Raw genomic sequence first — 72,089 nt, forward strand, 5'->3', positions numbered from 1 at the left:
ATACGTTTGAATGACATAGTTTCCCATTATTGTCACATTTTTTGTTACATGTCTACTATTGTCAAGATGGACAGACACGTCCAGCTATGAGTGTTTATGTGTACCAGTAATTGAACTGACATGTGTACTGCAACTATCTGCGTGTGTCCATTTTAAGGGAATATATTAGTGAATGTTTATTTATGTAAATTGATTGGAATATGTATGTGGACGCTCGGTTAGTGTTACTGTAATTTATATAGTTAACGTTTGAATGACATAGTTTCCCCTCATTGTCACATTTTTTGTTACTATTTCGCTGTTCACTCTCACTCTCTCTGAATCCTGTGGACTAATTGTGCTCACGTGTGTTTGTGTAGGGTAGCGGAACCATATGCTTTTCACAAAATAATTTGCAACTATTTGATAAGAAATATTTCAAAATATCATTTAAGTTTCTAATAAGTATTTTTCTTCCTAACATACAAGTCAATCACACAGTACCTAACCTCAGTCAGAAACACTTTTCTTACTATATCTAGCAAAGTCTTTTGCATATATATCCTATCTTAAATAATTAACAATTTTAATTCATAACTGCCAACCCCCCTCCCATCCAAAGCTTTCAAAGCCACCAAACATCATTCCTTTCCCTTAACCTCTCCCAAATTATCTTTTGCACCAATTCACAACCTAGGGGGCTTTATAGCTGAGTGGACGTCGCTCTCGACTCGTAATCGTAGCTCATTCGATCCACCGGTAATGGAACAAACGGAAATCAGCAGAGTTTCTATCATTCTGATGCCCCTGTTACCTAGCAGTAAATATGTACCTGGGCGTTAGACAGCTGTTACGGGCTGCTTCCTGTGTGTGTGTGTGTGTGGAATGTTTTTTATTAGTTAGTAATAATTGATTGATTGACAGTTGAGAGGCGGGCCGAAAGAGTAGAGCTCAACCCTCGCAAGCACAACTAGGTGAATACAACTAGATAAATACTAACCAACCACGATCTCTACAATCCATTACACACACAACCCCCCCTCCCCCCCCCCCCAATCCCCTAAATCGTTCTACCTAAGTCAATAAAAAATTAAAACAAATCAATTAATTCACCAAACATACTAACTGTAAATAAAGGAACCAAATTTGAGACATACAGCGACTCCAGCGTGGTCTAGTCGGAAGAGAACGTGTTCTCATCTGGATAGATTGCGATCGAGTCTGTCGGAATGGGTGTGTAACTGCAGGGCACAAATATTTGTGTGTCCCCTCCTGTAGCTGCCTCTGTTTCGACAGGTTCCCTGGATAGCTGGATTTGGCCTGGCCCTTGGAAAGTGGGGAAGGGGTGAAATCCGTTGGGCCCACGGATGGATACCTTGGATCCATGGACCTAGAGCAGGTCTAATCACCTGGGATTCGAACCCACGGTGGGAATAAGGGATGAGATATGGGAAGGAGGGGGGGGGGGGTTGAAGGATGTTTCCCTGGAACCAAACCTCACATAAACCCGGACACTCACACACACACACCCTCACCTGAACACTCACAGGGGCACTCACACTTACACACACCCATAGACTGTGATAAGGGAGACCATCTGAGGGGACACAGATGGCCTCCTGGACCCACAGGTATAACCGGACACACACGCACCCGGACACTCACAGGGACACATACTCACACACACTCGCCCGGACACTCACAGGGATATACACACTCACACACAGACACACATCCATAGACACAAACTGTGATAAGGGAGACCATCTGAGGGGACACAGATGGCCTCCTGGACACACAAGTATATATCAATATTAAATTTATTATTTATTATTTAATTTTATTAAATTAGTAATCAAATTAATGTTTTTTAATAAATTATTATTTTATTAAATTATTAAATAATTATATTATTAAAACAAATTAAATTAAATTTAATAATTAAATATTTATTATTTAATTTACAAATATGACAGATTTTTTAAATATATATATATATATATATATATATATATATATATATATATATATATATATATATATATATATATATATATATATATATATATATATATATATATATATATATACATGTGAACAAGCCTTAATGGTCCCCAGGACTATATGCAACTGAAAACTCACATGCCAGAAGTGACTCGAACCCATACTGCCAGGAGCAATGCAACTGGTATGTACAGGACTCCTTAATCCGCTTGTGTCATTTTTTAAGGAATATATTAGTGAATATTTATTTATGTAAATTGATATATATATATATATATATATATATATATATATATATATATATATATATATATATATATATATATATATATATATATATATATATATGCGAACAAGCCTGAATGGTCCCCAGGACAATATGCAACTGAAAACTCACACCCCAGAAGTGACTCGAACCCATACTCCCAGGTGCAACGCAACTGGTGATGGTCAAGTGGATTAAGGCGTCTTGTACATACCAGTTGCGTTGCACCTGGGAGTATGGGTTCGAGTCACTTCTGGGGTGTGAGTTTTCAGTTATATATATATATATATATATATATATATATATATATATATATATATATATATATATATATATATATATATATATATATATATATATATATATATATATATATATATATATATAAAGAGAATGTCTGTCTATGTAATGAGGCCACATGCTGGAGGCTGCAGCCATAAACAGATTTATTTTAAAATTTATTTATTAATATATTATTAAGGCTTATTATTACTAAATTAATGTATTTGTAGAGGGAATGGTCTGGGGTAGGGAACGGGCATAGGTTGGTCAGTGTTGACTTTAGCTTAAGGATTTAGGAATAATTATTAATTATTCTTATCACTCCCCCCCCCCTACCAATTTAATTAAGTTAATTGTAAAATAATGCTTGAGATGGCTGAAGACTTTTTCGTACTTAGAAAAAACCTAAATTAAACACATAAAGAAGTTTATTGGTCCTGATTTAAGTTAAAGGAAGAGGTGCAAAGGTGGTGGTGGGAGGGGGAAGGATACGGGATTTAGAGGTGGAATGAAGAGAGGGAACAGGGGGAGTGGTGCAGGTGAAACAGGGAGGAAGAGGGGGGAACAGGGGGTGCTGTACAGGTGAAACAGGGATGGGGATGGGGGAACAGGGGAAGTGGTGCAGATGAAACAGGGATGAAGAGGGTGAAACAGGGGGGAGTGGTGCAGGTGAAACAGGGATAAAGAGGGAGAAACAGAGGGAGTGGTGCAGGTGAAACAGGGATGGGGATGGGGGAACAGGGGGAGTGGTGCAGGTGAAACAGGGATGGGGATAGGGGAACAGGGGGAGTGGTGCAGGTGAAACAGGGATGCAGAGGGAGAAACAAGGGGGAGTTGTGCAGGTGAAACAGGGATTAAAGGAAAATTTATATAAGTAGATAGATGGATGTTTACATTGATTGCTAAATATATACATTGACGGATAGACGGATGCATAGATGCATCCGTCTACCTGGTGGATGGAAAGACATATGAGTAGATGGATGGATAGACAGAAGAGTTGATGGACGGATAAATGGAATATAAATGTTTATAAAGATAAATGGTTGGTTTATGGGAAGATAGATTGACAGATATAAGTAGATAGATAGATGGATCCATTGATGGATTCATTTGTGCTTATCTCTTGAGGTTCTTCTTGAGATGATTTCGGGGCTTTAGTGTCCCCGCGGTCCGGTCCTCGACCAGGCCTCCACCCCCAGGAAGCAGCCCGTGACAGCTGACTAACACCCAGGTACCTGTTTTACTGCACGGTAACAGGGGCACAGGGTGAAAGAAACTCTGCCCATATTTTCTCGGCGGCGCCCGGAATCGAACCCGGGACCACAGGATCACAAGTCCAGTGTGCTGTCCGCTCGGCCAACTGGCTCCCCGGTCGGAGGGGAGCCGGTGAACAGGTGAATCAGGTTAAAGAATATCTGTCGATTTGCTATTGCATCAACTGAGATTCGATATGGGACCATTAGGATTATAACCAACGAACTCTCTCCGTTTAGACGGTAGGCCTCCAGTTTGTGTGTGTGTGTGTGTGTGTGTGTGTGTGTGTGTGTGTGTGTGTGTGTGTGTGTGTGTGTGTGTGTGTGTGTGTGTGTGTGTGTGTGTGTGTGTGTGTGTGTGTGTTAGAGAGAAATAGATGTAGTAGATATAAAAAAAGGAAAAATACATATATTTGATTGGCGGGGTCCAAGAGCTAATAACTCGATTCTGCAGATACATATAGTAAATACAAGGAGAAAATAAATACACACACACACACACACACATTAATTGATAATGGACTGTTTTGTGTGCGTATCCATGTGTACTATTGTCAAGACCGACAGACACGTGAAGCTATGTGTGTGTATGTGTACCTGTAATTGAACTGACATGTGTACGGTAATTATCTGTATGTGTCCATGTTAAAGGTACACATTAGTGAATGTGTATTTATGTAAATTGATTGACATATGTACGTGTGCGCGCTAATTAGTGTTACATTAATTTATATGGTTAACATTTATACGTTTGAATGACATAGTTTCCCATTATTGTCACATTTTTTGTTACATGTCTACTATTGTCAAGATGGACAGACACGTCCAGCTATGAGTGTTTATGTGTACCAGTAATTGAACTGACATGTGTACTGCAACTATCTGCGTGTGTCCATTTTAAGGGAATATATTAGTGAATGTTTATTTATGTAAATTGATTGGAATATGTATGTGGACGCTCGGTTAGTGTTACTGTAATTTATATAGTTAACGTTTGAATGACATAGTTTCCCCTCATCGTCACATTTTTTGTTACTATTTCGCTGTTCACTCTCACTCTCTCTGAATCCTGTGGACTAATTGTGCTCACGTGTGTTTGTGTAGGGTAGCGGAACCATATGCTTTTCACAAAATAATTTGCAACTATTTGATAAGAAATATTTCAAAATATCATTTAAGTTTCTAATAAGTATTTTTCTTCCTAACATACAAGTCAATCACACAGTACCTAACCTCAGTCAGAAACACTTTTCTTACTATATCTAGCAAAGTCTTTTGCATATATATCCTATCTTAAATAATTAACAATTTTAATTCATAACTGCCAACCCCCCTCCCATCCAAAGCTTTCAAAGCCACCAAACATCATTCCTTTCCCCTAACCTCTCCCAAATTATCTTTTGCACCAATTCACAACCTAGGGGGCTTTATAGCTGAGTGGACGTCGCTCTCGACTCGTAATCGTAGCTCATTCGATCCCCCGGTAATGGAACAAACGGAAATCAGCAGAGTTTCTATCATTCTGATGCCCCTGTTACCTAGCAGTAAATATGTACCTGGGCGTTAGACAGCTGTTACGGGCTGCTTCCTGTGTGTGTGTGTGTGGAATGTTTTTTATTAGTTAGTAATAATTGATTGATTGACAGTTGAGAGGCGGGCCGAAAGAGTAGAGCTCAACCCTCGCAAGCACAACTAGGTGAATACAACTAGATAAATACTAACCAACCACGATCTCGACAATCCATTACACACACAACCCCCAATCCCCTAAATCGTTCTACCTAAGTCAATAAAAAATTAAAACAAATCAATTAATTCACCAAACATACTAACTGTAAATAAAGGAACCAAATTTGAGACATACAGCGACTCCAGCGTGGTCTAGTCGGAAGAGAACGTGTTCTCATCTGGATAGATTGCGATCGAGTCTGTCGGAATGGGTGTGTAACTGCAGGGCACAAATATTTGTGTGTCCCCTCCTGTAGCTGCCTCTGTTTCGACAGGTTCCCTGGATAGCTGGATTTGGCCTGGCCCTTGGAAAGTGGGGAAGGGGTGAAATCCGTTGGGCCCACGGATGGATACCTTGGATCCATGGACCTAGAGCAGGTCTAATCACCTGGGATTCGAACCCACGGTGGGAATAAGGGATGAGATATGGGAAGGGGGGGGGGGGGGGTTGAAGGATGTTTCCCTGGAACCAAACCTCACATAAACCCGGACACTCACACACACACACCCTCACCTGAACACTCACAGGGGCACTCACACTTACACACACCCATAGACTGTGATAAGGGAGACCATCTGAGGGGACACAGATGGCCTCCTGGACCCACAGGTATAACCGGACACACACGCACCCGGACACTCACAGGGACACATACTCACACACACTCGCCCGGACACTCACAGGGATATACACACTCACACACAGACACACATCCATAGACACAAACTGTGATAAGGGAGACCATCTGAGGGGACACAGATGGCCTCCTGGACACACAAGTATATATCAATATTAAATTTATTATTTATTATTTAATTTTATTAAATTAGTAATCAAATTAATGTTTTTTAATAAATTATTATTTTATTAAATTATTAAATAATTATATTATTAAAACAAATTAAATTAAATTTAATAATTAAATATTTATTATTTAATTTACAAATATGACAGATTTTAAAAAAAAAAAAATATATATATATATATATATATATATATATATATATATATATATATATATATATATATATATATATATATATATATATATATATATATATATATATATATATATATATATATATATATATATACATGTGAACAAGCCTTAATGGTCCCCAGGACTATATGCAACTGAAAACTCACATGCCAGAAGTGACTCGAACCCATACTGCCAGGAGCAATGCAACTGGTATGTACAGGACTCCTTAATCCGCTTGTGTCATTTTTTAAGGAATATATTAGTGAATATTTATTTATGTAAATTGATATATATATATATATATATATATATATATATATATATATATATATATATATATATATATATATATATATGCGAACAAGCCTGAATGGTCCCCAGGACAATATGCAACTGAAAACTCACACCCCAGAAGTGACTCGAACCCATACTCCCAGGTGCAACGCAACTGGTGATGGTCAAGTGGATTAAGGCGTCTTGTACATACCAGTTGCGTTGCACCTGGGAGTATGGGTTCGAGTCACTTCTGGGGTGTGAGTTTTCAGTTATATATATATATATATATATATATATATATATATATATATATATATATATATATATATATATATATATATATATATATATATATATATATATATATATATATATATATATATATATATATATATATATAAAGAGAATGTCTGTCTATGTAATGAGGCCACATGCTGGAGGCTGCAGCCATAAACAGATTTATTTTAAAATTTATTTATTAATATATTATTAAGGCTTATTATTACTAAATTAATGTATTTGTAGAGGGAATGGTCTGGGGTAGGGAACGGGCATAGGTTGGTCAGTGTTGACTTTAGCTTAAGGATTTAGGAATAATTATTAATTATTCTTATCACTCCCCCCCCCCTACCAATTTAATTAAGTTAATTGTAAAATAATGCTTGAGATGGCTGAAGACTTTTTCGTACTTAGAAAAAACCTAAATTAAACACATAAAGAAGTTTATTGGTCCTGATTTAAGTTAAAGGAAGAGGTGCAAAGGTGGTGGTGGGAGGGGGGAGGATACGGGATTTAGAGGTGGAATGAAGAGAGGGAACAGGGGGAGTGGTGCAGGTGAAACAGGGAGGAAGAGGGGGGAACAGGGGGTGCTGTACAGGTGAAACAGGGATGGGGATGGGGGAACAGGGGAAGTGGTGCAGATGAAACAGGGATGAAGAGGGTGAAACAGGGGGGAGTGGTGCAGGTGAAACAGGGATAAAGAGGGAGAAACAGAGGGAGTGGTGCAGGTGAAACAGGGATGGGGATGGGGGAACAGGGGGAGTGGTGCAGGTGAAACAGGGATGGGGATGGGGGAACAGGGGGAGTGGTGCAGGTGAAACAGGGATGGGGATAGGGGAACAGGGGGAGTGGTGCAGGTGAAACAGGGATGCAGAGGGAGAAACAAGGGGGAGTTGTGCAGGTGAAACAGGGATTAAAGGAAAATTTATATAAGTAGATAGATGGATGTTTACATTGATTGCTAAATATATACATTGACGGATAGACGGATGCATAGATGCATCCGTCTACCTGGTGGATGGAAAGACATATGAGTAGATGGATGGATAGACAGAAGAGTTGATGGACGGATAAATGGAATATAAATGTTTATAAAGATAAATGGTTGGTTTATGGGAAGATAGATTGACAGATATAAGTAGATAGATAGATGGATCCATTGATGGATTCATTTGTGCTTATCTCTTGAGGTTCTTCTTGAGATGATTTCGGGGCTTTAGTGTCCCCGCGGTCCGGTCCTCGACCAGGCCTCCACCCCCAGGAAGCAGCCCGTGACAGCTGACTAACACCCAGGTACCTGTTTTACTGCACGGTAACAGGGGCACAGGGTGAAAGAAACTCTGCCCATATTTTCTCGGCGGCGCCCGGAATCGAACCCGGGACCACAGGATCACAAGTCCAGTGTGCTGTCCGCTCGGCCAACTGGCTCCCCGGTCGGAGGGGAGCCGGTGAACAGGTGAATCAGGTTAAAGAATATCTGTCGATTTGCTATTGCATCAACTGAGATTCGATATGGGACCATTAGGATTATAACCAACGAACTCTCTCCGTTTAGACGGTAGGCCTCCAGTTTGTGTGTGTGTGTGTGTGTGTGTGTGTGTGTACTTACCTAATTGTACTTACCTAATTGTGCTTGCGGGGGTTGAGCTCTGGCTCTTTGGTCCCGCCTCTCAACCGTCAATCAACTGGTGTACAGATTCCTGAGCCTATTGGGCTCTATCATATCTACATTTGAAACTGTGAATGGAGTCAGCCTCCACCACATCACTTCCTAATGCATTCCATTTGCTAACTACTCTGACACTGAAAAAGTTCTTTCTAACGTCTCTGTGGCTCATTTGGGTACTCAGCTTCCACCTGTGTCCCCTTGTTCGCGTCCCACCAGTGTTGAAAAGTTCGTCCTTGTTTACCCGGTCGATTCCCCTGAGGATTTTGTAGGTTGTGATCATGTCCCCCCTTACTCTTCTGTCTTCCAGTGTCGTGAGGTGCATTTGTGTGTGTGTGTGTGTGTGTGTGTGTGTGTGTGTGTGTGTGTGTGTGTGTGTGTGTGTGTGTGTGTGTGTGTGTGTGTGTGTGTGTGTGTGTGTGTGTGTGTGTGTGTGTGTGTGTGTGTGTGTGTTAGAGAGAAATAGATGTAGTAGATATAAAAAAAAGGAAAAATACATATATTTGATTGGCGGGGTCCAAGAGCTAATAACTCGATTCTGCAGATACATATAGTAAATACAAGGAGAAAATAAATACACACACACACACACACACATTAATTGATAATGGACTGTTTTGTGTGCGTATCCATGTGTACTATTGTCAAGACCGACAGACACGTGAAGCTATGTGTGTGTATGTGTACCTGTAATTGAACTGACATGTGTACGGTAATTATCTGTATGTGTCCATGTTAAAGGTACACATTAGTGAATGTGTATTTATGTAAATTGATTGACATATGTACGTGTGCGCGCTGATTAGTGTTACATTAATTTATATAGTTAACATTTATACGTTTGAATGACATAGTTTCCCATTATTGTCACATTTTTTGTTACATGTCTACTATTGTCAAGATGGACAGACACGTTCAGCTATGAGTGTTTATGTGTACCAGTAATTGAACTGACATGTGTACTGCAACTATCTGCGTGTGTCCATTTTAAGGGAATATATTAGTGAATGTTTATTTATGTAAATTGATTGGAATATGTATGTGGACGCTCGGTTAGTGTTACTGTAATTTATATAGTTAACGTTTGAATGACATAGTTTCCCCTCATTGTCACATTTTTTGTTACTATTTCGCTGTTCACTCTCACTCTCTCTGAATCCTGTGGACTAATTGTGCTCACGTGTGTTTGTGTAGGGTAGCGGAACCATATGCTTTTCACAAAATAATTTGCAACTATTTGATAAGAAATATTTCAAAATATCATTTAAGTTTCTAATAAGTATTTTTCTTCCTAACATACAAGTCAATCACACAGTACCTAACCTCAGTCAGAAACACTTTTCTTACTATATCTAGCAAAGTCTTTTGCATATATATCCTATCTTAAATAATTAACAATTTTAATTCATAACTGCCAACCCCCCTCCCATCCAAAGCTTTCAAAGCCACCAAACATCATTCCTTTCCCTTAACCTCTCCCAAATTATCTTTTGCACCAATTCACAACCTAGGGGGCTTTATAGCTGAGTGGACGTCGCTCTCGACTCGTAATCGTAGCTCATTCGATCCCCCGGTAATGGAACAAACGGAAATCAGCAGAGTTTCTATCATTCTGATGCCCCTGTTACCTAGCAGTAAATATGTACCTGGGCGTTAGACAGCTGTTACGGGCTGCTTCCTGTGTGTGTGTGTGTGTGGAATGTTTTTTATTAGTTAGTAATAATTGATTGATTGACAGTTGAGAGGCGGGCCGAAAGAGTAGAGCTCAACCCTCGCAAGCACAACTAGGTGAATACAACTAGATAAATACTAACCAACCACGATCTCGACAATCCATTACACACACAACCCCCCCTCCCCCCCCCCCAATCCCCTAAATCGTTCTACCTAAGTCAATAAAAAATTAAAACAAATCAATTAATTCACCAAACATACTAACTGTAAATAAAGGAACCAAATTTGAGACATACAGCGACTCCAGCGTGGTCTAGTCGGAAGAGAACGTGTTCTCATCTGGATAGATTGCAATCGAGTCTGTCGGAATGGGTGTGTAACTGCAGGGCACAAATATTTGTGTGTCCCCTCCTGTAGCTGCCTCTGTTTCGACAGGTTCCCTGGATAGCTGGATTTGGCCTGGCCCTTGGAAAGTGGGGAAGGGGTGAAATCCGTTGGGCCCACGGATGGATACCTTGGATCCATGGACCTAGAGCAGGTCTAATCACCTGGGATTCGAACCCACGGTGGGAATAAGGGATGAGATATGGGAAGGGGGGGGGGGGGTTGAAGGATGTTTCCCTGGAACCAAACCTCACATAAACCCGGACACTCACACACACACACCCTCACCTGAACACTCACAGGGGCACTCACACTTACACACACCCATAGACTGTGATAAGGGAGACCATCTGAGGGGACACAGATGGCCTCCTGGACCCACAGGTATAACCGGACACACACGCACCCGGACACTCACAGGGACACATACTCACACACACTCGCCCGGACACTCACAGGGATATACACACTCACACACAGACACACATCCATAGACACAAACTGTGATAAGGGAGACCATCTGAGGGGACACAGATGGCCTCCTGGACACACAAGTATATATCAATATTAAATTTATTATTTATTATTTAATTTTATTAAATTAGTAATCAAATTAATGTTTTTTAATAAATTATTATTTTATTAAATTATTAAATAATTATATTATTAAAACAAATTAAATTAAATTTAATAATTAAATATTTATTATTTAATTTACAAATATGACAGATTTTTTAAATATATATATATATATATATATATATATATATATATATATATATATATATATATATATATATATATATATATATATATATATATATATATATATATATATATATATATATATATATATATATATATATATATATATATATATATATATATATATACATGTGAACAAGCCTTAATGGTCCCCAGGACTATATGCAACTGAAAACTCACATGCCAGAAGTGACTCGAACCCATACTGCCAGGAGCAATGCAACTGGTATGTACAGGACTCCTTAATCCGCTTGTGTCATTTTTTAAGGAATATATTAGTGAATATTTATTTATGTAAATTGATATATATATATATATATATATATATATATATATATATATATATATATATATATATATATATATATATATATATATATATATATATATATATATATATATATATATGCGAACAAGCCTGAATGGTCCCCAGGACAATATGCAACTGAAAACTCACACCCCAGAAGTGACTCGAACCCATACTCCCAGGTGCAACGCAACTGGTGATGGTCAAGTGGATTAAGGCGTCTTGTACATACCAGTTGCGTTGCACCTGGGAGTATGGGTTCGAGTCACTTCTGGGGTGTGAGTTTTCAGTTATATATATATATATATATATATATATATATATATATATATATATATATATATATATATATATATATATATATATATATATATATATATATATATATATATATATATATATATATATAAAGAGAATGTCTGTCTATGTAATGAGGCCACATGCTGGAGGCTGCAGCCATAAACAGATTTATTTTAAAATTTATTTATTAATATATTATTAAGGCTTATTATTACTAAATTAATGTATTTGTAGAGGGAATGGTCTGGGGTAGGGAACGGGCATAGGTTGGTCAGTGTTGACTTTAGCTTAAGGATTTAGGAATAATTATTAATTATTCTTATCACTCCCCCCCCCCTACCAATTTAATTAAGTTAATTGTAAAATAATGCTTGAGATGGCTGAAGACTTTTTCGTACTTAGAAAAAACCTAAATTAAACACATAAAGAAGTTTATTGGTCCTGATTTAAGTTAAAGGAAGAGGTGCAAAGGTGGTGGTGGGAGGGGGGAGGATACGGGATTTAGAGGTGGAATGAAGAGAGGGAACAGGGGGAGTGGTGCAGGTGAAACAGGGAGGAAGAGGGGGGAACAGGGGGTGCTGTACAGGTGAAACAGGGATGGGGATGGGGGAACAGGGGAAGTGGTGCAGATGAAACAGGGATGAAGAGGGTGAAACAGGGGGGAGTGGTGCAGGTGAAACAGGGATAAAGAGGGAGAAACAGAGGGAGTGGTGCAGGTGAAACAGGGATGGGGATGGGGGAACAGGGGGAGTGGTGCAGGTGAAACAGGGATGGGGATGGGGGAACAGGGGGAGTGGTGCAGGTGAAACAGGGATGGGGATAGGGGAACAGGGGGAGTGGTGCAGGTGAAACAGGGATGCAGAGGGAGAAACAAGGGGGAGTTGTGCAGGTGAAACAGGGATTAAAGGAAAATTTATATAAGTAGATAGATGGATGTTTACATTGATTGCTAAATATATACATTGACGGATAGACGGATGCGTAGATGCATCCGTCTACCTGGTGGATGGAAAGACATATGAGTAGATGGATGGATAGACAGAAGAGTTGATGGACGGATAAATGGAATATAAATGTTTATAAAGATAAATGGTTGGTTTATGGGAAGATAGATTGACAGATATAAGTAGATAGATAGATGGATCCATTGATGGATTCATTTGTGCTTATCTCTTGAGGTTCTTCTTGAGATGATTTCGGGGCTTTAGTGTCCCCGCGGTCCGGTCCTCGACCAGGCCTCCACCCCCAGGAAGCAGCCCGTGACAGCTGACTAACACCCAGGTACCTGTTTTACTGCACGGTAACAGGGGCACAGGGTGAAAGAAACTCTGCCCATATTTTCTCGGCGGCGCCCGGAATCGAACCCGGGACCACAGGATCACAAGTCCAGTGTGCTGTCCGCTCGGCCAACTGGCTCCCCGGTCGGAGGGGAGCCGGTGAACAGGTGAATCAGGTTAAAGAATATCTGTCGATTTGCTATTGCATCAACTGAGATTCGATATGGGACCATTAGGATTATAACCAACGAACTCTCTCCGTTTAGACGGTAGGCCTCCAGTTTGTGTGTGTGTGTGTGTGTGTGTGTGTGTGTGTGTGTGTGTGTGTGTGTGTGTGTGTACTCACCTAGTTGTACTCACCTAGTTGTGTTTGCGGGGGTTGAGCTCTGGCTCTTTGGTCCCGCCTCTCAACCGTCAATCAACAGGTGTACAGATTCCTGAGCCTATCGGGCTCTGTCATATCTACACTTGAAACTGTGTATGGAGTGAGCCTCCACCACATCACCCCCTAATGCATTCCATTTGTCAACCACTCTGACACTAAAAAAGTTCTTTCTAATATCTCTGTGGCTCATTTGGGCACTCAGTTTCCACCTGTGTCCCCTTGTGCGTGTTCCCCTTGTGTTAAATAGACTGTCTTTATCTACCCTATCAATCCCCTTCAGAATCTTGAATGTGGTGATCATGTCCCCCCTAACTCTTCTGTCTTCCAGCGAAGTGAGGTTTAATTCCCGTAGTCTCTCCTCGTAGCTCATACCTCTCAGCTCGGGTACTAGTCTGGTGGCAAACCTTTGAACCTTTTCCAGTTTAGTCTTATCCTTGACTAGATATGGACTCCATGCTGGGGCTGCATACTCCAGGATTGGCCTGACATATGTGGTATACAAAGTTCTGAATGATTCTTTACACAAGTTTCTGAATGCCGTTCGTATGTTGGCCAGCCTGGCATATGCCGCTGATGTTATCCGCGTGTGTGTGTGTGTGTGTGTGTGTGTGTGTGTGTGTGTGTGTGTGTGTGTGTGTGTGTGTGTGTGTTAGAGAGAAATAGATGTAGTAGATATAAAAAAAAGGAAAAATACATATATTTGATTGGCGGGGTCCAAGAGCTAATAACTCGATTCTGCAGATACATATAGTAAATACAAGGAGAAAATAAATACACACACACACACACACACATTAATTGATAATGGACTGTTTTGTGTGCGTATCCATGTGTACTATTGTCAAGACCGACAGACACGTGAAGCTATGTGTGTGTATGTGTACCTGTAATTGAACTGACATGTGTACGGTAATTATCTGTATGTGTCCATGTTAAAGGTACACATTAGTGAATGTGTATTTATGTAAATTGATTGACATATGTACGTGTGCGCGCTAATTAGTGTTACATTAATTTATATGGTTAACATTTATACGTTTGAATGACATAGTTTCCCATTATTGTCACATTTTTTGTTACATGTCTACTATTGTCAAGATGGACAGACACGTCCAGCTATGAGTGTTTATGTGTACCAGTAATTGAACTGACATGTGTACTGCAACTATCTGCGTGTGTCCATTTTAAGGGAATATATTAGTGAATGTTTATTTATGTAAATTGATTGGAATATGTATGTGGACGCTCGGTTAGTGTTACTGTAATTTATATAGTTAACGTTTGAATGACATAGTTTCCCCTCATTGTCACATTTTTTGTTACTATTTCGCTGTTCACTCTCACTCTCTCTGAATCCTGTGGACTAATTGTGCTCACGTGTGTTTGTGTAGGGTAGCGGAACCATATGCTTTTCACAAAATAATTTGCAACTATTTGATAAGAAATATTTCAAAATATCATTTAAGTTTCTAATAAGTATTTTTCTTCCTAACATACAAGTCAATCACACAGTACCAAACCTCAGTCAGAAACACTTTTCTTACTATATCTAGCAAAGTCTTTTGCATATATATCCTATCTTAAATAATTAACAATTTTAATTCATAACTGCCAACCCCCCTCCCATCCAAAGCTTTCAAAGCCACCAAACATCATTCCTTTCCCTTAACCTCTCCCAAATTATCTTTTGCACCAATTCACAACCTAGGGGGCTTTATAGCTGAGTGGACGTCGCTCTCGACTCGTAATCGTAGCTCATTCGATCCCCCGGTAATGGAACAAACGGAAATCAGCAGAGTTTCTATCATTCTGATGCCCCTGTTACCTAGCAGTAAATATGTACCTGGGCGTTAGACAGCTGTTACGGGCTGCTTCCTGTGTGTGTGTGTGTGTGGAATGTTTTTTATTAGTTAGTAATAATTGATTGATTGACAGTTGAGAGGCGGGCCGAAAGAGTAGAGCTCAACCCTCGCAAGCACAACTAGGTGAATACAACTAGATAAATACTAACCAACCACGATCTCGACAATCCATTACACACACAACCCCCCCTCCCCCCCCCCAATCCCCTAAATCGTTCTACCTAAGTCAATAAAAAATTAAAACAAATCAATTAATTCACCAAACATACTAACTGTAAATAAAGGAACCAAATTTGAGACATACAGCGACTCCAGCGTGGTCTAGTCGGAAGAGAACGTGTTCTCATCTGGATAGATTGCAATCGAGTCTGTCGGAATGGGTGTGTAACTGCAGGGCACAAATATTTGTGTGTCCCCTCCTGTAGCTGCCTCTGTTTCGACAGGTTCCCTGGATAGCTGGATTTGGCCTGGCCCTTGGAAAGTGGGGAAGGGGTGAAATCCGTTGGGCCCACGGATGGATACCTTGGATCCATGGACCTAGAGCAGGTCTAATCACCTGGGATTCGAACCCACGGTGGGAATAAGGGATGAGATATGGGAAGGGGGGGGGGGGTTGAAGGATGTTTCCCTGGAACCAAACCTCACATAAACCCGGACACTCACACACACACACCCTCACCTGAACACTCACAGGGGCACTCACACTTACACACACCCATAGACTGTGATAAGGGAGACCATCTGAGGGGACACAGATGGCCTCCTGGACCCACAGGTATAACCGGATACACACGCACCCGGACACTCACAGGGACACATACTCACACACACTCGCCCGGACACTCACAGGGATATACACACTCACACACAGACACACATCCATAGACACAAACTGTGATAAGGGAGACCATCTGAGGGGACACAGATGGCCTCCTGGACACACAAGTATATATCAATATTAAATTTATTATTTATTATTTAATTTTATTAAATTAGTAATCAAATTAATGTTTTTTAATAAATTATTATTTTATTAAATTATTAAATAATTATATTATTAAAACAAATTAAATTAAATTTAATAATTAAATATTTATTATTTAATTTACAAATATGACAGATTTTTTAAATATATATATATATATATATATATATATATATATATATATATATATATATATATATATATATATATATATATATATACATGTGAACAAGCCTTAATGGTCCCCAGGATTATATGCAACTGAAAACTCACATGCCAGAAGTGACTCGAACCCATACTGCCAGGAGCAATGCAACTGGTATGTACAGGACTCCTTAATCCGCTTGTGTCATTTTTTAAGGAATATATTAGTGAATATTTATTTATGTAAATTGATATATATATATATATATATATATATATATATATATATATATATATATATATATATATATATATATATATATATATATATATGCGAACAAGCCTGAATGGTCCCCAGGACAATATGCAACTGAAAACTCACACCCCAGAAGTGACTCGAACCCATACTCCCAGGTGCAACGCAACTGGTGATGGTCAAGTGGATTAAGGCGTCTTGTACATACCAGTTGCGTTGCACCTGGGAGTATGGGTTCGAGTCACTTCTGGGGTGTGAGTTTTCAGTTATATATATATATATATATATATATATATATATATATATATATATATATATATATATATATATATATATATATATATATATATATATATATAAAGAGAATGTCTGTCTATGTAATGAGGCCACATGCTGGAGGCTGCAGCCATAAACAGATTTATTTTAAAATTTATTTATTAATATATTATTAAGGCTTATTATTACTAAATTAATGTATTTGTAGAGGGAATGGTCTGGGGTAGGGAACGGGCATAGGTTGGTCAGTGTTGACTTTAGCTTAAGGATTTAGGAATAATTATTAATTATTCTTATCACTCCCCCCCCCCTACCAATTTAATTAAGTTAATTGTAAAATAATGCTTGAGATGGCTGAAGACTTTTTCGTACTTAGAAAAAACCTAAATTAAACACATAAAGAAGTTTATTGGTCCTGATTTAAGTTAAAGGAAGAGGTGCAAAGGTGGTGGTGGGAGGGGGGAGGATACGGGATTTAGAGGTGGAATGAAGAGAGGGAACAGGGGGAGTGGTGCAGGTGAAACAGGGAGGAAGAGGGGGGAACAGGGGGTGCTGTACAGGTGAAACAGGGATGGGGATGGGGGAACAGGGAAAGTGGTGCAGATGAAACAGGGATGAAGAGGGTGAAACAGGGGGGAGTGGTGCAGGTGAAACAGGGATAAAGAGGGAGAAACAGAGGGAGTGGTGCAGGTGAAACAGGGATGGGGATGGGGGAACAGGGGGAGTGGTGCAGGTGAAACAGGGATGGGGATGGGGGAACAGGGGGAGTGGTGCAGGTGAAACAGGGATGGGGATAGGGAAACAGGGGGAGTGGTGCAGGTGAAACAGGGATGCAGAGGGAGAAACAAGGGGGAGTTGTGCAGGTGAAACAGGGATTAAAGGAAAATTTATATAAGTAGATAGATGGATGTTTACATTGATTGCTAAATATATACATTGACGGATAGACGGATGCATAGATGCATCCGTCTACCTGGTGGATGGAAAGACATATGAGTAGATGGATGGATAGACAGAAGAGTTGATGGACGGATAAATGGAATATAAATGTTTATAAAGATAAATGGTTGGTTTATGGGAAGATAGATTGACAGATATAAGTAGATAGATAGATGGATCCATTGATGGATTCATTTGTGCTTATCTCTTGAGGTTCTTCTTGAGATGATTTCGGGGCTTTAGTGTCCCCGCGGTCCGGTCCTCGACCAGGCCTCCACCCCCAGGAAGCAGCCCGTGACAGCTGACTAACACCCAGGTACCTGTTTTACTGCACGGTAACAGGGGCACAGGGTGAAAGAAACTCTGCCCATATTTTCTCGGCGGCGCCCGGAATCGAACCCGGGACCACAGGATCACAAGTCCAGTGTGCTGTCCGCTCGGCCAACTGGCTCCCCGGTCGGAGGGGAGCCGGTGAACAGGTGAATCAGGTTAAAGAATATCTGTCGATTTGCTATTGCATCAACTGAGATTCGATATGGGACCATTAGGATTATAACCAACGAACTCTCTCCGTTTAGACGGTAGGCCTCCAGTTTGTGTGTGTGTGTGTGTGTGTGTGTGTGTGTGTGTGTGTGTGTGTGTGTGTGTGTGTGTGTGTGTGTGTGTGTGTGTGTGTGTGTGTGTGTGTGTGTGTGTGTGTGTGTGTGTGTGTGTGTGTGTGTGTGTGTGTGTGTGTGTGTGTGTGTGTGTGTGTGTGCGTGTGTGTGTGTGTGTGTGTGTGTGTGTGTGTGTGTGTGTGTGTGTGTGTTAGAGAGAAATAGATGTAGTAGATATAAAAAAAAGGAAAAATACATATATTTGATTGGCGGGGTCCAAGAGCTAATAACTCGATTCTGCAGATACATATAGTAAATACAAGGAGAAAATAAATACACACACACACACACACACATTAATTGATAATGGACTGTTTTGTGTGCGTATCCATGTGTACTATTGTCAAGACCGACAGACACGTGAAGCTATGTGTGTGTATGTGTACCTGTAATTGAACTGACATGTGTACGGTAATTATCTGTATGTGTCCATGTTAAAGGTACACATTAGTGAATGTGTATTTATGTAAATTGATTGACATATGTACGTGTGCGCGCTAATTAGTGTTACATTAATTTATATGGTTAACATTTATACGTTTGAATGACATAGTTTCCCATTATTGTCACATTTTTTGTTACATGTCTACTATTGTCAAGATGGACAGACACGTCCAGCTATGAGTGTTTATGTGTACCAGTAATTGAACTGACATGTGTACTGCAACTATCTGCGTGTGTCCATTTTAAGGGAATATATTAGTGAATGTTTATTTATGTAAATTGATTGGAATATGTATGTGGACGCTCGGTTAGTGTTACTGTAATTTATATAGTTAACGTTTGAATGACATAGTTTCCCCTCATTGTCACATTTTTTGTTACTATTTCGCTGTTCACTCTCACTCTCTCTGAATCCTGTGGACTAATTGTGCTCACGTGTGTTTGTGTAGGGTAGCGGAACCATATGCTTTTCACAAAATAATTTGCAACTATTTGATAAGAAATATTTCAAAATATCATTTAAGTTTCTAATAAGTATTTTTCTTCCTAACATACAAGTCAATCACACAGTACCTAACCTCAGTCAGAAACACTTTTCTTACTATATCTAGCAAAGTCTTTTGCATATATATCCTATCTTAAATAATTAACAATTTTAATTCATAACTGCCAACCCCCCTCCCATCCAAAGCTTTCAAAGCCACCAAACATCATTCCTTTCCCTTAACCTCTCCCAAATTATCTTTTGCACCAATTCACAACCTAGGGGGCTTTATAGCTGAGTGGACGTCGCTCTCGACTCGTAATCGTAGCTCATTCGATCCCCCGGTAATGGAACAAACGGAAATCAGCAGAGTTTCTATCATTCTGATGCCCCTGTTACCTAGCAGTAAATATGTACCTGGGCGTTAGACAGCTGTTACGGGCTGCTTCCTGTGTGTGTGTGTGTGTGGAATGTTTTTTATTAGTTAGTAATAATTGATTGATTGACAGTTGAGAGGCGGGCCGAAAGAGTAGAGCTCAACCCTCGCAAGCACAACTAGGTGAATACAACTAGATAAATACTAACCAACCACGATCTCGACAATCCATTACACACACAACCCCCCCTCCCCCCCCCCCAATCCCCTAAATCGTTCTACCTAAGTCAATAAAAAATTAAAACAAATCAATTAATTCACCAAACATACTAACTGTAAATAAAGGAACCAAATTTGAGACATACAGCGACTCCAGCGTGGTCTAGTCGGAAGAGAACGTGTTCTCATCTGGATAGATTGCAATCGAGTCTGTCGGAATGGGTGTGTAACTGCAGGGCACAAATATTTGTGTGTCCCCTCCTGTAGCTGCCTCTGTTTCGACAGGTTCCCTGGATAGCTGGATTTGGCCTGGCCCTTGGAAAGTGGGGAAGGGGTGAAATCCGTTGGGCCCACGGATGGATACCTTGGATCCATGGACCTAGAGCAGGTCTAATCACCTGGGATTCGAACCCACGGTGGGAATAAGGGATGAGATATGGGAAGGGGGGGGGGGGTTGAAGGATGTTTCCCTGGAACCAAACCTCACATAAACCCGGACACTCACACACACACACCCTCACCTGAACACTCACAGGGGCACTCACACTTACACACACCCATAGACTGTGATAAGGGAGACCATCTGAGGGGACACAGATGGCCTCCTGGACCCACAGGTATAACCGGATACACACGCACCCGGACACTCACAGGGACACATACTCACACACACTCGCCCGGACACTCACAGGGATATACACACTCACACACAGACACACATCCATAGACACAAACTGTGATAAGGGAGACCATCTGAGGGGACACAGATGGCCTCCTGGACACACAAGTATATATCAATATTAAATTTATTATTTATTATTTAATTTTATTAAATTAGTAATCAAATTAATGTTTTTTAATAAATTATTATTTTATTAAATTATTAAATAATTATATTATTAAAACAAATTAAATTAAATTTAATAATTAAATATTTATTATTTAATTTACAAATATGACAGATTTTTTAAATATATATATATATATATATATATATATATATATATATATATATATATATATATATATATATATATATATATATATATATATATATACATGTGAACAAGCCTTAATGGTCCCCAGGACTATATGCAACTGAAAACTCACATGCCAGAAGTGACTCGAACCCATACTGCCAGGAGCAATGCAACTGGTATGTACAGGACTCCTTAATCCGCTTGTGTCATTTTTTAAGGAATATATTAGTGAATATTTATTTATGTAAATTGATATATATATATATATATATATATATATATATATATATATATATATATATATATATATATATATATATATATATATATATGCGAACAAGCCTGAATGGTCCCCAGGACAATATGCAACTGAAAACTCACACCCCAGAAGTGACTCGAACCCATACTCCCAGGTGCAACGCAACTGGTGATGGTCAAGTGGATTAAGGCGTCTTGTACATACCAGTTGCGTTGCACCTGGGAGTATGGGTTCGAGTCACTTCTGGGGTGTGAGTTTTCAGTTATATATATATATATATATATATATATATATATATATATATATATATATATATATATATATATATATATATATATATATATATATATATATATATATATATATAAAGAGAATGTCTGTCTATGTAATGAGGCCACATGCTGGAGGCTGCAGCCATAAACAGATTTATTTTAAAATTTATTTATTAATATATTATTAAGGCTTATTATTACTAAATTAATGTATTTGTAGAGGGAATGGTCTGGGGTAGGGAACGGGCATAGGTTGGTCAGTGTTGACTTTAGCTTAAGGATTTAGGAATAATTATTAATTATTCTTATCACTCCCCCCCCCTACCAATTTAATTAAGTTAATTGTAAAATAATGCTTGAGATGGCTGAAGACTTTTTCGTACTTAGAAAAAACCTAAATTAAACACATAAAGAAGTTTATTGGTCCTGATTTAAGTTAAAGGAAGAGGTGCAAAGGTGGTGGTGGGAGGGGGGAGGATACGGGATTTAGAGGTGGAATGAAGAGAGGGAACAGGGGGAGTGGTGCAGGTGAAACAGGGAGGAAGAGGGGGGAACAGGGGGTGCTGTACAGGTGAAACAGGGATGGGGATGGGGGAACAGGGAAAGTGGTGCAGATGAAACAGGGATGAAGAGGGTGAAACAGGGGGGAGTGGTGCAGGTGAAACAGGGATAAAGAGGGAGAAACAGAGGGAGTGGTGCAGGTGAAACAGGGATGGGGATGGGGGAACAGGGGGAGTGGTGCAGGTGAAACAGGGATGGGGATGGGGGAACAGGGGGAGTGGTGCAGGTGAAACAGGGATGGGGATAGGGAAACAGGGGGAGTGGTGCAGGTGAAACAGGGATGCAGAGGGAGAAACAAGGGGGAGTTGTGCAGGTGAAACAGGGATTAAAGGAAAATTTATATAAGTAGATAGATGGATGTTTACATTGATTGCTAAATATATACATTGACGGATAGACGGATGCATAGATGCATCCGTCTACCTGGTGGATGGAAAGACATATGAGTAGATGGATGGATAGACAGAAGAGTTGATGGACGGATAAATGGAATATAAATGTTTATAAAGATAAATGGTTGGTTTATGGGAAGATAGATTGACAGATATAAGTAGATAGATAGATGGATCCATTGATGGATTCATTTGTGCTTATCTCTTGAGGTTCTTCTTGAGATGATTTCGGGGCTTTAGTGTCCCCGCGGTCCGGTCCTCGACCAGGCCTCCACCCCCAGGAAGCAGCCCGTGACAGCTGACTAACACCCAGGTACCTGTTTTACTGCACGGTAACAGGGGCACAGGGTGAAAGAAACTCTGCCCATATTTTCTCGGCGGCGCCCGGAATCGAACCCGGGACCACAGGATCACAAGTCCAGTGTGCTGTCCGCTCGGCCAACTGGCTCCCCGGTCGGAGGGGAGCCGGTGAACAGGTGAATCAGGTTAAAGAATATCTGTCGATTTGCTATTGCATCAACTGAGATTCGATATGGGACCATTAGGATTATAACCAACGAACTCTCTCCGTTTAGACGGTAGGCCTCCAGTTTGTGTGTGTGTGTGTGTGTGTGTGTGTGTGTGTGTGTGTGTGTGTGTGTGTGTGTGTGTGTGTGTGTGTGTGTGTGTGTGTGTGTGTGTGTGTGTGTGTGTGTGTGTGTGTGTGTGTGTGTGTGTGTGTGTGTGTGTGTGTGTGTGTGTGTGTGTGTGTGTGTGTGTGTGTGTGTGTGTGTGTGTGTGTGTGTGTGTTAGAGAGAAATAGATGTAGTAGATATAAAAAAAAGGAAAAATACATATATTTGATTGGCGGGGTCCAAGAGCTAATAACTCGATTCTGCAGATACATATAGTAAATACAAGGAGAAAATAAATACACACACACACACACACACATTAATTGATAATGGACTGTTTTGTGTGCGTATCCATGTGTACTATTGTCAAGACCGACAGACACGTGAAGCTATGTGTGTGTATGTGTACCTGTAATTGAACTGACATGTGTACGGTAATTATCTGTATGTGTCCATGTTAAAGGTACACATTAGTGAATGTGTATTTATGTAAATTGATTGACATATGTACGTGTGCGCGCTAATTAGTGTTACATTAATTTATATGGTTAACATTTATACGTTTGAATGACATAGTTTCCCATTATTGTCACATTTTTTGTTACATGTCTACTATTGTCAAGATGGACAGACACGTCCAGCTATGAGTGTTTATGTGTACCAGTAATTGAACTGACATGTGTACTGCAACTATCTGCGTGTGTCCATTTTAAGGGAATATATTAGTGAATGTTTATTTATGTAAATTGATTGGAATATGTATGTGGACGCTCGGTTAGTGTTACTGTAATTTATATAGTTAACGTTTGAATGACATAGTTTCCCCTCATTGTCACATTTTTTGTTACTATTTCGCTGTTCACTCTCACTCTCTCTGAATCCTGTGGACTAATTGTGCTCACGTGTGTTTGTGTAGGGTAGCGGAACCATATGCTTTTCACAAAATAATTTGCAACTATTTGATAAGAAATATTTCAAAATATCATTTAAGTTTCTAATAAGTATTTTTCTTCCTAACATACAAGTCAATCACACAGTACCTAACCTCAGTCAGAAACACTTTTGTTACTATATCTAGCAAAGTCTTTTGCATATATATCCTATCTTAAATAATTAACAATTTTAATTCATAACTGCCAACCCCCCTCCCATCCAAAGCTTTCAAAGCCACCAAACATCATTCCTTTCCCTTAACCTCTCCCAAATTATCTTTTGCACCAATTCACAACCTAGGGGGCTTTATAGCTGAGTGGACGTCGCTCTCGACTCGTAATCGTAGCTCATTCGATCCCCCGGTAATGGAACAAACGGAAATCAGCAGAGTTTCTATCATTCTGATGCCCCTGTTACCTAGCAGTAAATATGTACCTGGGCGTTAGACAGCTGTTACGGGCTGCTTCCTGTGTGTGTGTGTGTGTGGAATGTTTTTTATTAGTTAGTAATAATTGATTGATTGACAGTTGAGAGGCGGGCCGAAAGAGTAGAGCTCAACCCTCGCAAGCACAACTAGGTGAATACAACTAGATAAATACTAACCAACCACGATCTCGACAATCCATTACACACACAACCCCCCCTCCCCCCCCCCCCCCAATCCCCTAAATCGTTCTACCTAAGTCAATAAAAAATTAAAACAAATCAATTAATTCACCAAACATACTAACTGTAAATAAAGGAACCAAATTTGAGACATACAGCGACTCCAGCGTGGTCTAGTCGGAAGAGAACGTGTTCTCATCTGGATAGATTGCAATCGAGTCTGTCGGAATGGGTGTGTAACTGCAGGGCACAAATATTTGTGTGTCCCCTCCTGTAGCTGCCTCTGTTTCGACAGGTTCCCTGGATAGCTGGATTTGGCCTGGCCCTTGGAAAGTGGGGAAGGGGTGAAATCCGTTGGGCCCACGGATGGATACCTTGGATCCATGGACCTAGAGCAGGTCTAATCACCTGGGATTCGAACCCACGGTGGGAATAAGGGATGAGATACGGGAAGGGGGGGGGGGGTTGAAGGATGTTTCCCTGGAACCAAACCTCACATAAACCCGGACACTCACACACACACACCCTCACCTGAACACTCACAGGGGCACTCACACTTACACACACCCATAGACTGTGATAAGGGAGACCATCTGAGGGGACACAGATGGCCTCCTGGACCCACAGGTATAACCGGACACACACGCACCCGGACACTCACAGGGACACATACTCACACACACTCGCCCGGACACTCACAGGGATATACACACTCACACACAGACACACATCCATAGACACAAACTGTGATAAGGGAGACCATCTGAGGGGACACAGATGGCCTCCTGGACACACAAGTATATATCAATATTAAATTTATTATTTATTATTTAATTTTATTAAATTAGTAATCAAATTAATGTTTTTTAATAAATTATTATTTTATTAAATTATTAAATAATTATATTATTAAAACAAATTAAATTAAATTTAATAATTAAATATTTATTATTTAATTTACAAATATGACAGATTTTTTAAATATATATATATATATATATATATATATATATATATATATATATATATATATATATATATATATATATATATATATATACATGTGAACAAGCCTTAATGGTCCCCAGGACTATATGCAACTGAAAACTCACATGCCAGAAGTGACTCGAACCCATACTGCCAGGAGCAATGCAACTGGTATGTACAGGACTCCTTAATCCGCTTGTGTCATTTTTTAAGGAATATATTAGTGAATATTTATTTATGTAAATTGATATATATATATATATATATATATATATATATATATATATATATATATATATATATATATATATATATATATATATATATATATATATATATGCGAACAAGCCTGAATGGTCCCCAGGACAATATGCAACTGAAAACTCACACCCCAGAAGTGACTCGAACCCATACTCCCAGGTGCAACGCAACTGGTGATGGTCAAGTGGATTAAGGCGTCTTGTACATACCAGTTGCGTTGCACCTGGGAGTATGGGTTCGAGTCACTTCTGGGGTGTGAGTTTTCAGTTATATATATATATATATATATATATATATATATATATATATATATATATATATATATATATATATATATATATATATATATATATATATATAAAGAGAATGTCTGTCTATGTAATGAGGCCACATGCTGGAGGCTGCAGCCATAAACAGATTTATTTTAAAATTTATTTATTAATATATTATTAAGGCTTATTATTACTAAATTAATGTATTTGTAGAGGGAATGGTCTGGGGTAGGGAACGGGCATAGGTTGGTCAGTGTTGACTTTAGCTTAAGGATTTAGGAATAATTATTAATTATTCTTATCACTCCCCCCCCCTACCAATTTAATTAAGTTAATTGTAAAATAATGCTTGAGATGGCTGAAGACTTTTTCGTACTTAGAAAAAACCTAAATTAAACACATAAAGAAGTTTATTGGTCCTGATTTAAGTTAAAGGAAGAGGTGCAAAGGTGGTGGTGGGAGGGGGGAGGATACGGGATTTAGAGGTGGAATGAAGAGAGGGAACAGGGGGAGTGGTGCAGGTGAAACAGGGAGGAAGAGGGGGGAACAGGGGGTGCTGTACAGGTGAAACAGGGATGGGGATGGGGGAACAGGGGAAGTGGTGCAGATGAAACAGGGATGAAGAGGGTGAAACAGGGGGGAGTGGTGCAGGTGAAACAGGGATAAAGAGGGAGAAACAGAGGGAGTGGTGCAGGTGAAACAGGGATGGGGATGGGGGAACAGGGGGAGTGGTGCAGGTGAAACAGGGATGGGGATGGGGGAACAGGGGGAGTGGTGCAGGTGAAACAGGGATGGGGATAGGGGAACAGGGGGAGTGGTGCAGGTGAAACAGGGATGCAGAGGGAGAAACAAGGGGGAGTTGTGCAGGTGAAACAGGGATTAAAGGAAAATTTATATAAGTAGATAGATGGATGTTTACATTGATTGCTAAATATATACATTGACGGATAGACGGATGCATAGATGCATCCGTCTACCTGGTGGATGGAAAGACATATGAGTAGATGGATGGATAGACAGAAGAGTTGATGGACGGATAAATGGAATATAAATGTTTATAAAGATAAATGCTTGGTTTATGGGAAGATAGATTGACAGATATAAGTAGATAGATAGATGGATCCATTGATGGATTCATTTGTGTTTATCTCTTGAGGTTCTTCTTGAGATGATTTCGGGGCTTTAGTGTCCCCGCGGTCCGGTCCTCGACCAGGCCTCCACCCCCAGGAAGCAGCCCGTGACAGCTGACTAACACCCAGGTACCTGTTTTACTGCACGGTAACAGGGGCACAGGGTGAAAGAAACTCTGCCCATATTTTCTCGGCGGCGCCCGGAATCGAACCCGGGACCACAGGATCACAAGTCCAGTGTGCTGTCCGCTCGGCCAACTGGCTCCCCGGTCGGAGGGGAGCCGGTGAACAGGTGAATCAGGTTAAAGAATATCTGTCGATTTGCTATTGCATCAACTGAGATTCGATATGGGACCATTAGGATTATAACCAACGAACTCTCTCCGTTTAGACGGTAGGCCTCCAGTTTGTGTGTGTGTGTGTGTGTGTGTGTGTGTGTGTGTGTGTGTGTGTGTGTGTGTGTGTGTGTGTGTGTGTGTGTGTGTGTGTGTGTGTGTGTGTGTGTGTGTGTGTGTGTGTGTGTGTGTGTGTGTGTGTGTGTGTGTGTGTGTGTGTGTGTGTGTGTGTGTGTGTGTGTGTGTTAGAGAGAAATAGATGTAGTAGATATAAAAAAAGGAAAAATACATATATTTGATTGGCGGGGTCCAAGAGCTAATAACTCGATTCTGCAGATACATATAGTAAATACAAGGAGAAAATAAATACACACACACACACACACACATTAATTGATAATGGACTGTTTTGTGTGCGTATCCATGTGTACTATTGTCAAGACCGACAGACACGTGAAGCTATGTGTGTGTATGTGTACCTGTAATTGAACTGACATGTGTACGGTAATTATCTGTATGTGTCCATGTTAAAGGTACACATTAGTGAATGTGTATTTATGTAAATTGATTGACATATGTACGTGTGCGCGCTAATTAGTGTTACATTAATTTATATGGTTAACATTTATACGTTTGAATGACATAGTTTCCCATTATTGTCACATTTTTTGTTACATGTCTACTATTGTCAAGATGGACAGACACGTCCAGCTATGAGTGTTTATGTGTACCAGTAATTGAACTGACATGTGTACTGCAACTATCTGCGTGTGTCCATTTTAAGGGAATATATTAGTGAATGTTTATTTATGTAAATTGATTGGAATATGTATGTGGACGCTCGGTTAGTGTTACTGTAATTTATATAGTTAACGTTTGAATGACATAGTTTCCCCTCATTGTCACATTTTTGTTACTATTTCGCTGTTCACTCTCACTCTCTCTGAATCCTGTGGACTAATTGTGCTCACGTGTGTTTGTGTAGGGTAGCGGAACCATATGCTTTTCACAAAATAATTTGCAACTATTTGATAAGAAATATTTCAAAATATCATTTAAGTTTCTAATAAGTATTTTTCTTCCTAACATACAAGTCAATCACACAGTACCTAACCTCAGTCAGAAACACTTTTGTTACTATATCTAGCAAAGTCTTTTGCATATATATCCTATCTTAAATAATTAACAATTTTAATTCATAACTGCCAACCCCCCTCCCATCCAAAGCTTTCAAAGCCACCAAACATCATTCCTTTCCCTTAACCTCTCCCAAATTATCTTTTGCACCAATTCACAACCTAGGGGGCTTTATAGCTGAGTGGACGTCGCTCTCGACTCGTAATCGTAGCTCATTCGATCCCCCGGTAATGGAACAAACGGAAATCAGCAGAGTTTCTATCATTCTGATGCCCCTGTTACCTAGCAGTAAATATGTACCTGGGCGTTAGACAGCTGTTACGGGCTGCTTCCTGTGTGTGTGTGTGTGTGGAATGTTTTTTATTAGTTAGTAATAATTGATTGATTGACAGTTGAGAGGCGGGCCGAAAGAGTAGAGCTCAACCCTCGCAAGCACAACTAGGTGAATACAACTAGATAAATACTAACCAACCACGATCTCGACAATCCATTACACACACAACCCCCCCTCCCCCCCCCCCAATCCCCTAAATCGTTCTACCTAAGTCAATAAAAAATTAAAACAAATCAATTAATTCACCAAACATACTAACTGTAAATAAAGGAACCAAATTTGAGACATACAGCGACTCCAGCGTGGTCTAGTCGGAAGAGAACGTGTTCTCATCTGGATAGATTGCAATCGAGTCTGTCGGAATGGGTGTGTAACTGCAGGGCACAAATATTTGTGTGTCCCCTCCTGTAGCTGCCTCTGTTTCGACAGGTTCCCTGGATAGCTGGATTTGGCCTGGCCCTTGGAAAGTGGGGAAGGGGTGAAATCCGTTGGGCCCACGGATGGATACCTTGGATCCATGGACCTAGAGCAGGTCTAATCACCTGGGATTCGAACCCACGGTGGGAATAAGGGATGAGATACGGGAAGGGGGGGGGGGGTTGAAGGATGTTTCCCTGGAACCAAACCTCACATAAACCCGGACACTCACACACACACACCCTCACCTGAACACTCACAGGGGCACTCACACTTACACACACCCATAGACTGTGATAAGGGAGACCATCTGAGGGGACACAGATGGCCTCCTGGACCCACAGGTATAACCGGACACACACGCACCCGGACACTCACAGGGACACATACTCACACACACTCGCCCGGACACTCACAGGGATATACACACTCACACACAGACACACATCCATAGACACAAACTGTGATAAGGGAGACCATCTGAGGGGACACAGATGGCCTCCTGGACACACAAGTATATATCAATATTAAATTTATTATTTATTATTTAATTTTATTAAATTAGTAATCAAATTAATGTTTTTTAATAAATTATTATTTTATTAAATTATTAAATAATTATATTATTAAAACAAATTAAATTAAATTTAATAATTAAATATTTATTATTTAATTTACAAATATGACAGATTTTTTAAATATATATATATATATATATATATATATATATATATATATATATATATATATATATATATATATATATATATATATACATGTGAACAAGCCTTAATGGTCCCCAGGACTATATGCAACTGAAAACTCACATGCCAGAAGTGACTCGAACCCATACTGCCAGGAGCAATGCAACTGGTATGTACAGGACTCCTTAATCCGCTTGTGTCATTTTTTAAGGAATATATTAGTGAATATTTATTTATGTAAATTGATATATATATATATATATATATATATATATATATATATATATATATATATATATATATATATATATATATATATATATATATATATATATATATATATGCGAACAAGCCTGAATGGTCCCCAGGACAATATGCAACTGAAAACTCACACCCCAGAAGTGACTCGAACCCATACTCCCAGGTGCAACGCAACTGGTGATGGTCAAGTGGATTAAGGCGTCTTGTACATACCAGTTGCGTTGCACCTGGGAGTATGGGTTCGAGTCACTTCTGGGGTGTGAGTTTTCAGTTATATATATATATATATATATATATATATATATATATATATATATATATATATATATATATATATATATATATATATATATATATATATATAAAGAGAATGTCTGTCTATGTAATGAGGCCACATGCTGGAGGCTGCAGCCATAAACAGATTTATTTTAAAATTTATTTATTAATATATTATTAAGGCTTATTATTACTAAATTAATGTATTTGTAGAGGGAATGGTCTGGGGTAGGGAACGGGCATAGGTTGGTCAGTGTTGACTTTAGCTTAAGGATTTAGGAATAATTATTAATTATTCTTATCACTCCCCCCCCCTACCAATTTAATTAAGTTAATTGTAAAATAATGCTTGAGATGGCTGAAGACTTTTTCGTACTTAGAAAAAACCTAAATTAAACACATAAAGAAGTTTATTGGTCCTGATTTAAGTTAAAGGAAGAGGTGCAAAGGTGGTGGTGGGAGGGGGGAGGATACGGGATTTAGAGGTGGAATGAAGAGAGGGAACAGGGGGAGTGGTGCAGGTGAAACAGGGAGGAAGAGGGGGGAACAGGGGGTGCTGTACAGGTGAAACAGGGATGGGGATGGGGGAACAGGGGAAGTGGTGCAGATGAAACAGGGATGAAGAGGGTGAAACAGGGGGGAGTGGTGCAGGTGAAACAGGGATAAAGAGGGAGAAACAGAGGGAGTGGTGCAGGTGAAACAGGGATGGGGATGGGGGAACAGGGGGAGTGGTGCAGGTGAAACAGGGATGGGGATGGGGGAACAGGGGGAGTGGTGCAGGTGAAACAGGGATGGGGATAGGGGAACAGGGGGAGTGGTGCAGGTGAAACAGGGATGCAGAGGGAGAAACAAGGGGGAGTTGTGCAGGTGAAACAGGGATTAAAGGAAAATTTATATAAGTAGATAGATGGATGTTTACATTGATTGCTAAATATATACATTGACGGATAGACGGATGCATAGATGCATCCGTCTACCTGGTGGATGGAAAGACATATGAGTAGATGGATGGATAGACAGAAGAGTTGATGGACGGATAAATGGAATATAAATGTTTATAAAGATAAATGCTTGGTTTATGGGAAGATAGATTGACAGATATAAGTAGATAGATAGATGGATCCATTGATGGATTCATTTGTGTTTATCTCTTGAGGTTCTTCTTGAGATGATTTCGGGGCTTTAGTGTCCCCGCGGTCCGGTCCTCGACCAGGCCTCCACCCCCAGGAAGCAGCCCGTGACAGCTGACTAACACCCAGGTACCTGTTTTACTGCACGGTAACAGGGGCACAGGGTGAAAGAAACTCTGCCCATATTTTCTCGGCGGCGCCCGGAATCGAACCCGGGACCACAGGATCACAAGTCCAGTGTGCTGTCCGCTCGGCCAACTGGCTCCCCGGTCGGAGGGGAGCCGGTGAACAGGTGAATCAGGTTAAAGAATATCTGTCGATTTGCTATTGCATCAACTGAGATTCGATATGGGACCATTAGGATTATAACCAACGAACTCTCTCCGTTTAGACGGTAGGCCTCCAGTTTGTGTGTGTGTGTGTGTGTGTGTGTGTGTGTGTGTGTGTGTGTGTGTGTGTGTGTGTGTGTGTGTGTGTGTGTGTGTGTGTGTGTGTGTGTGTGTGTGTGTGTGTGTGTGTTAGAGAGAAATAGATGTAGTAGATATAAAAAAAAGGAAAAATACATATATTTGATTGGCGGGGTCCAAGAGCTAATAACTCGATTCTGCAGATACATATAGTAAATACAAGGAGAAAATAAATACACACACACACACACACACATTAATTGATAATGGGCTGTTTTGTGTGCGTATCCATGTGTACTATTGTCAAGACCGACAGACACGTGAAGCTATGTGTGTGTATGTGTACCTGTAATTGAACTGACATGTGTACGGTAATTATCTGTATGTGTCCATGTTAAAGGTACACATTAGTGAATGTGTATTTATGTAAATTGATTGACATATGTACGTGTGCGCGCTAATTAGTGTTACATTAATTTATATGGTTAACATTTATACGTTTGAATGACATAGTTTCCCATTATTGTCACATTTTTTGTTACATGTCTACTATTGTCAAGATGGACAGACACGTCCAGCTATGAGTGTTTATGTGTACCAGTAATTGAACTGACATGTGTACTGCAACTATCTGCGTGTGTCCATTTTAAGGGAATATATTAGTGAATGTTTATTTATGTAAATTGATTGGAATATGTATGTGGACGCTCGGTTAGTGTTACTGTAATTTATATAGTTAACGTTTGAATGACATAGTTTCCCCTCATTGTCACATTTTTTGTTACTATTTCGCTGTTCACTCTCACTCTCTCTGAATCCTGTGGACTAATTGTGCTCACGTGTGTTTGTGTAGGGTAGCGGAACCATATGCTTTTCACAAGATAATTTGCAACTATTTGATAAGAAATATTTCAAAATATCATTTAAGTTTCTAATAAGTATTTTTCTTCCTAACATACAAGTCAATCACACAGTACCTAACCTCAGTCAGAAACACTTTTGTTACTATATCTAGCAAAGTCTTTTGCATATATATCCTATCTTAAATAATTAACAATTTTAATTCATAACTGCCAACCCCCCTCCCATCCAAAGCTTTCAAAGCCACCAAACATCATTCCTTTCCCTTAACCTCTCCCAAATTATCTTTTGCACCAATTCACAACCTAGGGGGCTTTATAGCTGAGTGGACGTCGCTCTCGACTCGTAATCGTAGCTCATTCGATCCCCCGGTAATGGAACAAACGGAAATCAGCAGAGTTTCTATCATTCTGATGCCCCTGTTACCTAGCAGTAAATATGTACCTGGGCGTTAGACAGCTGTTACGGGCTGCTTCCTGTGTGTGTGTGTGTGTGGAATGTTTTTTATTAGTTAGTAATAATTGATTGATTGACAGTTGAGAGGCGGGCCGAAAGAGTAGAGCTCAACCCTCGCAAGCACAACTAGGTGAATACAACTAGATAAATACTAACCAACCACGATCTCGACAATCCATTACACACACAACCCCCCCCCCCCCCCCCCCCCCCAATCCCCTAAATCGTTCTACCTAAGTCAATAAAAAATTAAAACAAATCAATTAATTCACCAAACATACTAACTGTAAATAAAGGAACCAAATTTGAGACATACAGCGACTCCAGCGTGGTCTAGTCGGAAGAGAACGTGTTCTCATCTGGATAGATTGCAATCGAGTCTGTCGGAATGGGTGTGTAACTGCAGGGCACAAATATTTGTGTGTCCCCTCCTGTAGCTGCCTCTGTTTCGACAGGTTCCCTGGATAGCTGGATTTGGCCTGGCCCTTGGAAAGTGGGGAAGGGGTGAAATCCGTTGGGCCCACGGATGGATACCTTGGATCCATGGACCTAGAGCAGGTCTAATCACCTGGGATTCGAACCCACGGTGGGAATAAGGGATGAGATACGGGAAGGGGGGGGGGGGGTTGAAGGATGTTTCCCTGGAACCAAACCTCACATAAACCCGGACACTCACACACACACACCCTCACCTGAACACTCACAGGGGCACTCACACTTACACACACCCATAGACTGTGATAAGGGAGACCATCTGAGGGGACACAGATGGCCTCCTGGACCCACAGGTATAACCGGACACACACGCACCCGGACACTCACAGGGACACATACTCACACACACTCGCCCGGACACTCACAGGGATATACACACTCACACACAGACACACATCCATAGACACAAACTGTGATAAGGGAGACCATCTGAGGGGACACAGATGGCCTCCTGGACACACAAGTATATATCAATATTAAATTTATTATTTATTATTTAATTTTATTAAATTAGTAATCAAATTAATGTTTTTTAATAAATTATTATTTTATTAAATTATTAAATAATTATATTATTAAAACAAATTAAATTAAATTTAATAATTAAATATTTATTATTTAATTTACAAATATGACAGATTTTTTAAATATATATATATATATATATATATATATATATATATATATATATATATATATATATATATATATATATATATATATATATATACATGTGAACAAGCCTTAATGGTCCCCAGGACTATATGCAACTGAAAACTCACATGCCAGAAGTGACTCGAACCCATACTGCCAGGAGCAATGCAACTGGTATGTACAGGACTCCTTAATCCGCTTGTGTCATTTTTTAAGGAATATATTAGTGAATATTTATTTATGTAAATTGATATATATATATATATATATATATATATATATATATATATATATATATATATATATATATATATATATATATATATATATATATATATATATATGCGAACAAGCCTGAATGGTCCCCAGGACAATATGCAACTGAAAACTCACACCCCAGAAGTGACTCGAACCCATACTCCCAGGTGCAACGCAACTGGTGATGGTCAAGTGGATTAAGGCGTCTTGTACATACCAGTTGCGTTGCACCTGGGAGTATGGGTTCGAGTCACTTCTGGGGTGTGAGTTTTCAGTTATATATATATATATATATATATATATATATATATATATATATATATATATATATATATATATATATATATATATATATATATATATATATATATATAAAGAGAATGTCTGTCTATGTAATGAGGCCACATGCTGGAGGCTGCAGCCATAAACAGATTTATTTTAAAATTTATTTATTAATATATTATTAAGGCTTATTATTACTAAATTAATGTATTTGTAGAGGGAATGGTCTGGGGTAGGGAACGGGCATAGGTTGGTCAGTGTTGACTTTAGCTTAAGGATTTAGGAATAATTATTAATTATTCTTATCACTCCCCCCCCCCTACCAATTTAATTAAGTTAATTGTAAAATAATGCTTGAGATGGCTGAAGACTTTTTCGTACTTAGAAAAAACCTAAATTAAACACATAAAGAAGTTTATTGGTCCTGATTTAAGTTAAAGGAAGAGGTGCAAAGGTGGTGGTGGGAGGGGGGAGGATACGGGATTTAGAGGTGGAATGAAGAGAGGGAACAGGGGGAGTGGTGCAGGTGAAACAGGGAGGAAGAGGGGGGAACAGGGGGTGCTGTACAGGTGAAACAGGGATGGGGATGGGGGAACAGGGGAAGTGGTGCAGATGAAACAGGGATGAAGAGGGTGAAACAGGGGGGAGTGGTGCAGGTGAAACAGGGATAAAGAGGGAGAAACAGAGGGAGTGGTGCAGGTGAAACAGGGATGGGGATGGGGGAACAGGGGGAGTGGTGCAGGTGAAACAGGGATGGGGATGGGGGAACAGGGGGAGTGGTGCAGGTGAAACAGGGATGGGGATAGGGGAACAGGGGGAGTGGTGCAGGTGAAACAGGGATGCAGAGGGAGAAACAAGGGGGAGTTGTGCAGGTGAAACAGGGATTAAAGGAAAATTTATATAAGTAGATAGATGGATGTTTACATTGATTGCTAAATATATACATTGACGGATAGACGGATGCATAGATGCATCCGTCTACCTGGTGGATGGAAAGACATATGAGTAGATGGATGGATAGACAGAAGAGTTGATGGACGGATAAATGGAATATAAATGTTTATAAAGATAAATGCTTGGTTTATGGGAAGATAGATTGACAGATATAAGTAGATAGATAGATGGATCCATTGATGGATTCATTTGTGTTTATCTCTTGAGGTTCTTCTTGAGATGATTTCGGGGCTTTAGTGTCCCCGCGGTCCGGTCCTCGACCAGGCCTCCACCCCCAGGAAGCAGCCCGTGACAGCTGACTAACACCCAGGTACCTGTTTTACTGCACGGTAACAGGGGCACAGGGTGAAAGAAACTCTGCCCATATTTTCTCGGCGGCGCCCGGAATCGAACCCGGGACCACAGGATCACAAGTCCAGTGTGCTGTCCGCTCGGCCAACTGGCTCCCCGGTCGGAGGGGAGCCGGTGAACAGGTGAATCAGGTTAAAGAATATCTGTCGATTTGCTATTGCATCAACTGAGATTCGATATGGGACCATTAGGATTATAACCAACGAACTCTCTCCGTTTAGACGGTAGGCCTCCAGTTTGTGTGTGTGTGTGTGTGTGTGTGTGTGTGTGTGTGTGTGTGTGTGTGTGTGTGTGTGTGTGTGTGTGTGTGTGTGTGTGTGTGTGTGTGTGTGTGTGTGTGTGTGTGTGTGTGTGTGTGTGTGTGTGTTAGAGAGAAATAGATGTAGTAGATATAAAAAAAAGGAAAAATACATATATTTGATTGGCGGGGTCCAAGAGCTAATAACTCGATTCTGCAGATACATATAGTAAATACAAGGAGAAAATAAATACACACACACACACACACACATTAATTGATAATGGGCTGTTTTGTGTGCGTATCCATGTGTACTATTGTCAAGACCGACAGACACGTGAAGCTATGTGTGTGTATGTGTACCTGTAATTGAACTGACATGTGTACGGTAATTATCTGTATGTGTCCATGTTAAAGGTACACATTAGTGAATGTGTATTTATGTAAATTGATTGACATATGTACGTGTGCGCGCTAATTAGTGTTACATTAATTTATATGGTTAACATTTATACGTTTGAATGACATAGTTTCCCATTATTGTCACATTTTTTGTTACATGTCTACTATTGTCAAGATGGACAGACACGTCCAGCTATGAGTGTTTATGTGTACCAGTAATTGAACTGACATGTGTACTGCAACTATCTGCGTGTGTCCATTTTAAGGGAATATATTAGTGAATGTTTATTTATGTAAATTGATTGGAATATGTATGTGGACGCTCGGTTAGTGTTACTGTAATTTATATAGTTAACGTTTGAATGACATAGTTTCCCCTCATTGTCACATTTTTTGTTACTATTTCGCTGTTCACTCTCACTCTCTCTGAATCCTGTGGACTAATTGTGCTCACGTGTGTTTGTGTAGGGTAGCGGAACCATATGCTTTTCACAAGATAATTTGCAACTATTTGATAAGAAATATTTCAAAATATCATTTAAGTTTCTAATAAGTATTTTTCTTCCTAACATACAAGTCAATCACACAGTACCTAACCTCAGTCAGAAACACTTTTCTTACTATATCTAGCAAAGTCTTTTGCATATATATCCTATCTTAAATAATTAACAATTTTAATTCATAACTGCCAACCCCCTCCCATCCAAAGCTTTCAAAGCCACCAAACATCATTCCTTTCCCTTAACCTCTCCCAAATTATCTTTTGCACCAATTCACAACCTAGGGGGCTTTATAGCTGAGTGGACGTCGCTCTCGACTCGTAATCGTAGCTCATTCGATCCCCCGGTAATGGAACAAACGGAAATCAGCAGAGTTTCTATCATTCTGATGCCCCTGTTACCTAGCAGTAAATATGTACCTGGGCGTTAGACAGCTGTTACGGGCTGCTTCCTGTGTGTGTGTGTGTGTGTGGAATGTTTTTTATTAGTTAGTAATAATTGATTGATTGACAGTTGAGAGGCGGGCCGAAAGAGTAGAGCTCAACCCTCGCAAGCACAACTAGGTGAATACAACTAGATAAATACTAACCAACCACGATCTCGACAATCCATTACACACACAACCCCCCCTCCCCCCCCCCAATCCCCTAAATCGTTCTACCTAAGTCAATAAAAAATTAAAACAAATCAATTAATTCACCAAACATACTAACTGTAAATATAGGAACCAAATTTGAGACATACAGCGACTCCAGCGTGGTCTAGTCGGAAGAGAACGTGTTCTCATCTGGATAGATTGCGATCGAGTCTGTCGGAATGGGTGTGTAACTGCAGGGCACAAATATTTGTGTGTCCCCTCCTGTAGCTGCCTCTGTTTCGACAGGTTCCCTGGATAGCTGGATTTGGCCTGGCCCTTGGAAAGTGGGGAAGGGGTTAAATCCGTTGGGCCCACGGATGGATACCTTGGATCCATGGACCTAGAGCAGGTCTAATCACCTGGGATTCGAACCCACGGTGGGAATAAGGGATGAGATATGGAAAGGGGGGGGGGGGGTTGAAGGATGTTTCCCTGGAACCAAACCTCACATAAACCCGGACACTCACACACACACACCCTCACCTGAACACTCACAGGGGCACTCACACTTACACACACCCATAGACTGTGATAAGGGAGACCATCTGAGGGGACACAGATGGCCTCCTGGACCCACAGGTATAACCGGACACACACGCACCCGGACACTCACAGGGACACATACTCACACACACTCACCCGGACACTCACAGGGATATACACACTCACACACAGACACACATCCATAGACACAAACTGTGATAAGGGAGACCATCTGAGGGGACACAGATGGCCTCCTGGACACACAAGTATATATCAATATTAAATTTATTATTTATTATTTAATTTTATTAAATTAGTAATCAAATTAATGTTTTTTAATAAATTATTATTTTATTAAATTATTAAATAATTATATTATTAAAACAAATTAAATTAAATTTAATAATTAAATATTTATTATTTAATTTACAAATATGACAGATTTTTTAAATATATATATATATATATATATATATATATATATATATATATATATATATATATATATATATATATATATATATATATATATATACATGTGAACAAGCCTTAATGGTCCCCAGGACTATATGCAACTGAAAACTCACATGCCAGAAGTGACTCGAACCCATACTGCCAGGAGCAATGCAACTGGTATGTACAGGACTCCTTAATCCGCTTGTGTCATTTTTTAAGGAATATATTAGTGAATATTTATTTATGTAAATTGATATATATATATATATATATATATATATATATATATATATATATATATATATATATATATATATATATATATATATATATATATATATATATATATATATATATATATATATATATATATATAAAGAGAATGTCTGTCTATGTAATGAGGCCACATGCTGGAGGCTGCAGCCATACACAGATTTATTTTAAAATTTATTTATTAATATATTATTAAGGCTTATTATTACTAAATTAATGTATTTGTAGAGGGAATGGTCTGGGGTAGGGAACGGGCATAGGTTGGTCAGTGTTGACTTTAGCTTAAGGATTTAGGAATAATTATTAATTATTCTTATCACTCCCCCCCCCCTACCAATTTAATTAAGTTAATTGTAAAATAATGCTTGAGATGGCTGAAGACTTTTTCGTACTTAGAAAAAACCTAAATTAAACACATAAAGAAGTTTATTGGTCCTGATTTAAGTTAAAGGAAGAGGTGCAAAGGTGGTGGTGGGAGGGGAAAGGATACGGGATTTAGAGGTGGAATGAAGAGAGGGAACAGGGGGAGTGGTGCAGGTGAAACAGGGAGGAAGAGGGGGGAACAGGGGGTGCTGTACAGGTGAAACAGGGATGGGGATGGGGGAACAGGGGAAGTGGTGCAGATGAAACAGGGATGAAGAGGGTGAAACAGGGGGGAGTGGTGCAGGTGAAACAGGGATAAAGAGGGAGAAACAGAGGGAGTGGTGCAGGTGAAACAGGGATGGGGATGGGGGAACAGGGGGAGTGGTGCAGGTGAAACAGGGATGGGGATGGGGGAACAGGGGGAGTGGTGCAGGTGAAACAGGGATGGGGATAGGGGAACAGGGGGAGTGGTGCAGGTGAAACAGGGATGCAGAGGGAGAAACAAGGGGGAGTTGTGCAGGTGAAACAGGGATTAAAGGAAAATTTATATAAGTAGATAGATGGATGTTTACATTGATTGCTAAATATATACATTGACGGATAGACGGATGCATAGATGCATCCGTCTACCTGGTGGATGGAAAGACATATGAGTAGATGGATGGATAGACAGAAGAGTTGATGGACGGATAAATGGAATATAAATGTTTATAAAGATAAATGGTTGGTTTATGGGAAGATAGATTGACAGATATAAGTAGATAGATAGATGGATCCATTGATGGATTCATTTGTGCTTATCTCTTGAGGTTCTTCTTGAGATGATTTCGGGGCTTTAGTGTCCCCGCGGACCGGTCCTCGACCAGGCCTCCACCCCCAGGAAGCAGCCCGTGACAGCTGACTAACACCCAGGTACCTGTTTTACTGCACGGTAACAGGGGCACAGGGTGAAAGAAACTCTGCCCATTGTTTCTCGGCGGCGCCCGGAATCGAACCCGGGACCACAGGATCACAAGTCCAGTGTGCTGTCCGCTAGGCCAACTGGCTCCCCGGTCGGAGGGGAGCCGGTGAACAGGTGAATCAGGTTAAAGAATATCTGTCGATTTGCTATTGCATCAACTGAGATTCGATATGGGACCATTAGGATTATAACCAACGAACTCTCTCCGTTTAGACGGTAGGCCTCCAGTTTGTGTGTGTGTGTGTGTGTGTGTGTGTGTGTGTGTGTGTGTGTGTGTGTGTGTGTGTGTGTGTGTGTGTGTGTGTGTGTGTGTGTGTGTGTGTGTGTGTGTGTGTGTGTGTGTGTGTTAGAGAGAAATAGATGTAGTAGATATAAAAAAAAGGAAAAATACATATATTTGATTGGCGGGGTCCAAGAGCTAATAACTCGATTCTGCAGATACATATAGTAAATACAAGGAGAAAATAAATACACACACACACACACACACATTAATTGATAATGGGCTGTTTTGTGTGCGTATCCATGTGTACTATTGTCAAGACCGACAGACACGTGAAGCTATGTGTGTGTATGTGTACCTGTAATTGAACTGACATGTGTACGGTAATTATCTGTATGTGTCCATGTTAAAGGTACACATTAGTGAATGTGTATTTATGTAAATTGATTGACATATGTACGTGTGCGCGCTAATTAGTGTTACATTAATTTATATGGTTAACATTTATACGTTTGAATGACATAGTTTCCCATTATTGTCACATTTTTTGTTACATGTCTACTATTGTCAAGATGGACAGACACGTCCAGCTATGAGTGTTTATGTGTACCAGTAATTGAACTGACATGTGTACTGCAACTATCTGCGTGTGTCCATTTTAAGGGAATATATTAGTGAATGTTTATTTATGTAAATTGATTGGAATATGTATGTGGACGCTCGGTTAGTGTTACTGTAATTTATATAGTTAACGTTTGAATGACATAGTTTCCCCTCATTGTCACATTTTTTGTTACTATTTCGCTGTTCACTCTCACTCTCTCTGAATCCTGTGGACTAATTGTGCTCACGTGTGTTTGTGTAGGGTAGCGGAACCATATGCTTTTCACAAGATAATTTGCAACTATTTGATAAGAAATATTTCAAAATATCATTTAAGTTTCTAATAAGTATTTTTCTTCCTAACATACAAGTCAATCACACAGTACCTAACCTCAGTCAGAAACACTTTTCTTACTATATCTAGCAAAGTCTTTTGCATATATATCCTATCTTAAATAATTAACAATTTTAATTCATAACTGCCAACCCCCTCCCATCCAAAGCTTTCAAAGCCACCAAACATCATTCCTTTCCCTTAACCTCTCCCAAATTATCTTTTGCACCAATTCACAACCTAGGGGGCTTTATAGCTGAGTGGACGTCGCTCTCGACTCGTAATCGTAGCTCATTCGATCCCCCGGTAATGGAACAAACGGAAATCAGCAGAGTTTCTATCATTCTGATGCCCCTGTTACCTAGCAGTAAATATGTACCTGGGCGTTAGACAGCTGTTACGGGCTGCTTCCTGTGTGTGTGTGTGTGTGTGGAATGTTTTTTATTAGTTAGTAATAATTGATTGATTGACAGTTGAGAGGCGGGCCGAAAGAGTAGAGCTCAACCCTCGCAAGCACAACTAGGTGAATACAACTAGATAAATACTAACCAACCACGATCTCGACAATCCATTACACACACAACCCCCCCTCCCCCCCCCCCAATCCCCTAAATCGTTCTACCTAAGTCAATAAAAAATTAAAACAAATCAATTAATTCACCAAACATACTAACTGTAAATATAGGAACCAAATTTGAGACATACAGCGACTCCAGCGTGGTCTAGTCGGAAGAGAACGTGTTCTCATCTGGATAGATTGCGATCGAGTCTGTCGGAATGGGTGTGTAACTGCAGGGCACAAATATTTGTGTGTCCCCTCCTGTAGCTGCCTCTGTTTCGACAGGTTCCCTGGATAGCTGGATTTGGCCTGGCCCTTGGAAAGTGGGGAAGGGGTTAAATCCGTTGGGCCCACGGATGGATACCTTGGATCCATGGACCTAGAGCAGGTCTAATCACCTGGGATTCGAACCCACGGTGGGAATAAGGGATGAGATATGGAAAGGGGGGGGGGGGGGTTGAAGGATGTTTCCCTGGAACCAAACCTCACATAAACCCGGACACTCACACACACACACCCTCACCTGAACACTCACAGGGGCACTCACACTTACACACACCCATAGACTGTGATAAGGGAGACCATCTGAGGGGACACAGATGGCCTCCTGGACCCACAGGTATAACCGGACACACACGCACCCGGACACTCACAGGGACACATACTCACACACACTCACCCGGACACTCACAGGGATATACACACTCACACACAGACACACATCCATAGACACAAACTGTGATAAGGGAGACCATCTGAGGGGACACAGATGGCCTCCTGGACACACAAGTATATATCAATATTAAATTTATTATTTATTATTTAATTTTATTAAATTAGTAATCAAATTAATGTTTTTTAATAAATTATTATTTTATTAAATTATTAAATAATTATATTATTAAAACAAATTAAATTAAATTTAATAATTAAATATTTATTATTTAATTTACAAATATGACAGATTTTTTAAATATATATATATATATATATATATATATATATATATATATATATATATATATATATATATATATATATATATATATATATATATATATATATATATACATGTGAACAAGCCTTAATGGTCCCCAGGACTATATGCAACTGAAAACTCACATGCCAGAAGTGACTCGAACCCATACTGCCAGGAGCAATGCAACTGGTATGTACAGGACTCCTTAATCCGCTTGTGTCATTTTTTAAGGAATATATTAGTGAATATTTATTTATGTAAATTGATATATATATATATATATATATATATATATATATATATATATATATATATATATATATATATATATATATATATATATATATATATATATATATATATATATATATATATATATATATATATATATATATATAAAGAGAATGTCTGTCTATGTAATGAGGCCACATGCTGGAGGCTGCAGCCATACACAGATTTATTTTAAAATTTATTTATTAATATATTATTAAGGCTTATTATTACTAAATTAATGTATTTGTAGAGGGAATGGTCTGGGGTAGGGAACGGGCATAGGTTGGTCAGTGTTGACTTTAGCTTAAGGATTTAGGAATAATTATTAATTATTCTTATCACTCCCCCCCCCCTACCAATTTAATTAAGTTAATTGTAAAATAATGCTTGAGATGGCTGAAGACTTTTTCGTACTTAGAAAAAACCTAAATTAAACACATAAAGAAGTTTATTGGTCCTGATTTAAGTTAAAGGAAGAGGTGCAAAGGTGGTGGTGGGAGGGGAAAGGATACGGGATTTAGAGGTGGAATGAAGAGAGGGAACAGGGGGAGTGGTGCAGGTGAAACAGGGAGGAAGAGGGGGGAACAGGGGGTGCTGTACAGGTGAAACAGGGATGGGGATGGGGGAACAGGGGAAGTGGTGCAGATGAAACAGGGATGAAGAGGGTGAAACAGGGGGGAGTGGTGCAGGTGAAACAGGGATAAAGAGGGAGAAACAGAGGGAGTGGTGCAGGTGAAACAGGGATGGGGATGGGGGAACAGGGGGAGTGGTGCAGGTGAAACAGGGATGGGGATGGGGGAACAGGGGGAGTGGTGCAGGTGAAACAGGGATGGGGATAGGGGAACAGGGGGAGTGGTGCAGGTGAAACAGGGATGCAGAGGGAGAAACAAGGGGGAGTTGTGCAGGTGAAACAGGGATTAAAGGAAAATTTATATAAGTAGATAGATGGATGTTTACATTGATTGCTAAATATATACATTGACGGATAGACGGATGCATAGATGCATCCGTCTACCTGGTGGATGGAAAGACATATGAGTAGATGGATGGATAGACAGAAGAGTTGATGGACGGATAAATGGAATATAAATGTTTATAAAGATAAATGGTTGGTTTATGGGAAGATAGATTGACAGATATAAGTAGATAGATAGATGGATCCATTGATGGATTCATTTGTGTTTATCTCTTGAGGTTCTTCTTGAGATGATTTCGGGGCTTTAGTTTCCCCGCGGTCCGGTCCTCGACCAGGCCTCCACCCCCAGGAAGCAGCCCGTGACAGCTGACTAACACCCAGGTACCTGTTTTACTGCACGGTAACAGGGGCACAGGGTGAAAGAAACTCTGCCCATTGTTTCTCGGCGGCGCCCGGAATCGAACCCGGGACCACAGGATCACAAGTCCAGTGTGCTGTCCGCTCGGCCAACTGGCTCCCCGGTCGGAGGGGAGCCGGTGAACAGGTGAATCAGGTTAAAGAATATCTGTCGATTTGCTATTGCATCAACTGAGATTCGATATGAGACCATTAGGATTATAACCAACGAACTCTCTCCGTTTAGACGGTAGGCCTCCAGTTTGTGTGTGTGTGTGTGTGTGTGTGTGTGTGTGTGTGTGTGTGTGTGTGTGTGTGTGTGTGTGTGTGTGTGTGTGTGTGTGTGTGTGTGTGTGTTAGAGAGAAATAGATGTAGTAGATATAAAAAAAAGGAAAAATACATATATTTGATTGGCGGGGTCCAAGAGCTAATAACTCGATTCTGCAGATACATATAGTAAATACAAGGAGAAAATAAATACACACACACACACACACACATTAATTGATAATGGACTGTTTTGTGTGCGTATCCATGTGTACTATTGTCAAGACCGACAGACACGTGAAGCTATGTGTGTGTATGTGTACCTGTAATTGAACTGACATGTGTACGGTAATTATCTGTATGTGTCCATGTTAAAGGTACACATTAGTGAATGTGTATTTATGTAAATTGATTGACATATGTACGTGTGCGCGCTAATTAGTGTTACATTAATTTATATGGTTAACATTTATACGTTTGAATGACATAGTTTCCCATTATTGTCACATTTTTTGTTACATGTCTACTATTGTCAAGATGGACAGACACGTCCAGCTATGAGTGTTTATGTGTACCAGTAATTGAACTGACATGTGTACTGCAACTATCTGCGTGTGTCCATTTTAAGGGAATATATTAGTGAATGTTTATTTATGTAAATTGATTGGAATATGTATGTGGACGCTCGGTTAGTGTTACTGTAATTTATATAGTTAACGTTTGAATGACATAGTTTCCCCTCATTGTCACATTTTTTGTTACTATTTCGCTGTTCACTCTCACTCTCTCTGAATCCTGTGGACTAATTGTGCTCACGTGTGTTTGTGTAGGGTAGCGGAACCATATGCTTTTCACAAAATAATTTGCAACTATTTGATAAGAAATATTTCAAAATATCATTTAAGTTTCTAATAAGTATTTTTCTTCCTAACATACAAGTCAATCACACAGTACCTAACCTCAGTCAGAAACACTTTTGTTACTATATCTAGCAAAGTCTTTTGCATATATATCCTATCTTAAATAATTAACAATTTTAATTCATAACTGCCAACCCCCCTCCCATCCAAAGCTTTCAAAGCCACCAAACATCATTCCTTTCCCTTAACCTCTCCCAAATTATCTTTTGCACCAATTCACAACCTAGGGGGCTTTATAGCTGAGTGGACGTCGCTCTCGACTCGTAATCGTAGCTCATTCGATCCCCCGGTAATGGAACAAACGGAAATCAGCAGAGTTTCTATCATTCTGATGCCCCTGTTACCTAGCAGTAAATATGTACCTGGGCGTTAGACAGCTGTTACGGGCTGCTTCCTGTGTGTGTGTGTGTGTGGAATGTTTTTTATTAGTTAGTAATAATTGATTGATTGACAGTTGAGAGGCGGGCCGAAAGAGTAGAGCTCAACCCTCGCAAGCACAACTAGGTGAATACAACTAGATAAATACTAACCAACCACGATCTCGACAATCCATTACACACACAACCCCCCCTCACCCCCCCCCCAATCCCCTAAATCGTTCTACCTAAGTCAATAAAAAATTAAAACAAATCAATTAATTCACCAAACATACTAACTGTAAATAAAGGAACCAAATTTGAGACATACAGCGACTCCAGCGTGGTCTAGTCGGAAGAGAACGTGTTCTCATCTGGATAGATTGCAATCGAGTCTGTCGGAATGGGTGTGTAACTGCAGGGCACAAATATTTGTGTGTCCCCTCCTGTAGCTGCCTCTGTTTCGACAGGTTCCCTGGATAGCTGGATTTGGCCTGGCCCTTGGAAAGTGGGGAAGGGGTGAAATCCGTTGGGCCCACGGATGGATACCTTGGATCCATGGACCTAGAGCAGGTCTAATCACCTGGGATTCGAACCCACGGTGGGAATAAGGGATGAGATATGGGAAGGGGGGGGGGGGGGGTTGAAGGATGTTTCCCTGGAACCAAACCTCACATAAACCCGGACACTCACACACACACACCCTCACCTGAACACTCACAGGGGCACTCACACTTACACACACCCATAGACTGTGATAAGGGAGACCATCTGAGGGGACACAGATGGCCTCCTGGACCCACAGGTATAACCGGACACACACGCACCCGGACACTCACAGGGACACATACTCACACACACTCGCCCGGACACTCACAGGGATATACACACTCACACACAGACACACATCCATAGACACAAACTGTGATAAGGGAGACCATCTGAGGGGACACAGATGGCCTCCTGGACACACAAGTATATCAATATTAAATTTATTATTTATTATTTAATTTTATTAAATTAGTAATCAAATTAATGTTTTTTAATAAATTATTATTTTATTAAATTATTAAATAATTATATTATTAAAACAAATTAAATTAAATTTAATAATTAAATATTTATTATTTAATTTACAAATATGACAGATTTTTTAAATATATATATATATATATATATATATATATATATATATATATATATATATATATATATATATATATATATATATATATATATATACATGTGAACAAGCCTTAATGGTCCCCAGGACTATATGCAACTGAAAACTCACATGCCAGAAGTGACTCGAACCCATACTGCCAGGAGCAATGCAACTGGTATGTACAGGACTCCTTAATCCGCTTGTGTCATTTTTTAAGGAATATATTAGTGAATATTTATTTATGTAAATTGATATATATATATATATATATATATATATATATATATATATATATATATATATGCGAACAAGCCTGAATGGTCCCCAGGACAATATGCAACTGAAAACTCACACCCCAGAAGTGACTCGAACCCATACTCCCAGGTGCAACGCAACTGGTGATGGTCAAGTGGATTAAGGCGTCTTGTACATACCAGTTGCGTTGCACCTGGGAGTATGGGTTCGAGTCACTTCTGGGGTGTGAGTTTTCAGTTATATATATATATATATATATATATATATATATATATATATATATATATATATATATATATATATATATATATATATATATATATATATATATATATATATATATATATATAAAGAGAATGTCTGTCTATGTAATGAGGCCACATGCTGGAGGCTGCAGCCATACACAGATTTATTTTAAAATTTATTTATTAATATATTATTAAGGCTTATTATTACTAAATTAATGTATTTGTAGAGGGAATGGTCTGGGGTAGGGAACGGGCATAGGTTGGTCAGTGTTGACTTTAGCTTAAGGATTTAGGAATAATTATTAATTATTCTTATCACTCCCCCCCCCCTACCAATTTAATTAAGTTAATTGTAAAATAATGCTTGAGATGGCTGAAGACTTTTTCGTACTTAGAAAAAACCTAAATTAAACACATAAAGAAGTTTATTGGTCCTGATTTAAGTTAAAGGAAGAGGTGCAAAGGTGGTGGTGGGAGGGGGGAGGATACGGGATTTAGAGGTGGAATGAAGAGAGGGAACAGGGGGAGTGGTGCAGGTGAAACAGGGAGGAAGAGGGGGGAACAGGGGGTGCTGTACAGGTGAAACAGGGATGGGGATGGGGGAACAGGGGAAGTGGTGCAGATGAAACAGGGATGAAGAGGGTGAAACAGGGGGGAGTGGTGCAGGTGAAACAGGGATAAAGAGGGAGAAACAGAGGGAGTGGTGCAGGTGAAACAGGGATGGGGATGGGGGAACAGGGGGAGTGGTGCAGGTGAAACAGGGATGGGGATGGGGGAACAGGGGGAGTGGTGCAGGTGAAACAGGGATGGGGATAGGGGAACAGGGGGAGTGGTGCAGGTGAAACAGGGATGCAGAGGGAGAAACAAGGGGGAGTTGTGCAGGTGAAACAGGGATTAAAGGAAAATTTATATAAGTAGATAGATGGATGTTTACATTGATTGCTAAATATATACATTGACGGATAGACGGATGCATAGATGCATCCGTCTACCTGGTGGATGGAAAGACATATGAGTAGATGGATGGATAGACAGAAGAGTTGATGGACGGATAAATGGAATATAAATGTTTATAAAGATAAATGGTTGGTTTATGGGAAGATAGATTGACAGATATAAGTAGATAGATAGATGGATCCATTGATGGATTCATTTGTGCTTATCTCTTGAGGTTCTTCTTGAGATGATTTCGGGGCTTTAGTTTCCCCGCGGTCCGGTCCTCGACCAGGCCTCCACCCCCAGGAAGCAGCCCGTGACAGCTGACTAACACCCAGGTACCTGTTTTACTGCACGGTAACAGGGGCACAGGGTGAAAGAAACTCTGCCCATTGTTTCTCGGCGGCGCCCGGAATCGAACCCGGGACCACAGGATCACAAGTCCAGTGTGCTGTCCGCTCGGCCAACTGGCTCCCCGGTCGGAGGGGAGCCGGTGAACAGGTGAATCAGGTTAAAGAATATCTGTCGATTTGCTATTGCATCAACTGAGATTCGATATGGGACCATTAGGATTATAACCAACGAACTCTCTCCGTTTAGACGGTAGGCCTCCAGTTTGTGTGTGTGTGTGTGTGTGTGTGTGTGTGTGTGTGTGTGTGTGTGTGTGTGTGTGTGTGTGTGTGTGTGTGTGTGTGTGTGTGTGTGTGTGTGTGTGTGTGTGTGTTAGAGAGAAATAGATGTAGTAGATATAAAAAAAAGGAAAAATACATATATTTGATTGGCGGGGTCCAAGAGCTAATAACTCGATTCTGCAGATACATATAGTAAATACAAGGAGAAAATAAATACACACACACACACACACACACATTAATTGATAATGGACTGTTTTGTGTGCGTATCCATGTGTACTATTGTCAAGACCGACAGACACGTGAAGCTATGTGTGTGTATGTGTACCTGTAATTGAACTGACATGTGTACGGTAATTATCTGTATGTGTCCATGTTAAAGGTACACATTAGTGAATGTGTATTTATGTAAATTGATTGACATATGTACGTGTGCGCGCTGATTAGTGTTACATTAATTTATATGGTTAACATTTATACGTTTGAATGACATAGTTTCCCATTATTGTCACATTTTTTGTTACATGTCTACTATTGTCAAGATGGACAGACACGTCCAGCTATGAGTGTTTATGTTGTGACGGAGTTCCCCCCCTTATAATTCTCCCACGCCTGCAGTAAGAGTCATGTCTGCTTTTCTCAAGCGTTCTCTACGTTGCAGGCTACAATTTGATATATGGGAGAGAGTGAAGTGTTCTCGGAGAGCCGAGAAATTTGTGAAATAGTGATATTTTGGCCTGTGGTTTAGGCCCTTTAGGGAGCCAAGATGGCGCTGGCTTCCCTGATCTCCCGCCAAAACCGTGTGACGTCAGTGGCACCGGATTGGTCACCGACAGCAATGTGGCACCGGGAGCCAATGAAAACCTCCCGTGGCGAAAGTGACGTCACGATGGAAGGGGGTCCGGGCCGCGCGCCACTCTGGCGCCAGCAGTTAGACACGACACGTCATAGAGGTCGGACGTGCGACGAGTGGTCCTGTCTGTCGGACAGCTGTTTCCCACTACCGTGGATTTACGCGTCACCTGAAGTCCGCCAGTACTCTGAGAAGTCTTCCCTAGTTCATGTGTTGAACCAGAAGAGGGAATTGACGGTTATTTGAGCAACAAGTGCTCCAGTCAGGTACTGTGCCAGTAGCAGTGAAGCCGTGCAGTGACGTATGTTGACGTCTGTGGCAATTCACCAGTTCGTGACAGCGTAGTGGCTGACATAGCCACTGGGTAGCTGAGGAAGAGAGGACTATTTGGGGAAACCGAACGACTGTAGCTGAGACGTAGGCGACAGCCGTTGCTGGGAGAAGACGACGGCCAGGAGACCGACTCCAACCTTCAAGAAGTCAAGAAGGAGGACGGACCTGCAGTGAGGAGGCACGGAGACGACGCGCTAAGCGGTGGGACGACGAGAAGGCTCTGGTAGGACACGACGACGTGTAGTGTGGGGGCGTTCCCGACACGAGGACCAGGAGCTACATCTCGACTCTCATCGGAGGATAGGGTGAAGTAGGTGGTTCTAGTTCCCTCCCCATTCCCCTTTAGTTAGCTATATTATTTGGCTATATTATCTAGCCTGAAGATTTTATATGTCGTGAGCAAGTCTCACCTATGTCATGGTAAAGCACCAGTGTGCTAGACAGTACTATCAAGAGTACTTGTATTATTCATGTTGATTATTGGTGCGTACAGGCACCAGGAACCAGTGATAAATTGACTGTGTTGTGTATATCTTTCTATAGATTTTGATATGAACATATAGTGGTGAATTACATATAAGATTATGCCAGTATTTGGAGGTTAGGCTATGTGCCCAGAAACTATTTATTTTCCATGTATTGATGATTGATTTATATACCATATATATGTCTATGTTCATTCAGTGAATAATCATTTGTGAGTACAGTGAATTATTGCGTTATCGCCGACGAGAGAAAGTACTGAAAACTCCCGTGTTAATATTTCATTATATATTGTTGGATAAATAACAGTGTAAGACCATTACAGTGAATCATTGTAGCATTGATTGTAGAAAAGACTGTTTGAGCCTGAGTACAGTGTAACTAAGTAATTCGGTTTATTTGTGCCAATATAGAGTGTGCGAGTTTCTAGTAATATTGGAGAATTTAAAGAAACCGCGCGCGTGAATCTAGCAAACAAGCAAATTTCGCGCGGAGAGACCATTTCGATCAGCTGTTCTTGACACTTGATGAGGAGGGGAGAGTGTTGCCCTCTTGCGGTCGCATAATATCCGTGGGAATTACCGGCCGAGTCAGGATCAGTTAATTTATCGATTATTGTGTGGCCTTGTGACATCTTTCATACATTTTAAGTAAAATACAAAACTATCTTAGTGTTTTTATCATTCCCTCCATTGATCTTGTGGCTATATTATAATGGTAAACATAGAGTGATAACAACAAGTACCTGCCTGATTCCTGATCTTTGAGTGTGACCTTGCCAAGGCTACCACTGAATACACCCGTCCACTGATGGTGTTATTGGCCACCTTAAACACCAATTGGCGACCTTGTGATTAACCGTAGAACCCTATTGTTGGGGAGGGCACACGACGGTCGATGTGATCGAGTCGTGTTCTCACTCTTTCTTAATAAGAGGCCGTTAAGATTGACTGGGAGACTCTCCTGGCGTGCAGTGGCGCCGTGAGGATCGAGGGAAGACCCGCAGGGCTACGGTGAGTTACCTTGAGCATAACTATTGCTCACCCCAGAGTAAGGGTAGAGAATAATAGAGAGTAGAACCACCCAACATTGGCGACCTTGCCAGGATACCGATCGAAGTAAAGGTTGCAGTGGTACTTGGCAGTGGTGTTAGAGATCAGGTGAAGGTTATCACTCGTAGCACAAGATGGAGGATGATAAAGTAGCGAGGTTTATTGACTCTAGAGACGAACAGGTGCTGAAAGAGTGCACCAAGGCACAGTTACAGGCTATAGCGGATCATTTTGGAATAAAGCTGAAATCTGCCCGAGTTGGTGAAAGAAGACTAGAGATAATGGCTCAGCTAAAGGCTCGAGACGAAGCTTTGGGGGAGGAACGGCCCCAAACACCTGCCAGTGAGGGTGAACACTTGAGTATTGGTGGAAGCAGCAGGGGATCCAGCGGCAGCAGGCACAGCATTAAGCTGGAAATAATGAAGCTGCAGCTAGAGGCACAGCAGCGCAAAGAAGAGCGAGAAGCGCAGCAGCGTAAAGAAGAGCGAGAAGCAGAAGCGCAGCTGAGGAGAGAAGAGGCACAGCAGCGCAAAGAAGAGCGAGAGGCACAGCAGCGCAAAGAAGAGTGAGAAGCACAACAGCGCAAAGAAGAGCAAGAGCGAGAAGCACACATGAAGCGTGAGGAGCGAGAAGCACAGCTGCGCCGGGAAGAACAGGAGCGAGAAGCACAGACGAAGCGTGAGGAGCGAGAAGCACAGCTGCGCCGGGAAGAGCAAGAACGAGAAGCACAGCTACGCAGGGAAGAACGAGAGCAAGAAGTTAGGCTGAGACAAATGGAAATAGAAGCCAACCAGGAGGTGGAGCTGAAGCGAGCTGAACTGGGACTAGGTGCCCCTGCCCCGCCACAGGAAGACCGACGAGTGAGGGAACGAGACCTGCCGGTCTTTGTGCCTAGTGAAGCCGAAAGTTTCTTCGATCACTTTGAGAGAGTTGCTGCTATGAAGAGGTGGCCGAGGGCGGAGTGGGCGGAGTTGGTCCAAGGAAGGCTCACAGGGGAAGCTCGCCAAGCCTTCACTATGCTCGACTTCCAAGAATGCACTAACTACGATGCGGTAAAACGAGCTGTGCTCCGTTCCTTTAAACTCACGCCAGAGTGTTACAGAAAGAGGTTTAGAGAATGTACCCGGTTGCCAGGAAAATCGTATGCGGAGACGGCGAGGGACATTGAAAGAAAGCTCCTTAAGTGGCTGGACTCTGAAGAAGCAAGGTCGGTCGAAGAGGTCAAGGAACTAATGGCCATGGAAAAGTTTATGTCCGTGCTCTCTCCTGAGATCAGGATGAGGGTAAAGGAGGCGGACATAAAGGACCTGAGGGCCGCAGCCGACCGGGCCGACATGTTAGAAGAAGCCCTACGCCCACGCCGAGAGGGACAGCACCGACCGCCCGCATACGTTGGAAACGATAGGAGTTATAGAAGGACGGATGGATGGAGGACAGGAGCGAGTTCTCCCAAGTCCCATTTCTCAAGTTGGAACACCCGAGGATCAAAAGGTGTTGTAGCGCCGATAGAGGAGAACCAAGATGAGAGCCCGGACGTTGTTACTGCAACGAAGGAGACGACAAGTGAGGCGAGAAGGACACAGGGTGTGACGGCCTCTGGAGGCAGTGCTAAGGCGAGCGGTGGCGGATGGTCTCCGCCGAGGGGCCGCTGCTACAACTGCGGAATACCCGGACACGTCGCGCGGGAATGCAGACGCCCTAAGCAGCGGGGACACGTTGCTTTAGTGATGTTCGAGGACCAGAGGGCCGAGGGAGTGCGGGATGAACCCGTGCTGAATGGGGAGAAGAAAGTTCACCCATTCATGTGTCAAGGAACCGTAAGGATGGGGGTCGCAGACCCCATCCCCGTGAAGATGCTAAGAGACACCGGGGCTGACTTTACCCTGGTAAGTGAAACCCTGTTCCCCGAGGGTTACGAAAGTACCCGTGTGGGGGTGGCAAGTGTGACCACTGTGGGAGGCCCAGTGAGGATGCCCCTACACCAGGTAACTTTAGATTCCGACTATGGCTGCCAGACCCTAGTGGTGGGAGTCTGTACATCAATGCCCAAGATGGAGGCGCAGGTCATCTTGGGGAATGACGCATGTGGAGGATACGTCCTCCCACATCTCGTGAAAGGCGAAGAGTACATAGAACAATACAGGAAGACAGGCGGAGAGTTGAACGTCTGTGGGGACGAGAAGGGAATCGCACCGGTGGCGTTCCCAGTTTGTGCTGTGGTGCCAAGACGACGCGAAGAACAAGGAGGTAGTGGATCTGATGGGGCTGAGGAGTCGATTGACAGCCTGGGAACAGATCACCTCTGCGTAGGACCCAGAGAACGAGTGGAGGGCGAGAGTAGCCCGAATGGTGAGTTGCAGGTGACACTCACCAGTTCTCTAGGGGTAAACCGCGCTCGTCTCGGAGAGTTACAACAGGAGGGGTTCCCCGAATTGGTTAGTAAGGCCGAAGGAGGACGTGTGGGTCCTGAGAAGGCTTACTTTCCATTTATCTATATTATATATGCCGTGCTATCTATGATGAGGGAACGATGGACGCCAGGAGCAACCGTGGGAACGGTGATTAAATATGTCCAGAAGTTCAAAGAACGTCTCACTAGAGCGAAGGGACTGGCTAGGAAACTCCTGAAGAAGGCGCAACGTAAGATGTCGGAGTGGTACGACAGGAGAGCTGCGCAGGGGAATTTTCAGGCCGGATCCAAAGTAATGGTTGTGCTGCCAGGTAAAGGAAGAGCGACCAAGACGCGGTTCAAGAGACCGTACCGAGTGCTGCGACGATTGGGTCCAGTGTCGTACGAGATTGGGAAGCCGGATGGACCCCGGAAGAAACAGGTGTGTCGCATGGACCGCCTGAAACCTTTCTTCACTGTGGAAGGTAGAGCCGCCAAGCAGGACGGAACGGATACCCGAGAAACCCAGCGGAAGACGGGTCTGTGTGTACCGAGGAAACGAGAACTCCCGGAGGAGGAAAGTAAGTGGTCCAGGGCGGACGGCACCAGTCTCACCCGCACTGAGAGTCTGACAAGGATCAAGGTCAAGCACATCAAGGGGAAGGACGACGTAGTAGCGGACGCCCTGTCCCGCATACACTAACGAGACATGACTCTTATTTTAAGGGGAGGGGTATGTGACGGAGTTCCCCCCCTTATAATTCTCCCACGCCTGCAGTAAGAGTCATGTCTGCTTTTCTCAAGCGTTCTCTACGTTGCAGGCTACAATTTGATATATGGGAGAGAGTGAAGTGTTCTCGGAGAGCCGAGAAATTTGTGAAATAGTGATATTTTGGCCTGTGGTTTAGGCCCTTTAGGGAGCCAAGATGGCGCTGGCTTCCCTGATCTCCCGCCAAAACCGTGTGACGTCAGTGGCACCGGATTGGTCACCGACAGCAATGTGGCACCGGGAGCCAATGAAAACCTCCCGTGGCGAAAGTGACGTCACGATGGAAGGGGGTCCGGGCCGCGCGCCACTCTGGCGCCAGCAGTTAGACACGACACGTCATAGAGGTCGGACGTGCGACGAGTGGTCCTGTCTGTCGGACAGCTGTTTCCCACTACCGTGGATTTACGCGTCACCTGAAGTCCGCCAGTACTCTGAGAAGTCTTCCCTAGTTCATGTGTTGAACCAGAAGAGGGAATTGACGGTTATTTGAGCAACAAGTGCTCCAGTCAGGTACTGTGCCAGTAGCAGTGAAGCCGTGCAGTGACGTATGTTGACGTCTGTGGCAATTCACCAGTTCGTGACAGCGTAGTGGCTGACATAGCCACTGGGTAGCTGAGGAAGAGAGGACTATTTGGGGAAACCGAACGACTGTAGCTGAGACGTAGGCGACAGCCGTTGCTGGGAGAAGACGACGGCCAGGAGACCGACTCCAACCTTCAAGAAGTCAAGAAGGAGGACGGACCTGCAGTGAGGAGGCACGGAGACGACGCGCTAAGCGGTGGGACGACGAGAAGGCTCTGGTAGGACACGACGACGTGTAGTGTGGGGGCGTTCCCGACACGAGGACCAGGAGCTACATCTCGACTCTCATCGGAGGATAGGGTGAAGTAGGTGGTTCTAGTTCCCTCCCCATTCCCCTTTAGTTAGCTATATTATTTGGCTATATTATCTAGCCTGAAGATTTTATATGTCGTGAGCAAGTCTCACCTATGTCATGGTAAAGCACCAGTGTGCTAGACAGTACTATCAAGAGTACTTGTATTATTCATGTTGATTATTGGTGCGTACAGGCACCAGGAACCAGTGATAAATTGACTGTGTTGTGTATATCTTTCTATAGATTTTGATATGAACATATAGTGGTGAATTACATATAAGATTATGCCAGTATTTGGAGGTTAGGCTATGTGCCCAGAAACTATTTATTTTCCATGTATTGATGATTGATTTATATACCATATATATGTCTATGTTCATTCAGTGAATAATCATTTGTGAGTACAGTGAATTATTGCGTTATCGCCGACGAGAGAAAGTACTGAAAACTCCCGTGTTAATATTTCATTATATATTGTTGGATAAATAACAGTGTAAGACCATTACAGTGAATCATTGTAGCATTGATTGTAGAAAAGACTGTTTGAGCCTGAGTACAGTGTAACTAAGTAATTCGGTTTATTTGTGCCAATATAGAGTGTGCGAGTTTCTAGTAATATTGGAGAATTTAAAGAAACCGCGCGCGTGAATCTAGCAAACAAGCAAATTTCGCGCGGAGAGACCATTTCGATCAGCTGTTCTTGACACTTGATGAGGAGGGGAGAGTGTTGCCCTCTTGCGGTCGCATAATATCCGTGGGAATTACCGGCCGAGTCAGGATCAGTTAATTTATCGATTATTGTGTGGCCTTGTGACATCTTTCATACATTTTAAGTAAAATACAAAACTATCTTAGTGTTTTTATCATTCCCTCCATTGATCTTGTGGCTATATTATAATGGTAAACATAGAGTGATAACAACAAGTACCTGCCTGATTCCTGATCTTTGAGTGTGACCTTGCCAAGGCTACCACTGAATACACCCGTCCACTGATGGTGTTATTGGCCACCTTAAACACCAATTGGCGACCTTGTGATTAACCGTAGAACCCTATTGTTGGGGAGGGCACACGACGGTCGATGTGATCGAGTCGTGTTCTCACTCTTTCTTAATAAGAGGCCGTTAAGATTGACTGGGAGACTCTCCTGGCGTGCAGTGGCGCCGTGAGGATCGAGGGAAGACCCGCAGGGCTACGGTGAGTTACCTTGAGCATAACTATTGCTCACCCCAGAGTAAGGGTAGAGAATAATAGAGAGGAGAAACCCCAACAATGTGTACCAGTAATTGAACTGACATGTGTACTGCAACTATCTGCGTGTGTCCATTTTAAGGGAATATATTAGTGAATGTTAATTTATGTAAATTGATTGGAATATGTATGTGGACGCTCGGTTAGTGTTACTGTAATTTATATAGTTAACGTTTGAATGACATAGTTTCCCCTCATTGTCACATTTTTTGTTACTATTTCGCTGTTCACTCTCACTCTCTCTGAATCCTGTGGACTAATTGTGCTCACGTGTGTTTGTGTAGGGTAGCGGAACCATATGCTTTTCACAAAATAATTTGCAACTATTTGATAAGAAATATTTCAAAATATCATTTAAGTTTCTAATAAGTATTTTTCTTCCTAACATACAAGTCAATCACACAGTACCTAACCTCAGTCAGAAACACTTTTCTTACTATATCTAGCAAAGTCTTTTGCATATATATCCTATCATAAATAATTAACAATTTTAATTCATAACTGCCAACCCCCCTCCCATCCAAAGCTTTCAAAGCCACCAAACATCATTCCTTTCCCTTAACCTCTCCCAAATTATCTTTTGCACCAATTCACAACCTAGGGGGCTTTATAGCTGAGTGGACGTCGCTCTCGACTCGTAATCGTAGCTCATTCGATCCCCCGGTAATGGAACAAACGGAAATCAGCAGAGTTTCTATCATTCTGATGCCCCTGTTACCTAGCAGTAAATATGTACCTGGGCGTTAGACAGCTGTTACGGGCTGCTTCCTGTGTGTGTGTGTGTGTGGAATGTTTTTTATTAGTTAGTAATAATTGATTGATTGACAGTTGAGAGGCGGGCCGAAAGAGTAGAGCTCAACCCTCGCAAGCACAACTAGGTGAATACAACTAGATAAATACTAACCAACCACGATCTCGACAATCCATTACACACACAACCCCCCCTCCCCCCCCCCAATCCCCTAAATCGTTCTACCTAAGTCAATAAAAAATTAAAACAAATCAATTAATTCACCAAACATACTAACTGTAAATAAAGGAACCAAATTTGAGACATACAGCGACTCCAGCGTGGTCTAGTCGGAAGAGAACGTGTTCTCATCTGGATAGATTGCGATCGAGTCTGTCGGAATGGGTGTGTAACTGCAGGGCACAAATATTTGTGTGTCCCCTCCTGTAGCTGCCTCTGTTTCGACAGGTTCCCTGGATAGCTGGATTTGGCCTGGCCCTTGGAAAGTGGGGAAGGGGTGAAATCCGTTGGGCCCACGGATGGATACCTTGGATCCATGGACCTAGAGCAGGTCTAATCACCTGGGATTCGAACCCACGGTGGGAATAAGGGATGAGATATGGGAAGGGGGGGGGGGTTGAAGGATGTTTCCCTGGAACCAAACCTCACATAAACCCGGACACTCACACACACACACCCTCACCTGAACACTCACAGGGGCACTCACACTTACACACACCCATAGACTGTGATAAGGGAGACCATCTGAGGGGACACAGATGGCCTCCTGGACCCACAGGTATAACCGGACACACACGCACCCGGACACTCACAGGGACACATACTCACACACACTCGCCCGGACACTCACAGGGATATACACACTCACACACAGACACACATCCATAGACACAAACTGTGATAAGGGAGACCATCTGAGGGGACACAGATGGCCTCCTGGACACACAAGTATATATCAATATTAAATTTATTATTTATTATTTAATTTTATTAAATTAGTAATCAAATTAATGTTTTTTAATAAATTATTATTTTATTAAATTATTAAATAATTATATTATTAAAACAAATTAAATTAAATTTAATAATTAAATATTTATTATTTAATTTACAAATATGACAGATTTTTTAAATATATATATATATATATATATATATATATATATATATATATATATATATATATATATATATATATATATATATATATATATATATATATATATATATATATATAAATATACATGTGAACAAGCCTTAATGGTCCCCAGGACTATATGCAACTGAAAACTCACATGCCAGAAGTGACTCGAACCCATACTGCCAGGAGCAATGCAACTGGTATGTACAGGACTCCTTAATCCGCTTGTGTCATTTTTTAAGGAATATATTAGTGAATATTTATTTATGTAAATTGATATATATATATATATATATATATATATATATATATATATATATATATATATATATATATATATATATATATATATAAAGAGAATGTCTGTCTATGTAATGAGGCCACATGCTGGAGGCTGCAGCCATACACAGATTTATTTTAAAATTTATTTATTAATATATTATTAAGGCTTATTATTACTAAATTAATGTATTTGTAGAGGGAATGGTCTGGGGTAGGGAACGGGCATAGGTTGGTCAGTGTTGACTTTAGCTTAAGGATTTAGGAATAATTATTAATTATTCTTATCACTCCCCCCCCTACCAATTTAATTAAGTTAATTGTAAAATAATGCTTGAGATGGCTGAAGACTTTTTCGTACTTAGAAAAAACCTAAATTAAACACATAAAGAAGTTTATTGGTCCTGATTTAAGTTAAAGGAAGAGGTGCAAAGGTGGTGGTGGGAGGGGGGAGGATACGGGATTTAGAGGTGGAATGAAGAGAGGGAACAGGGGGAGTGGTGCAGGTGAAACAGGGAGGAAGAGGGGGGAACAGGGGGTGCTGTACAGGTGAAACAGGGATGGGGATGGGGGAACAGAGGAAGTGGTGCAGATGAAACAGGGATGAAGAGGGTGAAACAGGGGGGAGTGGTGCAGGTGAAACAGGGATAAAGAGGGAGAAACAGAGGGAGTGGTGCAGGTGAAACAGGGATGGGGATGGGGGAACAGGGGGAGTGGTGCAGGTGAAACAGGGATGGGGATGGGGGAACAGGGGGAGTGGTGCAGGTGAAACAGGGATGGGGATAGGGGAACAGGGGGAGTGGTGCAGGTGAAACAGGGATGCAGAGGGAGAAACAAGGGGGAGTTGTGCAGGTGAAACAGGGATTAAAGGAAAATTTATATAAGTAGATAGATGGATGTTTACATTGATTGCTAAATATATACATTGACGGATAGACGGATGCATAGATGCATCCGTCTACCTGGTGGATGGAAAGACATATGAGTAGATGGATGGATAGACAGAAGAGTTGATGGACGGATAAATGGAATATAAATGTTTATAAAGATAAATGGTTGGTTTATGGGAAGATAGATTGACAGATATAAGTAGATAGATAGATGGATCCATTGATGGATTCATTTGTGCTTATCTCTTGAGGTTCTTCTTGAGATGATTTCGGGGCTTTAGTGTCCCCGCGGTCCGGTCCTCGACCAGGCCTCCACCCCAGGAAGCAGCCCGTGACAGCTGACTAACACCCAGGTACCTGTTTTACTGCACGGTAACTGGGGCACAGGGTGAAAGAAACTCTGCCCATTGTTTCTCGGCGGCGCCCGGAATCGAACCCGGGACCACAGGATCACAAGTCCAGTGTGCTGTCCGCTCGGCCAACTGGCTCCCCGGTCGGAGGGGAGCCGGTGAACAGGTGAATCAGGTTAAAGAATATCTGTCGATTTGCTATTGCATCAACTGAGATTCGATATGGGACCATTAGGATTATAACCAACGAACTCTCTCCGTTTAGACGGTAGGCCTCCAGTTTGTGTGTGTGTGTGTGTGTGTGTGTGTGTGTGTGTGTGTGTGTGTGTGTGTGTGTGTGTGTGTGTGTGTGTGTTAGAGAGAAATAGATGTAGTAGATATAAAAAAAAGGAAAAATACATATATTTGATTGGCGGGGTCCAAGAGCTAATAACTCGATTCTGCAGATACATAGAGTAAATACAAGGAGAAAATAAATACACACACACACACACACACATTAATTGATAATGGACTGTTTTGTGTGCGTATCCATGTGTACTATTGTCAAGACCGACAGACACGTGAAGCTATGTGTGTGTATGTGTACCTGTAATTGAACTGACATGTGTACGGTAATTATCTGTATGTGTCCATGTTAAAGGTACACATTAGTGAATGTGTATTTATGTAAATTGATTGACATATGTACGTGTGCGCGCTGATTAGTGTTACATTAATTTATATGGTTAACATTTATACGTTTGAATGACAGTTTCCCATTATTGTCACATTTTTTGTTACATGTCTACTATTGTCAAGATGGACAGACACGTCCAGCTATGAGTGTTTATGTGTACCAGTAATTGAACTAACATGTGTACTGCAACTATCTGCGTGTGTCCATTTTAAGGGAATATATTAGTGAATGTTTATTTATGTAAATTGATTGGAATATGTATGTGGACGCTCGGTTAGTGTTACTGTAATTTATATAGTTAACGTTTGAATGACATAGTTTCCCCTCATTGTCACATTTTTTGTTACTATTTCGCTGTTCACTCTCACTCTCTCTGAATCCTGTGGACTAATTGTGCTCACGTGTGTTTGTGTAGGGTAGCGGAACCATATGCTTTTCACAATATAATTTGCAACTATTTGATAAGAAATATTTCAAAATATCATTTAAGTTTCTAATAAGTATTTTTCTTCCTAACATACAAGTCAATCACACAGTACCTAACCTCAGTCAGAAACACTTTTCTTACTATATCTAGCAAAGTCTTTTGCATATATATCCTATCTTAAATAATTAACAATTTTAATTCATAACTGCCAACCCCCCTCCCATCCAAAGCTTTCAAAGCCACCAAACATCATTCCTTTCCCTTAACCTCTCCCAAATTATCTTTTGCACCAATTCACAACCTAGGGGGCTTTATAGCTGAGTGGACGTCGCTCTCGACTCGTAATCGTAGCTCATTCGATCCCCCGGTAATGGAACAAACGGAAATCAGCAGAGTTTCTATCATTCTGATGCCCCTGTTACCTAGCAGTAAATATGTACCTGGGCGTTAGACAGCTGTTACGGGCTGCTTCCTGTGTGTGTGTGTGTGTGTGTGGAATGTTTTTTATTAGTTAGTAATAATTGATTGATTGACAGTTGAGAGGCGGGCCGAAAGAGTAGAGCTCAACCCTCGCAAGCACAACTAGGTGAATACAACTAGATAAATACTAACCAACCACGATCTCGACAATCCATTACACACACAACCCCCCCTCCCCCCCCCCCAATCCCCTAAATCGTTCTACCTAAGTCAATAAAAAATTAAAACAAATCAATTAATTCACCAAACATACTAACTGTAAATAAAGGAACCAAATTTGAGACATACAGCGACTCCAGCGTGGTCTAGTCGGAAGAGAACGTGTTCTCATCTGGATAGATTGCGATCGAGTCTGTCGGAATGGGTGTGTAACTGCAGGGCACAAATATTTGTGTGTCCCCTCCTGTAGCTGCCTCTGTTTCGACAGGTTCCCTGGATAGCTGGATTTGGCCTGGCCCTTGGAAAGTGGGGAAGGGGTGAAATCCGTTGGGCCCACGGATGGATACCTTGGATCCATGGACCTAGAGCAGGTCTAATCACCTGGGATTCGAACCCACGGTGGGAATAAGGGATGAGATATGGGAAGGGGGGGGGGGGTTGAAGGATGTTTCCCTGGAACCAAACCGCACATAAACCCGGACACTCACACACACACACCCTCACCTGAACACTCACAGGGGCACTCACACTTACACACACCCATAGACTGTGATAAGGGAGACCATCTGAGGGGACACAGATGGCCTCCTGGGCCCACAGGTATAACCGGACACACACGCACCCGGACACTCACAGGGACACATACTCACACACACTCGCCCGGACACTCACAGGGATATACACACTCACACACAGACACACATCCATAGACACAAACTGTGATAAGGGAGACCATCTGAGGGGACACAGATGGCCTCCTGGACACACAAGTATATATCAATATTAAATTTATTATTTATTATTTAATTTTATTAAATTAGTAATCAAATTAATGTTTTTTAATAAATTATTATTTTATTAAATTATTAAATAATTATATTATTAAAACAAATTAAATTACATTTAATAATTAAATATTTATTATTTAATTTACAAATATGACAGATTTTTTAAATATATATATATATATATATATATATATATATATATATATATATATGTGTGTATATCACGAAAATAAACACGTGATTAAGAATGTGACAATGTCAGACCACGGAGGAAAAATGAAACAGGAAATTTCCTTAAGTACTTTCGTATATTAAATACACCTTCTGAAGATGTATTTAATATACGAAAGTACTTAAGGAAATTTCCTGTTTCATTTTTCCTCCGTGGTCTGACATTGTCATATATATATATATATATATATATATATATATATATATATATATATATATATATATATATATATATATATATATATACAAGTGAACAAGCCTTAATGGTCCCCAGGACTATATGCAACTGAAAACTCACATGCCAGAAGTGACTCGAACCCATACTGCCAGGAGCAATGCAACTGGTATGTACAGGACTCCTTAATCCGCTTGTGTCATTTTTTAAGGAATATATTAGTGAATATTTATTTATGTAAATTGATATATATATATATATATATATATATATATATATATATATATATATATATATATATATATAAGAGAATGTCTGTCTATGTAATGAGGCCACATGCTGGAGGCTGCAGCCATACACAGATTTATTTTAAAATTTATTTATTAATATATTATTAAGGCTTATTATTACTAAATTAATGTATTTGTAGAGGGAATGGTCTGGGGTAGGGAACGGGCATAGGTTGGTCAGTGTTGACTTTAGCTTAAGGATTTAGGAATAATTATTATTTATTCTTATCACTCCCCCCCCTACCAATTTAATTAAGTTAATTGTAAAATAATGCTTGAGATGGCTGAAGACTTTTTCGTACTTAGAAAAAACCTAAATTAAACACATAAAGAAGTTTATTGGTCCTGATTTAAGTTAAAGGAAGAGGTGCAAAGGTGGTGGTGGGAGGGGGGAGGATACGGGATTTAGAGGTGGAATGAAGAGAGGGAACAGGGGGAGTGGTGCAGGTGAAACAGGGAGGAAGAGGGGGGAACAGGGGGTGCTGTACAGGTGAAACAGGGATGGGGTGGGGGAACAGGGGAAGTGGTGCAGATGAAACAGGGATGAAGAGGGTGAAACAGGGGGGAGTGGTGCAGGTGAAACAGGGATAAAGAGGGAGAAACAGAGGGAGTGGTGCAGGTGAAACAGGGATGGGGATGGGGGAACAGGGGGAGTGGTGCAGGTGAAACAGGGATGGGGATGGGGGAACAGGGGGAGTGGTGCAGGTGAAACAGGGATGGGGATAGGGGAACAGGGGGAGTGGTGCAGGTGAAACAGGGATGCAGAGGGAGAAACAAGGGGGAGTTGTGCAGGTGAAACAGGGATTAAAGGAAAATTTATATAAGTAGATAGATGGATGTTTACATTGATTGCTAAATATATACATTGACGGATAGACGGATGCATAGATGCATCCGTCTACCTGGTGGATGGAAAGACATATGAGTAGATGGATGGATAGACAGAAGAGTTGATGGACGGATAAATGGAATATAAATGTTTATAAAGATAAATGGTTGGTTTATGGGAAGATAGATTGACAGATATAAGTAGATAGATAGATGGATCCATTGATGGATTCATTTGTGCTTATCTCTTGAGGTTCTTCTTGAGATGATTTCGGGGCTTTAGTGTCCCCGCGGTCCGGTCCTCGACCAGGCCTCCACCCCCAGGAAGCAGCCCGTGACAGCTGACTAACACCCAGGTACCTGTTTTACTGCACGGTAACAGGGGCACAGGGTGAAAGAAACTCTGCCCATTGTTTCTCGGCGGCGCCCGGAATCGAACCCGGGACCACAGGATCACAAGTCCAGTGTGCTGTCCGCTCGGCCAACTGGCTCCCCGGTCGGAGGGGAGCCGGTGAACAGGTGAATCAGGTTAAAGAATATCTGTCGATTTGCTATTGCATCAACTGAGATTCGATATGGGACCATTAGGATTATAACTAACGAACTCTCTCCGTTTAGACGGTAGGCCTCCAGTTTGTGTGTGTGTGTGTGTGTGTGTGTGTGTGTGTGTGTGTGTGTGTGTGTGTGTGTGTGTGTGTGTGTGTGTGTGTGTGTGTGTGTGTGTGTGTGTGTGTGTGTGTGTGTGTGTGTGTGTGTGTGTTAGAGAGAAATAGATGTAGTAGATATAAAAAAAAGGAAAAATACATATATTTGATTGGCGGGGTCCAAGAGCTAATAACTCGATTCTGCAGATACATATAGTAAATACAAGGAGAAAATAAATACACACACACACACACACACATTAATTGATAATGGACTGTTTTGTGTGCGTATCCATGTGTACTATTGTCAAGACCGACAGACACGTGAAGCTATGTGTGTGTATGTGTACCTGTAATTGAACTGACATGTGTACGGTAATTATCTGTATGTGTCCATGTTAAAGGTACACATTAGTGAATGTGTATTTATGTAAATTGATTGACATATGTACGTGTGCGCGCTGATTAGTGTTACATTAATTTATATGGTTAACATTTATACGTTTGAATGACATAGTTTCCCATTATTGTCACATTTTTTGTTACATGTCTACTATTGTCAAGATGGACAGACACGTCCAGCTATGAGTGTTTATGTGTACCAGTAATTGAACTAACATGTGTACTGCAACTATCTGCGTGTGTCCATTTTAAGGGAATATATTAGTGAATGTTTATTTATGTAAATTGATTGGAATATGTATGTGGACGCTCGGTTAGTGTTACTGTAATTTATATAGTTAACGTTTGAATGACATAGTTTCCCCTCATTGTCACATTTTTTGTTACTATTTCGCTGTTCACTCTCACTCTCTCTGAATCCTGTGGACTAATTGTGCTCACGTGTGTTTGTGTAGGGTAGCGGAACCATATGCTTTTCACAAAATAATTTGCAACTATTTGATAAGAAATATTTCAAAATATCATTTAAGTTTCTAATAAGTATTTTTCTTCCTAACATACAAGTCAATCACACAGTACCTAACCTCAGTCAGAAACACTTTTCTTACTATATCTAGCAAAGTCTTTTGCATATATATCCTATCTTAAATAATTAACAATTTTAATTCATAACTGCCAACCCCCCTCCCATCCAAAGCTTTCAAAGCCACCAAACATCATTCCTTTCCCTTAACCTCTCCCAAATTATCTTTTGCACCAATTCACAACCTAGGGGGCTTTATAGCTGAGTGGACGTCGCTCTCGACTCGTAATCGTAGCTCATTCGATCCCCCGGTAATGGAACAAACGGAAATCAGCAGAGTTTCTATCATTCTGATGCCCCTGTTACCTAGCAGTAAATATGTACCTGGGCGTTAGACAGCTGTTACGGGCTGCTTCCTGTGTGTGTGTGTGTGTGTGGAATGTTTTTTATTAGTTAGTAATAATTGATTGATTGACAGTTGAGAGGCGGGCCGAAAGAGTAGAGCTCAACCCTCGCAAGCACAACTAGGTGAATACAACTAGATAAATACTAACCAACCACGATCTCGACAATCCATTACACACACAACCCCCCCTCCCCCCCCCCCAATCCCCTAAATCGTTCTACCTAAGTCAATAAAAAATTAAAACAAATCAATTAATTCACCAAACATACTAACTGTAAATAAAGGAACCAAATTTGAGACATACAGCGACTCCAGCGTGGTCTAGTCGGAAGAGAACGTGTTCTCATCTGGATAGATTGCGATCGAGTCTGTCGGAATGGGTGTGTAACTGCAGGGCACAAATATTTGTGTGTCCCCTCCTGTAGCTGCCTCTGTTTCGACAGGTTCCCTGGATAGCTGGATTTGGCCTGGCCCTTGGAAAGTGGGGAAGGGGTGAAATCCGTTGGGCCCACGGATGGATACCTTGGATCCATGGACCTAGAGCAGGTCTAATCACCTGGGATTCGAACCCACGGTGGGAATAAGGGATGAGATATGGGAAGGGGGGGGGGGGGTTGAAGGATGTTTCCCTGGAACCAAACCGCACATAAACCCGGACACTCACACACACACACCCTCACCTGAACACTCACAGGGGCACTCACACTTACACACACCCATAGACTGTGATAAGGGAGACCATCTGAGGGGACACAGATGGCCTCCTGGGCCCACAGGTATAACCGGACACACACGCACCCGGACACTCACAGGGACACATACTCACACACACTCGCCCGGACACTCACAGGGATATACACACTCACACACAGACACACATCCATAGACACAAACTGTGATAAGGGAGACCATCTGAGGGGACACAGATGGCCTCCTGGACACACAAGTATATATCAATATTAAATTTATTATTTATTATTTAATTTTATTAAATTAGTAATCAAATTAATGTTTTTTAATAAATTATTATTTTATTAAATTATTAAATAATTATATTATTAAAACAAATTAAATTACATTTAATAATTAAATATTTATTATTTAATTTACAAATATGACAGATTTTTTAAATATTTATATATATATGCGAACAAGCCTGAATGGTCCCCAGGACATATGCAACTGAAAACTCACACCCCAGAAGTGACTCGAACCCATACTCCCAGAAGCAACGCAACTGGTATGTACAAGACGCCTTAATCCACTTGACCATCACGACCGGACAAAATGAGGTGATAGCCGAGGCTATATGAACCACCCCACCGCCGGCACTCGGATAGTTATCTTGGGCATAGCATTTTACCAAATCACCTCATTCTTTGGGGCACACGTGAGGAACACAAATGCAAACAAGCCTGAATGGTCCCCAGGACATATGCAACTGAAAACTCACACCCCAGAAGTGACTCGAACCCATACTCCCAGAAGCAACGCAACTGGTATGTACAAGACGCCTTAATCCACTTGACCATCACGACCGGACAAAATGAGGTGATAGCCGAGGCTATATGAACCACCCCACCGCCGGCACTCGGATAGTTATCTTGGGCATAGCATTTTACCAAATCACCTCATTCTTTGGGGCACACGTGAGGAACACAAATGCGAACAAGCCTGAATGGTCCCCAGGACATATGCAACTGAAAACTCACACCCCAGAAGTGACTCGAACCCATACTCCCAGAAGCAACGCAACTGGTATGTACAAGACGCCTTAATCCACTTGACCATCACGACCGGACAAAATGAGGTGATAGCCGAGGCTATATGAACCACCCCACCGCCGGCACTCGGATAGTTATCTTGGGCATAGCATTTTACCAAATCACCTCATTCTTTGGGGCACACGTGAGGAACACAAATGCGAACAAGCCTGAATGGTCCCCAGGACATATGCAACTGAAAACTCACACCCCAGAAGTGACTCGAACCCATACTCCCAGAAGCAACGCAACAGGTATGTACAAGACGCCTTAATCCACTTTTGTCCGGTCGTGATGGTCAAGTGGATTAAGGCGTCTTGTACATACCAGTTGCGTTGCTTCTGGGAGTATGGGTTCGAGTCACTTCTGGGGTGTGAGTTTTCAGTTATATATATATATATATATATATATATATATATATATATATATATATATATATATATATATATATATATATATATATATATATATATATATACATGTGAACAAGCCTTAATGGTCCCCAGGACTATATGCAACTGAAAACTCACATGCCAGAAGTGACTCGAACCCATACTGCCAGGAGCAATGCAACTGGTATGTACAGGACTCCTTAATCCGCTTGTGTCATTTTTTAAGGAATATATTAGTGAATATTTATTTATGTAAATTGATATATATATATATATATATATATATATATATATATATATATATATATATATATATATATATATATATATATATATATATATATATATATATATATGCGAACAAGCCTGAATGGTCCCCAGGACAATATGCAACTGAAAACTCACACCCCAGAAGTGACTCGAACCCATACTCCCAGGTGCAACGCAACTGGTGATGGTCAAGTGGATTAAGGCGTCTTGTACATACCAGTTGCGTTGCACCTGGGAGTATGGGTTCGAGTCACTTCTGGGGTGTGAGTTTTCAGTTATATATATATATATATATATATATATATATATATATATATATATATATATATATATATATATAAAGAGAATGTCTGTCTATGTAATGAGGCCACATGCTGGAGGCTGCAGCCATAAACAGATTTATTTTAAAATTTATTTATTAATATATTATTAAGGCTTATTATTACTAAATTAATGTATTTGTAGAGGGAATGGTCTGGGGTAGGGAACGGGCATAGGTTGGTCAGTGTTGACTTTAGCTTAAGGATTTAGGAATAATTATTAATTATTCTTATCACTCCCCCCCCCCCTACCAATTTAATTAAGTTAATTGTAAAATAATGCTTGAGATGGCTGAAGACTTTTTCGTACTTAGAAAAAACCTAAATTAAACACATAAAGAAGTTTATTGGTCCTGATTTAAGTTAAAGGAAGAGGTGCAAAGGTGGTGGTGGGAGGGGGGAGGATACGGGATTTAGAGGTGGAATGAAGAGAGGGAACAGGGGGAGTGGTGCAGGTGAAACAGGGAGGAAGAGGGGGGAACAGGGGGTGCTGTACAGGTGAAACAGGGATGGGGATGGGGGAACAGGGGAAGTGGTGCAGATGAAACAGGGATGAAGAGGGTGAAACAGGGGGGAGTGGTGCAGGTGAAACAGGGATAAAGAGGGAGAAACAGAGGGAGTGGTGCAGGTGAAACAGGGATGGGGATGGGGGAACAGGGGGAGTGGTGCAGGTGAAACAGGGATGGGGATGGGGGAACAGGGGGAGTGGTGCAGGTGAAACAGGGATGGGGATAGGGGAACAGGGGGAGTGGTGCAGGTGAAACAGGGATGCAGAGGGAGAAACAAGGGGGAGTTGTGCAGGTGAAACAGGGATTAAAGGAAAATTTATATAAGTAGATAGATGGATGTTTACATTGATTGCTAAATATATACATTGACGGATAGACGGATGCATAGATGCATCCGTCTACCTGGTGGATGGAAAGACATATGAGTAGATGGATGGATAGACAGAAGAGTTGATGGACGGATAAATGGAATATAAATGTTTATAAAGATAAATGGTTGGTTTATGGGAAGATAGATTGACAGATATAAGTAGATAGATAGATGGATCCATTGATGGATTCATTTGTGCTTATCTCTTGAGGTTCTTCTTGAGATGATTTCGGGGCTTTAGTGTCCCCGCGGTCCGGTCCTCGACCAGGCCTCCACCCCCAGGAAGCAGCCCGTGACAGCTGACTAACACCCAGGTACCTGTTTTACTGCACGGTAACAGGGGCACAGGGTGAAAGAAACTCTGCCCATTGTTTCTCGGCGGCGCCCGGAATCGAACCCGGGACCACAGGATCACAAGTCCAGTGTGCTGTCCGCTCGGCCAACTGGCTCCCCGGTCGGAGGGGAGCCGGTGAACAGGTGAATCAGGTTAAAGAATATCTGTCGATTTGCTATTGCATCAACTGAGATTCGATATGGGACCATTAGGATTATAACCAACGAACTCTCTCCGTTTAGACGGTAGGCCTCCAGTTTGTGTGTGTGTGTGTGT

The sequence above is a fragment of the Procambarus clarkii genome, chromosome 19 (genome assembly GCF_040958095.1).
Source record: "Procambarus clarkii isolate CNS0578487 chromosome 19, FALCON_Pclarkii_2.0, whole genome shotgun sequence".
Lineage (NCBI taxonomy): Eukaryota > Metazoa > Arthropoda > Malacostraca > Decapoda > Cambaridae > Procambarus > Procambarus clarkii.